The sequence below is a fragment of the Macaca thibetana genome, chromosome 6, assembly GCF_024542745.1.
Source record: "Macaca thibetana thibetana isolate TM-01 chromosome 6, ASM2454274v1, whole genome shotgun sequence".
Taxonomy (NCBI): domain Eukaryota; kingdom Metazoa; phylum Chordata; class Mammalia; order Primates; family Cercopithecidae; genus Macaca; species Macaca thibetana.
This window is the reverse complement of record NC_065583.1, coordinates 26062552-26134640: the sequence shown is the minus strand read 5'-3', so window position 1 is coordinate 26134640 and position 72089 is coordinate 26062552.

Below are 72089 nucleotides of genomic sequence, written 5' to 3'. Positions count from 1 at the left end.
TCAGATTTTGATTAAAATTACTTTGAATCTATAAATAAATTTAGTGAAAAGTGCTATCTTTACAACCTTGAGATTTTCATGAACATAGTTTATCCTTCTTTAAATGCTCTAAGTAATGTTCTCTAACTTTTCTGCAGAGAAGTCTTGCATATTTTTGTTAGATATATTTTTAGATATTTATTTTTGTTTTAAAAAATTTTCTAACTTTTACCTGGTGTATAGAAAAAATTGATATATTAATATCCATTAGTATTGCAAAACTCACTGTTTCTTGTAATAACTTATGTATAGATAATTTTAAATTTCCTACATACATAAATATAGCATTCAAGAATAATGACAGTCTTGTTTCCTCCTTTCTAATCTCTGCATGATTTATATCTCTTTCTTACCTTGTTATACTGGCTAGGATCACTTGCACAAATTAGAAGGATGACAGCTTGCATTCTTGCTGTACTCTCAGTCTCAATGGAAGAGTTTTAATGTTTTACCTTTGTTTTTTTGAAACGGAGTCTTGCTCTGTCGCCCAGGCTGGAGTGCAGTGGCCGGATCTCAGCTCAGTGCAAGCTCTGCCTCTTGGGTTTATGCCATTCTCCTGCCTCAGCCTCCCGAGTAGCTGGGACTACAGGCGCCCGCCACTGCGCCCGGCTAGTTTTTTGTATTTTTTAGTAGAGACGGGGTTTCACCGTGTTAGCCAGGATGGTCTCCATCTCCTGACCTCGTGATCCGCCCGTCTCGGCCTCCCAAAGTGCTGGGATTACAGGCTTGAGCCACCGTGCCCGGCCATTAATGTTTTACTTTTAAGTTGATATAAGACTTCATAAAGATATTCTTTCTTAGATAAAGGAAGTTACAATTTTTTCTTAGTTTGCTAGAATTTTTAAAAACAATGAATAAATTTAGAATTTTATTAAATCCCTTTTCCACAAGTATTAAAATATTTACATATTTTCTCCATCCTGTTAATTGATAAATTATATATATTTTTTGCTTTGTACTTTAGAATAATTTTAGATTTACAGAAGAGTTGAAAAGATGGTTCAGAATGTTCCCATATGCCTTCACCAGCTTCCTGTAATGTTAACATTTTACAAAAATCCTGGTATATTTATCAGAATTAAAATTAGATATTTAAAAAAAATTAAACCCAACTTGTGTTACTGAAATAGACCTCAAAATTTGATCATAACTTTTACCCTTTTTAAATATTTCTTAGCATGTAGTTTAAAAATATATTTATATTTGTATTTATGAGTAAGATAAATATAAATATTGTTTTAATTTACCTTTCATATTGTCCTAGCCAGATTTTTGTATTAAGGTATAATCAAATGCACTTGGGGATTTTCCCTTTTTATCTATTTTTTGGAAGGGTTGGTGAAAGATTAGTGTTATATTTCCTCAAATGTTTGCAGAAATCTTTATGAGTAGGTTTTTAAATTCTGGATTCAATCTATTTAATAGTTACAGAACTATTCAAGTTTTTAATTTTTTAAGAATTAGTGTTTTGTAACTTGTATTTTAAAATAATTTATCAATTTTCGGTGAATGTCTATAATTTTATGTTGACGATCTCCTTCTAACTGACCCTATGAGGTATTCTGCTCCCTTTTCTCATGATGTGTAAATAACAAACTGCTTCTGTTATTTCATGTGTTTTGCTGAGTTGCCTCCTCTGTGTCATCTGACCGATACAACTGACCTAACTTCTTTCTCAGTCAAGGCTCCCCTGGAGAGTAGCTACTTGGTAGGAATAAACTGGACACAAGTTAGACAAGAACCACAGAGGTATCTGCCAGAATAAACAAGTTTCCTCTGAGAGGGACACCTGGTCATGGATTGAACACTTAGGCTTTAGGCCATGTGCAGACTATTTGTCTGCTTGTTCTGTCAATTACTGAAAGAGGTGTATTTAAATTTACTCTGATTGTCAATTGGTCTATTTCTCCTTATAATTATATTGATTTTTTTTTTTTTTTTTGAGACAGAGTTTTGCTCTTGTCCCCCAGGCTGGAGAGCAATAGTGCAATCTCGGCTCACTGCAAACTTTGCCTCCCAGGTTCAAGTGATTCTCATGCCTCAGTCTCCCGAATGGCTGGGATTACAGTAGCCACCATGCCCAGATAATTTTTGTATTTTTAATAGAGACAGGGTTTCACTGTGTCAGCCAGGCTAGTCTCAAACCCCTGACCTCAGGTGATCCACCTGCCTTGGTCTCCTAAAGTGCTGGGATTACAGGTATGAGCCACTGCGCCTGGCCAATTTTTACCTGAAATATTCTGATACCATATTATTAGGTAGGTATTCTTTTTGGGTTACATTTTTTGCCGTTAATGTATGATATTGAACCAATCTAGCCAGAGTGGGGGATCTAGGTTTGGGGTTTGTGGTTGTTATACTTGCCCTCAGTGTACCAAGTCTTAAATTCATCTAGCTAAACCTCATATTTAGGATAAGAGATAGTTTTCTAGATGGTTTTCCTCAAGGTTCTCTCCACCATTGACTTTAGCTTTCTCTTTTGCACTTCGTCCCAGAGAGGATTTCTTTCTACTCTTTTGCGTCATTTGATCCTCCTCTCTTCCAGGAGTTTCTGTTGTTTCTTGTTACTGGATGCTTACTGGTGAGAGTTAAGTGAGGGGCATTGTCTATTCTGATTAAGCTTCTGTCTTTGGCAGGTACTGTGTCTGTGGTTCTCATGGATGTGGTCTTTTCAGAGCTCCTAACCGTTCCACCGCTGTAGTTCAGAGCTCAGCTATATTCTTGCCCCTCCCCCAGGCGTAAAGGAATTTTTTTTCTGTTTTCTTCTCTCAGTTTCATTGGGGTTTCACTTGCATCTTGGTCTTGGTGGGTGGGGGATTGTTTGTCTCCGTCTCCTCCCACCCCAGCTTTGTAGAGGAGAAAAGGAAAAAGGATCTGGGCAGCCTTCATTTCCCTACAGCTATGGCTGCTGTTCTACTTCTCCAAGTCTGTACCAGGAGTGATGCCCTCTCAGGACTCCCACCAATCTTTTCTGGGGAGTCTGTGGGGAGAAAACTACAAGTGGATCATGCAAATTCCCCCTATATTTGCAGCTAGGGCTCTAAACATTCTTGCAAGCCCACACTTGGCCTTTACCAATTTATGAACAATTCCAGCTAAATTAGTTTTATTGGTGTTTGACTGTGTCCGTCCCAGGTAAGATTAGCAGCCTGTCCTCCTATGCACACACCTCTGTCCTTAGATTTTGGACTTATTTCTGCTTCATGATTTCAGCTCTCTGAAAGTTTAAAGAAAGTTATTAATTTACAGTTTTCATGACTGTATATCCCAAACAAACCGGAAGTTCACTGGGGTGCTTAAATTTGTAGATTGATCTCTTTCTTCAGTTTTAGAAAATCCTCAACCATTATCTTTTCAAATATTTCTTCTACTTGATATTCTGTTTCTCTGCTTCTTCTGGGACTTCAATAAATATATGGTCTTCTCATATTATTTATACATCTTACACTTTCTTCTGTATTTCAATACTGTTATCTTTCTGTACATAATTCTAAATAATGTCTTCTGACCTATCTATTAACCAATTCTCTATTTGAGAAAATTCCTAAAATTATTTTACTCATTTGCTGTTAAACAGAACCAGTGATGTTTTAATGTCATTGATTGCCTTTTCATTTGCGGATTTTTGGAGGTCAAATTGGAAATTTTGTTAGTAGTTGATAGTTCTTAGACAAAAATTCAAGTTCACATATTTTTCTTCATAAGTATTATCATCATGGGTGTTCACAGTCTGGGTCTGGTAATACTGTCTGGAGTACCTCTAAATGTTTTCTTGTGGGTTATTTGTGTTGGTCCTCATTCTTACTGATATCTCTTTGACTGCCTGGTCTGCTTTTTTGGTATGCTGGACACTGCATTTGAAAATATACTAGTAAAATGATACGAGGCTGGGATGATGTTATTTTGCTCCTCAAAGGATTTTCATTTGCTTTGCCAGGTGCCTCTGGTCATCAACAATCTGGAGTCTCCAACTTGTGTCTGGGCTAGAAATTTTCTAGGCCACCTGGGCATCTTGAATACAGACTGCGGTCCATGGGGTGCTGCTTTATTTCTGGTTTCCCCTTACTCCTAGGATGTAGCTCCTTGGAGCATATATCCTAAGCATAGGTGACTTACTAGATTCTCCATTCTTGGCAGACTTTGGATCACATTTTTGTCCCCCTAATGCTGAAGGGCTGTCAAAAGTGCTGCTCATCCTATCAGCCATCTCTTCAAGGCAGAAAAATGCCCCCTGGGCAAGTACAAATGCTGGACTTGACTTTCTAGATTTCTATCTTCTCTTGAATCTTGGCTTTTTAGAAATAATTCTTTATGATACTGTTGGTTCTTTAGAAGATGTCCTTCAGAACATGCCTTTTATATATTTTCCAGTGATTTTAGTAATCTGGACATCTGAGATTACTTTAAATGAGCAAGTCTGTCTTCACTGAATACAGACATCTGGAATTTTTTCAAAATCTTGGCAAGGTATGTATTACTATCCCTATTTTATAACTAAAGGAATGAATCTCTTGGCCTTCAAAAGTATTCTTTTTAATGTTATGTGATGCTTCCTTATATTCTCCTCCATCTTTGTGTGTCATGTTGAGAAGAGTTTTGGGTCCACCATATCTGAGAAAATGAATGCTCTTTAGGAATTGTTTGGGAATATTTGCCAGAGTAGATGAGTGGTGTGCCTAAATAATGTTGTTTTGAAATGCAATTGTTTGGGGTAAGCACATTAAGTAATTTAGGTGCTTTTTACTCAAATATATATTATGTCTCCTATATTCTAGACTAAGTTATTGAGCCCTGGCTCCCTCTTACTCAGTTATGAATTTTTCATATTCTCACATAAGGAGTATATTAATTCCTTATATTCATGTTTATATTTACTTATGTAATACTTTTGAAAGTATATGTCACTTTTGATACTCCTCACAATCCTATGAGAGAAATAGGATGGAATTACCATCTTACCTATGAGAAAAAAATTTCAGAGTGAAAAACCTGGGTTCAGTGCTATATACCTTTAGTCTCAGCTACTTAGGAAGCTGGGGCTGGAGGATAACTTGAGCCCAGGTGTTCAAGTCTAAGTCCAGTCTGGGCATCATGGTGAGACTCTGCCTCTAGAGAGAGAAAGAGAAAGAAAACTCAAATAAGTTAATTGCTAAGGGCCACACGGCTAGCAGTGGCAGATTTAAAAACTGGCCCAGTGATATTTTTCTTTTCTGTTAAATGAATGAGTGATGGATGTTCTTTATAACCTGTGTGTTAAGAGTGCCATCTTTCCACTAATACATAAATATAATTTCTTTGTGACATGTGGTATTACAGAGAGGCTAAGATGTAAGACTTTGAAGGTTAATTAACCTATATTTAAATCCCTGCTGTGCCACTAACCAGCCACTGGGATTTGGGCAAATTTTATAGCCACACTATGCCTCAGTACCTTTATCTGGAAAGCTGGGATAAAAATGCTTAACCCAGGTTTTGTTATGAGGACTAAATGAAACAATGCATGCAAGATTTTTGTGCAGTCTGGGATGCAGAAAGTACTTAAATAGTAGTTGTTAGTATTGTTACTTTGTTATTAATAAAGATTATGATCTATAATCTGGCATTATGAACAATATTTTGCTTTCGTAATTTAGAATCAAAAGTGGATTCTTTGGCTTTATTTATAGAATTCCAAAAAGCTAAAAATTTTCTTTGCCCTGTTGTGGAAAATAGTAACCGTGTAAGTACAGATGTCCAGAATGTTGAGCAGTGTTTTTGCTTCCAAGGAATCTCATGCTACATTTGGAACTTGAAGTTAGGACATTTTGGGAACTGTAATTTGGAAGATCTGTAAGAAAGAAAAATAAAGTCTGGAACATTAATAGATTAAGTGGGCTGGTTTATTTCACTTCTCATTAAATATCTTTTCTCTTTTTAATAAATCATCTTAATTTACAGCTATGCTCTAGTAATGGTGTCGTTAATAGGTTTTAACACTTCAACCCATCTTGGTATCAGGAAGAAAAAAGGAGTAATCCTTGTAGAGAGGAATGGGAAAAACCTTTCTGTTATTTAGGAGTCAAGAAGTTGAATTTGGGAAAGAAAAGGAAAGGCCTATTTTCACTCCTCAAACAGAACCAAAGGTACTATAAAACTTAATAAGGCACATTCTGACATTCTAAACATTCCTATGACCTTAGGTAATGTCAAAGAATTTCAGTGTGGCAAACAGACTTGAACAGAGACCTGTGATCTCATCTCCCAGTGTTCATGCCCTTTCATAATCCCTACCCTTGAGTGTGAGCAGGACCTGTAGGATGCTTCTGAGTAATATCCCAAAGAGGCTGGAATATGTCACACCTATGATTACATTACCCATATATATGGCTGAGGTGATGGGTTGGCACTCCTATGATTATCTTATATCATGTGATACTTAATTTTGGCTTCTTTATTACTGGCTGATTTTGGAGAAACAAGTTGCCATGAGTCCTACAGCCAAGAAAACTTACCAAAACCAACAAAATTATTTCCAACAACTTAAATGAGATTTCCAATCCCAGTGTCAAATGACTTTCTCCCGTATTTCTTCAAATAGAACTATTTTTTCTTAACATCAGGTCTCTAAATTATCAGGAATTTTTAGTATAATGTCAAATAATTTTGATTTTATGGTTCTTTTTCAAGTGGAAACACAAATCATTTTGCTTTTCCTTCAGATTCGTGATATCTTGTTTCTTATATTCTAAGTTATCAAATGCTTTATTTAATCTGTTTCTGGATTCTCTGTACTCTTCACTGATGTGTTTGTCTATCCATACATGAATGCCATACACCACATTGTTATTCTCTTATAGGAATTTTGTTTGATTTGATTGTAATGGTCTTGAATTTTGCAGATTAATTCAGAGGAAATTTTTACATCTAATATATTTACTGTTCCCAACTACAAATGTGATTATCTCTCCATCATTTGCTTAGATATTTTCTGTGACTTTCATTAACATTTCAAAATTTTCTCCACAAAGTACTCAACATGTTTTATTAGATCCATTTTTTGACTTGTATAGTTTTATTATTGTTGTGATGGTAGCAATTTTCCTTTTACATTAATTCATTAACAATATATAAATATTTATTGATTTTTGTAGTTGACTCTATATCCAATAACCATGTTGAATCATCTTATATATTCTGGTAGTTTGATTTTTGTGTGGGGGGATTTTCTATATACATAACTTAATAGCAAATGACAAAACTCTCTAATATTTATACATACCAATTATTTTCCGTATCTTATTCCATTGGCTAAGATCTTCAGTAAAATAATGATAGAAGTTAAAATGGGAGTCTTCATCTTGTATCTTTGATGGAAATGCTCCTAAAGTTTCATCATTAAATATTACATTTGCTGTAGGATTTATCAGAAGAAAAAATGTTCTTGCTATTCCTTGTTTGGTTAAAAACTTTTAATAGTGAAATGTGTTATTAAGAATATCGGCCGGGCGCGGTGGCTCAAGCCTGTAATCTCAGCACTTTGGGTGGCCGAGGCAGGCGGATCACGCGATCAGGAGATCGAGACCATCCTGGCCAGCACCGTGAAACCCCGTCTCTACTAAAAGATACAAAAAATTAGCTGGGCGCGTTGGTGGGCGCCTGTAGTCCCAGCTACTCAGGAGGCTGAGGCAGGAGAATGGCGTGAACCCGGGGGGCGGATCTTGCAGTGAGCCAAGATCACACCACTGCACTCCAGCCTGGGCAACAGAGCGAGACTCCATCTCAAAAAAAAAAAAAAAAAAAAAAGAATATCTAATGATTTTTCTGAGTGCATTGAGATCACCATGTTTTTCACAACTGATTATATATAAGGGTAGCAAATTAGCATGGTGATTTTTAAGACATTATGACTTTAAAACATTGTTGGGATAAACCCTACCTAGACATGATTTATTATATTTAAAATATGGCTGGACTCAACTTATGGGTATTTTACTTGGAAATTCTACATCCATGTTTATAAATTAAATCGGTTAGTAATTCTATTTGCTTATACTATCCCTTTTTAGTTTTGACATATAAAAAAAAAAAAAAGTCCTAGTCTCGTAAACTGAGTTGGGTAGTTGCCTTTTTTTCTGTTATTTGAAACAATTTACATAAATTATAGTTTAAATGTTCTTTGAACATTTGTTAAATTTGTTTGTAAAACTATCTTTGCCTGGAATCTTCATAAGAGAGAAATTTAAAAAATATTTCTAATTGTTTGAGGTTGGAAGGAATAATTTGCTGTGTCAGCTTAGTCTGCTATTCTGAAAATAAATCCCTTTTTTAAAAAATGTTTTTTTCCACCAAGGGTAAACAAAGATGCCTCTTTGTGAGCCTTTAAAATTTCAAGTTAAAAAAAAAGACCCAATCAATAGAGCATGTAGGGGATGATCTGTCTATATTCAGAGGCCTGTGTTTGACATCAGGAAACTTTACTCTCCCTTCAAAGTGGGTACTGTCATTTGATCCCCACCCAAATGTGTACCATCATTCTTGGCCTGTGTAATAACCAATAATCAGAGCTGTCCCTTTAGTGTGCCTACTTGCTACCCTTATAATCAATAGGAACTTTATGAGAAAATTTTTTTTGTTTGTATTTTACACAAAAAGAAAAAAGGTGATTAGAGAAATGACATAAATTGGCTAGGGTTACTTGGCTGAGACAGTGGCAGAGAAGGGTTGTGAAACCATGTGTATCTGATTCATTACATCATGGCTGGCATTTCAGAAATATTTGCTGTTTCCCTTTAATCCTTGCTTTAATCCACAGTTTCCAGCTAAAGACTTATTTGCCAATCCAATTTTCCCTCAAGTTTAATTTGCCTTTATTAACTCCTTTCATAATCTCTTTGGCAAAAGCAATGTTTGCAGTGTTTTGTTTGGGCAAAAACAGTGTTAATATTCTCCATGCTGTTCCTGTTTCTTTTACTTTCTCCCCCAAGTTATCTGTGTATAGTCTTTCATTTGTTTGGCTGGGTTTATTAATACAGTCTCAACAGATGCATTTAGTTGAACAAAGAATATGAATAATATTTTTCTTTAATCACCATTAACTGATCATACAACTGAATAAAGCCTTTTAGTCAAAATGTCAGAACCATCAGAAAAACTCGTTTCATTTTTTTCTGTGTTCCAGTAGACCTCTGTTTCACCACATGAGAGAGACAAGATTAGTGGAGGCTTTGAAAAGCACTGTCTTTGTATCAGAATGACTTGAACATGAATCCCAGCTTCACCATTTTTAATGAGAAACAAAGGGAACTTAGCAAATTGCACTATTTGACATACTTCTCCCCCTTTTATATTTTTAGAGTTATAATTCACACACCATGAAATTCACCATTTAAAAAGTACTATTTAATGCTATTCACAAAGTTGTACAACAATCACTACTATCTAATCCCAGAACATTTTTATCACCCCAAAAAGAAATCTGTACCTGTTAGTAGTCACCCCCCATACCTCTCTCCTCTCAACCCCTGGCTACCACCATTCTACTTTCTCTATGAGTTTGACTATCCTAAATACCTCATGTCAGTGGGATCACATAGTATTTGTCCTTTCATGACTGGTTTATTTCACTTGGCATAATGTCCTCAAGGTTCATCCATGTTGTATCATATATTAGTACTTCTTTCCTTTTAATGGTTGAATAACATTTCATTGTATGAAGACCACATATTAGTTATCCATTCTTCAGTTGATGAACATCTATGTTGCTTCCATTTTTGGCTATTACAAATAATGCTACTATGAACATTCATGTACAAGTTTTTGTGTAAACATATGTTTTCTCTTGAGTATATACCTAGGAGTGAAATTGCTGTATCATATGGTAACTCTATGTTTAAGTTTGTGGGGAACAGCCAGACTGTTTTCCACAGTGGCTGCGTCATTTTATATTTCCATTGGAAATGTAGGAAGGTTAAAATTACCTCATATCCTCACCAACACTTGCTAGTTTTCTTCTTTTTTTTTAGAGATGGAGTCTTACTATGTTGCCCAGGGTGGTCTCAAACTCCTGGCTCAAGTGATCCTCCTGCCTTAACCTCCCAAAGTGCTGGGATTACAGGCATGAGCCACCATGCCTGGGTCGTCTTCTTTCTTCTTTCTTCTTTCTTCCTCCTCCTCCTCCTCCTCCTCCTCTTCTTCTTCTTCCTCCTCTTCTTCTTCCTCTTCTTCTTCTTCTTCTTCCTCCTCCTCCTCCTCCTTCTCCTCCTCCTCCTCCTCCTCCTCCTCCTCCTCCTTCTTCTTCTTCTTCTTCTTCTTCTTCTTCTTCTTCTTCTTCTTCTTCTTCTTCTTCTTCTTCTTCTTCTTCTTCATTATGGCTATCTTAGTGGCTTTTAAGTGGCATCTCATAGTTTTGACTTGCATTTCGCTAATGACTAATGATTTTGAGCATCTTTTCTTGAGCTTATTGACCATTTATATATCTTATTTGGAGAAATGTCTATTGAAATCCTTTGCCCATTCTTAAATTGAATTGTTTGTCCATTATTGTTATAAGGGTTATTCTATATTCTGGATATTATTTCTTTAACAAATATATGAGTTGTAAATATTTTTTTCCATTTGTGAGTTGAATTTTTACATTCTTGATAACTGATACACTTAGATGCAATCTTATTTAATCTTGTAGTATCTTTATGAAGTAGACAATGTTAGATCCATTTTTAGGCCAAAGAAACACAGTCAGAGAGGTTATATGGCTTGCTCAAGATCACACACTAGTAGGAGGCAGAATCCAGATTTAAGCCTAATATTTGGTTCAATGCCCATGAGCTTGCTAACCGTGCCTACTGCCTCCTTACAAGATAGCAGCGCAAGTCATGCTCCAAAGCAGTACATGATTCATGACCAACCAAGAGGTATAGATACAGCTCTAGGTTCAGACAAATGTATACACGTGTAGAGGCCAAAGTTATCTGAGGAAACTTCAGGGGATCAGAGTTTCAAAAGGCTAGGTAGAGTGGAACATGGAGCATTCTGAGAATATTGTCAGCAAAGGCCCTAAAGTGGGAACACTAAGTTGATTCAAAGAACAATAAATAAACTCCAGGGCTGAAGTGGAGGATATTATAGGCAACAGTGAGAGATAAGACTAGAAAAGTAATTTATGTCAGATAATGGAGTATGTAGGTGTTTATTATTATTATTATTGGCTGATGTTAGGCAATGAGAAACCATGGATGGCTTTAAAAATGTAGAATGTTAGGGCAATTAGTCTGGCAGATTAGATGAATGGACAGAAGGACTAGAAGATGTCAACACTGTTTGAAATTGAATGCAGATTTTTTATAAAATGATAAAAGCCTAGTAGAAATGGCAGGGGTGAAAAATGAAAAAGTATGAAAAGACACAAGAAATAATCTCTAAGTTGTGATGAGTTGCTGCATGTATAAAGGAATCTACATTTGAATTCTACAAGATAAATATGGAGTAATAATAATAAAAATAATGCCAGACATTGAATGGGTATTTTTTATTTGCCAGGGGAAAGAAAAACACCATGAACAATTTTAGTCTCGATGAACAGGTAGAGATTTAGTTGGAGTGGGGACAGTCAAGGTGGAGAAAAGGTTATGCTAAGTGCTTTGAATGTGTTCTTATTTAATCCCCACAACAACTCTTTTTTACAGATGAGAAACATGGGGCTCAGGGAGGTCCAGCAACTTGGTCCAAGTTGAAGAGTTAATAAGATATGAAGTAAGGACTCAAGCCCAGACCTGTTATAATACAGAGCAAAGAATCAAAGAAAGCTTTGAGGTTTTAATCTTGAAAAACTGGGAGTACACTAAAAACTCTAACTGAAATAGAGTTCAGACATTTAAAAGAAACTTGAGGTAGGAAGAAGGTGTTTTGTCTTGGACTTCAATGTGAAGAAGGCCCATTTACTTGGAAATACTTAAAACAAAGGGAGAAAGGAAAAGGGAGGAAGGCAAGGGCTGAGAGAGAAATGCAAAGGGAAGGGAAAGAGAATCTATAGTATGTGCCTAATAGGAAGTTAAAGCCATGAGGTGAATAGTCATCAAGGTAGAATGGGCAGAGTGAAGAAGAAAATGCTGGATATTAAGGAAAGTGGAAGAGAGAAGCAAGAAGACGAAGATGAATGGTCAGAGAAGTAACAGGAGAACATGAAGGTGGAGTTAAAGAGAGGGTGTGTCAGAAAGTAAAGAACAGCAAAGACTGAGAAAGGCAATGCTGCATGGTGTCTTGTGGTGCTTTTGAAAACCTGCTTCAGAGAGAAGTGATGTAGGTACAGTCCAGGGACTTGAGGTATTAGAAAGTGAACAGAAAAACTGGGCCATATGGGTGGAGGATTTAATTAAATCAGTTGAGCAGTGTTTGGAAGGAAAGAGCACTGAAGTTAGAGGAACACCAGGGTCTAGAGATTAGTCTGGAGCTGATGGAATTCTGTGTATTTTTGAAGACAGAAGGAAGAAATACAGGTGGAGGGATCAAACAAAAGCAGAAAGGAAAGAGATGCATTTCTAATGGTACTAAGCTAGCTACTAGTGGAAAGTTTTTGTTGTTGTTTTTTACAGTCAAAAGCTCATGTTTATTTTCAGGCAGTGTAATAGGGTTTTCTCTCAACAGCCCTACTAGGTAAATCATATTTGTGCTTTTTCAAGAGACAGTGAAAATGATCCTTGTTTTGGAAGCCTTGGGCCATTCTTCTATCCCCGAAATCACACAAAGTGGGTGATTACCCGTGAGCTTACATTTAAGAGCAGTTCTTTCCGTGAATTTTACTCACAGGAATTTGGGTCACAAAAGTGGAGTAGTATTGTTGCTAATAAAAGTAGCTAACACTTCTGTTTGCCATGTGCCTGGCACTTTTCTAAGTGTTCTATGTGTGTTAATTCATTTAATTCTCTCAGCCACTCTAGACAAAGGTACTAGTGCAGGTGAGGAAACCGAGACTCAGAGAAGTTAAATAACCCAAAATGATGGTGGTGGTGGTGTCAGAAATGAAGTATAGACAAGTGGGTTGCACCAATGTTTGTACTCTTAAATTCTACACTAGACGGCCTTAGTATTGTGTTGTCCTTTAGGATTTCCAAAGCACATATTTTATTTCTTTGATTCACAACTAACCATGTGGGATATGTTTACACTTTTTAGCAAAGTAGAAACTGAGTCACAGGAAAGTTAACATTCTGTTGCCAGTGAGTAAGAGATTGAACATGAAATGATATCCAGGTCTTCTTACTCTTAGATTTGTGTGTTTCTCCCTAGAAGATGACATAGGGCAAAGGCAGTCAACTCTGAAAATCAGAGATGTGGTGACCCATCCCAGCTCTGAACTTACTGGCAATGTGATCACAGTCAAGTCCCTCGCCTAATCCAGCTCATGGTTTTCTTCTCTGTCAAATAAAGGGGTGAGATGTCATGATACACAATAGTGAGGCCCAGCATAAACATGATACCAGCCATGTATGTAATTTCCGGTTTTCCAGTAGCTATATTAAACAGGTAAAATGCTACTAGGTGAAATTAATTTTTATTGTATATATAATTTAACCCAGTTTATACAGTATATGATTATTTCAACGTGAAATCAATATAAAAATTATCACATTCTGGTTTTAAGTCTTCCAAATTCAGTGTGTATTTTATACACTCAACACATCTCAGTTTGGACTAGCCACACTTCAAGTGCTCGATAGCCCACATGTGGCTAGTGACCACAGTAGCAGACAGCGCAGATCTATACTTTAAGCAGTAAAGAGCACAGAATCTCTTCCCCAAAGACAGGTAGCTGGAACCATCACAGCCAGCAGCAGGTGCTGCTAAGATATTTGCCTGCCCATCTGCTTAGCTTCAAGTCCTCCTTTTTCTCAGGCTCCAAGGCATCTGCCCGCCTCAACTAAGTAGAGTGGGAAATTATAAATGATGATTCGCTCCATAGCCCGAGCCCCTCAACAGTCAGTTCCTATGAAGCTCACGCAACAAGGGCATCATCTTTCCAGGCTGACAGCCCTGGGACAATGACACTTGTGGTAAATTAAGCAGAATGTTGATGAAAAATGAAGCATGATCACAATCTAGCAGTACTAGCAGTCGGCAGAGTCTGCTGTGGCCCTTGACAAATGCATTCCCTTTTAGAAATTTCCATGGCATCTGAGTGCTGGATCGTCTATTATCCTGCATGTTATGTATGAGGAGAGAAATGAAATGAAATGAAACTCACATAATCCTCGTAAAGGCAGATTTACTAGGTACCATCATAGTTTGGGGAGGAAATCCCCTTGCAAGAGGGCGTGCCTCTTAAAAACATCTTAACAGTAACAGGCCTTTTTTCATAGTTTACAAGTATGGGTCAATCCTAGAAGAACAGAGGGAGAATAGAATTTCCCTTTCATTAGTCAAACAGGCCGACTAAACCAGCACATTTACTGAAAACCTAAAGACCAGGAAGTTTTAATAATTATTCCATTTCAGTTCACAGAGGTCCTAGAGATATGCCAGTCTGCTTCTGAGAACACAGGATAGTGCAAAATTGGTCCATAGTTAGAGGCTCTTAGGATAATCTCATAAAAATAAAAGGCCTTAATAGCCACAAATAGCCATTATTACTATTCATAAACATTAACACTAGTGAATGCAGTAATAAAATGTTTAAGCCTAGCGTAGCATTCCTCTCTGGTCAGGAATTGCTTTTCAAAGTGCACCTATTTGCAATCGTGGTGAAGTGATATGAATTTGATGTTGTGTTATAGAGCTGGGAGGAATCTTAATGATCACTTGTTTCATACCAATTAGGAACATGGTAATGCATGCCTCGTATCCATGGCAGACGCTACCAGTCAGTCTTTCTTCCCGCTAAACCTGAACACGGGCTTAACATTTTTCTCAACAAGGAGTTTCAGGCCACAAATTATAAAGCAATCAGTATTACCAAGGTGAGCCTGTTTCCCACCTCTCATCAAGTGCAAAACTCTTACCTTAAACATGGGGGACACAAAGCTGGAGAGTTAAGCTGCTCTCTAGAATCTCATTCACCAAAAACTCCTGGTTGAGGGGAAGACTGGAACCCAGGCATGCCTCCTGGGCTCTAGGTTTGTCCTCTTGCAACTACTTTCTACCCATGGAACGTTTGGGCTATAGGAAAGTTCCATATGCTGTGCAGAAGTCTGTTTCTTGAGATTATCTATCATTGGTGCCATGTTTGTAGTTCATGAAGACTAAATCCCATAGGGTCCCCCCAACCAATGAAGCAGCTGTTTAGATTCTTCAGAACAACTCTCATGCTCCCATGCAAAGGCCACCATTATGCTCACATTCTTCTTATGCTGTTGTTGTTATACTGTTCTCTGTCGCTCTGGATAGGCTAGCGTGTGTTTAAATTGCTCCTAAGGAGTGATCTCCAGAAATGAGCACAGTGCTTGCTGTGTGGATGTAGCACTGCAGGGTAGGACACAGGTTCAAGACAGAATATGGATTATTGAAGGGTTTAGAGTAAGAGTTCACAGACCTTGGTCATTTACACACCATCATTATAATTATGTTTTTGCCTTGCATGCATTTAACCTTTATTACTTTTTATGTGATAATTTCTTAAAACATTTACATTTTTCTTACATAAATTTACTTTCAAAAGAAACTTTTATTATCACAAATAAAAAAAAAAATATTTGACATAGGGCCAGGCACGGTGGCTTACACCTGTAATCCTATCACTTTGGAAGGCCGAGGCAGGTAAATCACTTGAGGCCAGGAGTTCGAGACCAGCCTGGCCAATATGGTGAAACCCCGTCTCTACTAAAAATATGAAAATTAGCCAGGCATAGTGGCATGCACCTGCAATGCCAGCTACTTGGGAGGCTGAGGCACAAGAATTGCTTGAACCCGGAGGCAGAGGTTGCAGTGATCTAAGATCATGCACTCCAGCCACGTGACAGAGCAAGGCTCTGTCTCAAACAACAACAACAACAACAACCACCACCAAACTTGACATAAATAAAAGGCAGCTATAAAAATGAACACAGCACAGTGAACACAGAATAATGTTGTTCCCTTCTAGTTAAATTCTGTTACCTGCCAGGGCCTCTTTGTTGAAAGGGGAGGTTACAGGTGTCACAGACTTTTTAAAAACATACTAGCATCAAATTAAGACTTTATGATAATCAGAAGAATGAAAAAAAAAAGATTAAAAGAACAATTCTCTCCCTGTGTGATCCAGTGTTCTTTAAAGATGTGCCCACAGAAACCTAAGGAGGCAGGAGAATAGGGTTTGGAGGCAGGAAACAAAAGGCCAACTCATGCTGACTGGATATCACATGCTACCCCCTTTCCAACCACTCCTTTTGCTGTGTGGAAGTTGCTGCGTGGCAGTTGCTGCGTGGCGGTTGCTGTGCGGCAGTTGGAAAATGAAAGTACCTCTGATTGGCTCCCTCTCACAACCAACCAGACTGGTTGCAGGCCTACCCTCCCCTCCCTCAATGAATCCGGCTGGTCGTGGGCCACTAGAGTGAATCAATGGGAAACCTCTAGAGGGTATTTAAACCCCAAAATTCTGTAACCAATACTGTTGAGCTGCTTGCTTGGCCAGCTCCCACCCTGTGGAGTGTACTCTCATTTAAAATAAATCTCTGCTTTGGCTGCCTTGCTTATGTGCTTTGTCCAGTTCTTTGTTCAAGACGCCAAGAACCGGGACTACTACCCTCAACTGGTAACACTAACTCCTATCACTTGTGCTACCTGGTGCAATCCCATCTACCGCCCCATCTCATCCTGCAGGCAGGCAGAGGTGTGTGCCCCAAGCTCTGGAAAATCGGATCCGGTGTACTTCTATCACTAGATTTCCTCTCAGCTGGCTAAAGAAACAAAGTCTTCTTTCCTATCTGTCTCAGATGTGCTTCTCTCTCCAGGAGCCAATAGTCTTTCCTTTCTGGAGTTCCAGAGGCCTCTTTTTTTCCCCAAGCTCTGTTCATTTAATTCTGTGCCATAAGTAAGGGTGTTTCCTGGATTCAGTGCAAGCCCTCAGAGTCTCTGTTATCCCTCTGAGTCATGTATTTTTCTCCTTGATGATTTCTAGACTGAAACAAAATTGGGCAAACCTCATGCCTCAAGGAACACATGGGCATCAACGTCTCCATAACTGCAGAGAACATATGAACACAGTTGTCTTTTTGAAGTCATTTGAGAGGTGTGCAAGGTCCTCCCTGACAAATGTCATCTCCACCATTTGAGATGCGGTTAAGAGCACTGGGGTCTGAAGTTTGAGCCATGGCTTTGCTAATTATCAGCTGTGTAACTCTGAGAAAGTTAATACCTCAGTTCCTCAGTTTACTTCTCTTTAAAATGGAGCTTACCCTCAATAAACTAGGCATCAGAGGAACATACCTCAAAATAATAAAAGCCATCTATGACAAACCCACAGCCCAAAATCATACTGAATAGGCAAAAGCTGGAAGCATTTCCCTTGAAAACCAGCACAAGATAAGAATGCCCTCTCTCGAGGCCAGGCGCGGTGGCTCAAGCCTGTAATCCCAGCACTTTGGGAGGCCGAGACGGGCGGATCACAAGGTCAGGAGATCGAGACCATCCTGGCTAACATGGTAAAACCCCATCTCTACTAAAAATACAAAAAACTAGCCGGGCGAGGTGGCGGGCGCCTGTAGTCCCAGCTACTCGGGAGGCTGAGGCAGGAGAATGGTGTAAACCCAGGAGGCGGAGCTTGCAGTGAGCTGAGATCCGGCCACTGCACTCCAGCCTGGGTGACAGAGCCAGACTCCGTCTCAAAAAAAAAAAAAAAAAAAAAAAATGCCCTCTCTCACCACTCCTATTTAACAGAGTACTGGAAGTCCTGGCTGGAGCAATCATGCAGGAGAAAGAAATAAAAGGCATCCAAATAGGAAGAGAGGAAGTCAAACTATCCCTATTTGCAGAGGCATGATTCTATATCAACCCATAGTCTCAGCACAAAAGTTCCTTGATCTGATGAACAATTTCGGCAAACTTTCAGGATACAAATCAACATACAAATCAGTAGCAACACTATACACTGACAACAGTCAAGCTGAGAGCCAAATCAGGAGCACAATCCTACTTACAATAGCCACAAAAATAACAAAATACCTAGGAACACAACTAACCAGGAAGGCTAAAAGTTTCTACAGTAAAAATTACAAAACAACTGCTCAAATAAAATCAGTGATGACACAAACAAATGGAAAACATTCCATCCTCATGGATAGGAATAATCAATATAACAAAAAATGGCCATACTGCCCAAAGTAATGTACAGATTCAATGTTATTCCTATCAAACTACCAATGACATTCTTGAATTAGAATTAGAAAAATATATTTTAAAATTCATATGAAACCAAAAAAAGAGCCCAAATATCCAAAGCAATCCTAAACAACAACAACAACAAAACAAAGCCAGTGGCATCATGTTACCCAACCTCAAACTATGCTACAAGGCTACAGTAACCCAAACAGCATGGTACTGGTACAAAAACAGAAACATAAACCAATCAAACAGAATAGAGAGCTTAGAAATAAGGCTGCACACCTATAACCATCTGATCTTTGACAAAACTGATGAAAACAAGCAATGGGGAAAAGACTCCCTATTTAATAAATGGTGTTGGGATAACTGGCTAGCCATATGCAGAAGATTGAACCACCTTACACCACATACAAAAATCAACTCAAGATGGATTAAGGATTTACATTGAAAACCCAAAACTATAAAACCCTGGAAGATAACTTAGGAAATACCATTCTAGGCGTAGGACCTGGCAAAGATTTCATGACAAAGAGGCCAAAAACAATAGCAACAAAAAATTGACAAGTGGGACCTAATTAAACTAAAGAGCCTCTGCACAGCAAAAGAAACTATCAACAGTGTAAACAAACTACAAAATGGGAGAAAATATTTGCAAACTATGCATCTGACAAAGGTCTAATATCCAACATGTGTAAGAAACTTAAACAAATTTACCAGCAAAAACCAAACAAGCCCATTAAAAATTGGGCAAAGGGCATGACAGACACATTTTTCTTTTTTTGAGACACGGTCTTACTATGTCACCCAGGCTGCAGTATAGTGGTGCCATCTTGGCTCACTGCAACCTCCACCTCCTTGGCTCAAGGAATCCTTCCACTTCAGCCTCCCAAGTAGCTGGGACTACAGGCATGCACCATCATGCCTGGCTAAGTTTTTGTACTTTTTGTAGACACGAGGTTTTTCCATGTTGCCCAGGCTAGTCTCAAACTCCTGAGCTCAAGCAATCCAACCACCTCGGCCTCCCAAAGTGCTGGGATTACGGGCATGAGCCACCGTGACTGGTCTGAACAGACAATTTTCAAAAGAAGACATACATGCAGCCAATAAGAATAAGAAAAAATTATTAACACCACTAAACATTAGAGAAATGCAAATCAAAACTACAATAAGATACCATCTCACACCAGTCAGAATGACTATTAATAAGACATCAAAAAATAACAGATGCTGGCAAAGTTGCAGAGAAAAGGGAACATTTATGAACTGCTGGTGAGAGCGTAAATTAGTTCAGCTATTGTGGAAAGTAGTGTGGCAATTCTTCAAAGAACTCAGCATTACCATTCAACCAAACACCCTATTTTTGGGTGTATATCCAAAGGAATATAAATCACTCTGCCATAAAGACACATGTATACATATGTTCATCAAAACACTATTCACAATAGCAAACACAGGAAAGCAACCTAAATGCCCATCAATGGTAGCCTGGATAAAGAAAAATATGGCACATATACACCATGGAATACTATGCAGCCATAAAAGAGAGCAAAATCATGTCTGTTGCAGCAATGTGGATGGAGCTGGAGGCCATTATCCTAAGCAAACTAACACAGGAATAGAAAACCAAATACTACATGTTCTCACTGACGAGTGGGAGCTAAACAACCAGAACACGTGAACACTAGGGGAAACAACAGAAACTAGGGCCTAGTTGACAGTAGAGGTTGGGAGGAGGGAGAGGAGCAGAAAAAATACCTATAGGGTTATGCTTATTACCTGGGTTATGAAATAGTCTATACACCAAATCCCTATGACATGCAGTTTACCTATATAACAATCCTGATGTACCCCTGAAGCTAAAATAAAAGTTAAAAGAAAAATAAATAAATAAATAAATAAATAGAAATGGGACTTGCACTAGTACCTACCTCACAGGGTTGTTGTAAGATTCAAATGAGTTAATTCACAAAGGCACATAGAAAATAGTGTACAAGCAATGAGTGTGAACAGAAACAATGACCATCCTGCTATATTCTTCAAAGACACATTTCTTGTTTATATTTTTTTGCTTGGGGTAGAGGAGAAGAGGACAGAAAATATTTTATCCAAGGAAGGAACACAGGAATGAAAAATTTGATTCCTAAATTCCATTCCTATCTATGTGATAAGATGTAGTTTTGGGGCCTTGTGCTTTAGCCTGTCTTGCTCTACAAATGAAAAACATATTACCACTCATAACTTTAAATACCTATCAAGCTAATTCTCCCAGCACCTTGTGAGAGGGTTCTTAATAATTAGCTGTGTTTTACAGACAAGTATACTGAGATTCAAAAAGATTAAATGGCTTATCCAAGAATTAGTCAGTTGTAAATGACGAGTTGATGGGTGCAGCACACCAACATGGCACAAGTATACATATGTAACAAACCTGCACGTTATGCACATGTACCCTACAACTTAAAGTATAATAATAATAAATAAATTAAAAAAAAAAAAAAAAAAAAAAATAAAAGATATGGGCTAGGTCATTCAGGATCTTTCTCTCTTTTGCTTATTTCAAAGACGGCGATGTAACAGAGATCTAGAAAATAAATGTTTTAGAGAAATAAAGATGAAAATCTACACCTAAGAGGATGGTGGGAGACAGGGAATTTTACCCAGCATCAGAGTTTAGTCTACCATTAATATGTTCATGGCGTCTAAAGCTGTCTCTTATGTATATATGTAAGAATGTATGTATGTATAATTTCAACTTCTAGTTTTGATTCAGGTGGTGTGTGTAGGTTTATTACATGGGTATATTGCATGATGCTGAGGTTTGGGTAAAATTGATTCCATCACCCAAGTAATGAGCACAGTACCAATCAGTTTTTCAACACTTGTCCTCTCCCTCCCTCTCCCGTCTAGTAGTCTCCAATGTCTATTCTTGCCATCTTTGTGTCCATGAATACCCAATGTTTGGTTCCCACTTATAAGTGACAATAGGCAGTATTTGGTTTTCTGTTTTTGTGTTAATTCACTTAGGATAATGGCCTCCAGCTCCATCCACGTTGCTGCAAAAGACATGATTTTGTTCTTTTTATGACTGCATAGTATTCCATGTGTATATGTACCACATTCTGTTTATCCAATTTACCGTTGGTGAGCACACAGGTTAATTCCATGTCTTTGCTCTTGTGAATATGCTGTGATGAACATATGAATGCATACGTCTTTTTGGTAGAACAACTTATTTTCTTTTGGATATTGTATTAGTCCATTCTTGCACTGATATAAAGAAATACCTGAGACTGGGTAATTTATGAAGAAAAGCAGTTTAATTGGCTCACAGTTCCACAGACTGTACAGAAAGCATGATGCTGGCATCTGCTCAGCTTCTGGTGAGGCCTCAGGGAGATTATAATCATGGCAGAAGGTAAGGGCGGGGGCAGGCATGTCACATGGTCAGAGCCAGGGCAAGAGGTGGAGAAAGATGCCACACACTTTTAAATGACCAGATCTCATGAGAACTCACTCACTATCATGAGGACAGCACTAAGGGGATGGTACTGAACAATCCATGAGAAATCTGCTCCCATGACCCAATCACCTCCCACCAGGCCCCACCTGCAACATTGGGGATTACAATTTAACATGAGATTTTGGTGGGAACACAAGATCCAAACCATATCAGATACATACCCAGTAATGGCATTGCTGGGTTGAATTGTAGTTCTGTTTTAAGTTCTTTGAGAGGTTTTGAAAATGCTTTCCACAATGGCTGAACTAATTTACATTCCTACCAACAGTATGTAAGTGTTCTCTTTTCTCTGCAGCCTTGCCAGCATCTGTTTTTGTTTTCTTTTACTTTTTAATAATAGCCATTCTAACTGGTGTAATGTTTTATTGTGGTTTTGATTTGCATTTCTCTGATGATTAGGAGGTTGAACATTTTTTCATGTTAGTTGACCATGTGTATGTCTTCTTTTGGGAAGTGTCTGTTCATGTCTTTTGTCTACTTTTGTTTTTTTGTTTGTTTGTTTGTTTTGTTTTTTTTTGAGATGGAGTCTCGCTCTGTCGCCCAGGCTGGAGTGCAGTGGCGCGATCTTGGCTCACTGCAACCTCCACCTCCCGGGTGAACGCTATTCTCCTGCCTCAGCCTCCCGAGTCGCTGGGACTACAGGCCCCCACCAAACGCCTGGCTAATTTCTTGTATTTTTAGTAGAGATGGGGTTTCACCATGTTAGCCAGGATGGTCTCGATCTCCTGACCTCGTGATCCGCCCTCCTCGGCCTCCCAAAGTGCTGGGATTACAGGCGTGAGCCACCGCGCCTGGTCATCCTTTGCCTACTTTTTAATGAGGTTGTTTTGATAAAGCTATATTTCTAAGTCATACCTCACTCCTGAACCTTAGATTTTTATTTCCAGCAACCTTTTGCCTTACCACTTGCCTTTTAGTTTGGCAATAAGATTTGCTCTGGTGAATAGAAGGTTAGAAAACATGACACAAGCAGGGTCTTGAAATATGCTTTCTCTACTGCCATTGCCATGAGAAGAACATGCCCAGCTAGCCTGCTGACCCAGGGAAGGTAAGAGACACCTGGAGCAGACCTAGACCCACAGAACTGCACCTGAAGCAGTGCTGCCTGTGTTGATCCAGATTGGTAACAATCAATGATGAGTATTTTAAGCCACAGAGATTTTATAGTTATTTTATGCAGCACTTTTGTGGTGATAGATGACTGCTACAAGATTACAACATGTATTCTTTACTTGCTAACTCTAATGTTAATTGGTACTTAGACAAAGCGAGCAAGCATCCTGGAACTTTTTGTCAACATTTAAATCCCACTTAAATTATAGACTATTGTTGATGTTTATTTTTATTCTCTATTCAATTCAGTCAGTGTTGATGTAGATTTAAACATGTTTACCATTTTCATTTTCCCTTGAATCTTCAATCTTCTTTTCCTTTTCCCTAAAGAATGCCCTTTAATAGTTTCAGTGGGAGTCTGCTGGTGACACATTCTTTCAAGTTTTTGTTGTTGTCTTCTAAAACTATTTTGCTTTCATTTTTAAAGACATATTGGCAGGGTATAGAATTCTTGTTTTGATTTCTTTTCATTTTTAGCACATTGAGGGTAATATTTCATTGCATTCTGGATTCTTTTGTTCCTGTGTTCTTGGTGAAAATCACCTGTCTTTCTTATTCTTTCCTTTTTTTTTTTTTTTTTTTTTTTTTTTGAGAGAGAGTCTCTACCACCCAGGATGGAGTGCAGTGGTGCAGTCTTGGCTCACTGCAACCTCTGTTTCCTCAACTCAAGTGGTTCTCTCCTGTCCCAGCCTCCCAAGTACCTGGGATTATGGGTGTGCACCATCACACCTGGCTACAATTTTTTTTTTTTTTTTGGTATTTTTAGTAGAGACAGGGTTTCACCATGTTGGCCAGGGTGTTCTGGAACTCCTGACCTCAAATGATCTGCCTGCCTTGGCCTCCCAAAGTGTTATTCTTGGTTTTTGAAGGTATCTTGTGGGTTTTTCCATCTGACTGTAAGAGTTTTCTCTTCCACTTTGGATTTTAGTAGTTTTTCCTACATGGGGGTTTCTATTCCTTTATCCTCATTGTGATTCTTTGGAATTCTTAAATCTGTGATTTGACATGCTTTATCGGTCTTGGGAAATCCTTAATACTTCCCATTTCAAATATTTCTTCTGACCCATGTCTTCTCCTGCCTTCCTGAGATTCTCATTCAACCTAGACCTCACCCTCTATCATCTATGCCTTTCACCTGTTCTTTTTCATGTGACTGCTGGAGAATTTTAGATATGCCTTCCGATTTACTCTTTTTCTCTTTAGATATCTCTAATATGATATTAACTCCTTTGCTGAGTTATTATAGTTGTATTTTGTTGTGGTTCTAGAATTTCTGTTTGTTTCTCAAAGATGCTAGTCAGTTCTTATAGTTCTCAGCAGAAAATTTCAATCCTCTTCTTCTCTCCCTTCAACATATTAACATAGTTTCTCTAATGTCTGGAGACTCCTGGAGACATGCTTCTATTACTTGTTGTTTCTGCTGGCTCTTTTTCATGTTGTCCTGTTTTCTTTTGTCTTATTGTATTTACTGTATGACTAATACTGAATTTGAAATTATTTTGAAGCCTAGCAGGATGTTATATTCCTTTAGAGAGAAATTTAATTTACCTCTATGGGGTACCTGAATGTACTAGTTATCTGGGGTAACCTTAATCCAGTTGTAGAGCTTGCTATTTTTTGGCCCACCCAGATAATTCAAAGTTAACCTGAAGCCCACGAGAAGGTTCAGTTTCTCTCTGCTTTCAGGCATGCAATTTGATTTGGAATCTCAGTCAAAAATGAAGTTGGGGGATTGACCAGAGTGCTTACACTTGGCAGGTACTGTATCCCAACTCTTGCTCCAATCCCCAGGAGGCTGTCAAAAGTGGTGCTTGGCATCACGTCTATTCTAGTTTTGCAAATGCCTTGAAATCAAATGTCGCTCCAAATGTCTGACTCATATCTTTGGATTTTCTTTTCCAGTATATTGGTCCAGTAGTTTCTCATAGCTTTACTATCTCTGCTGCCTTTAAGCAGACATTTTTATATCTTGTCCAAAGTTTCTGAATGTCCTCAGCAGGAGGATTTGTTTGAATTATTTTGCTGCTAATACCAGGATGACCCTCCTTGCCATAAGTGGGAGCCAAAGTCTCCTACATTTTCTCTATAACCTAATCTTTATTTCCTTCTTGGGTACTGTTCTATTTCATTCCCCACACCAATCATAGTGGATAGAACATTTTTCATCTTCTTTAAAACATGTGTTAGAAGACCTCAGTGGGCAGAATATAGAAGGGATGTAACAAAGGTGGTGAAGACTAACTATCCACAGTTTTGGCTGATGTTAGTGCTAGAAATACTGTAACCAAATGCATTTTTCAAATGATTACTTCTACCTCAGTATGTAATGTTTTGTTTACAACATTCATTAGACATGGTTCTTGAGCAAGTCAAATAAAAAGAGCCTCAGATATCACTTCTATAAAACACAGGAGGGAGGAAGATTAATTTGGTAACATCTAGCTCTAAATTGTAAGCACCACAATGTAAGAATAAAAGCCTCCCAGAGGACTTTGTGTGATTGTCTTTACATGGTGATGCCCTAATAAGTATTTTTTTGAGTAAGGAATAAACGTCATAATGTCTAAGTGAATTTTTCTGGTTTATTATTCTCTTTAAGAACAGGTAGTAACTCCTGGGCTGCCTACCTGAGATTGCTAACAGAATTGTTTACAATCGTCCCTTCATAATAACAATGGGAATTGTAATAAGTAAAGGCATGCATTGCAAGGGGATAGTAAAGAAGGAATTTCTTATTATTTTTTAGAATTTAAGGTCATGTTGCATGCCAGTGTTTTTGCAGTCCAATTTTGTTTGCACTAACTGGAAATATGATGTGAGATTCATTGTGTCTAAACATACATACCAATTACATTACTAAGTGCTTAAAGTGCTTAATAGACTGAAATGGACACTTGGTAATAAAAACTCTTTAATGAGAAGGTGAAGATAGTGTTGTAGGAAGCAGAAACAACTCTAATTAGAGTGAATCAAGTCACACATACATATGCTCACACAGATACACTCTGCAAAAGAAATCATTGATTGGCTTCAGGTCTCATCTTCAACATTTAGTGTAAGCTTGTAGCAAATCCCAGGAGGGAAATGCCAATCCAGGAATTCATTTGTTCAAGAGTCGTCTAAGACCACACATCCACAGCATTATTTGGCTAAAATTGGTTTAAGAGGGTGGCTGGAAAAGGAAAATGAATCCAATCTACAAGTGAAGGTTTGGCCCCAGATTTGCTAATATTAATTTTGAGATTTCACTTCTCCAACTATTTGTGTCTACAGTGATTTTAGAGGCTGTGGAACTCAATGAGGTGACCAGAGTAGACAATCACCTTTCATTCTAATGAAGGGACAGGCTCACATCTGCCCCCTTGTGTAAGGATGAAATCCTTCATTGCTCCACAGAGGAGAGGTCTGACTCAGCTCTTAGGGTTGTTATTTGAAAAACTGATTGGTGAAAATGGCCAAATAGGAACAGCTCCAACCTCCAGCTCCCAGTGTGAGCGACACAGAAGATGGGTGATTTCTGCATTTTCAACTGAGGTACCAGGTTCATCTCACTGGGGCGTGTCGGACAGTCAGTGCTGGTCAGTGGGTGCAGCCCAATCAGCGAGAGCTGAAGTAGGGTGAGGCATTGCCTCACCTGGGAAGTGCAAGGGGGAAGGGAATTCCTTTTCCTTGCCAAGGGAAACTGAGACACACAACACCCGGAAAATCGGGTATCTCCCACCCTAATACTGCACTTTACCAAGGGTCTTAGCAAATGGCACATCAGGAGATTATATCCCACGCCTGGCCTGGAGGGTCCCATGCGCATGAAACCTCCCTCATTGCTAGCACAGCAGTCTGAAATCTAACTGCAAGGTGGCAGTGAGGCTGGGGGAGGGGCACCTGCCATTGCTGAGGCTTAAGTAGGTAAACAAAGCCACCAGGAAGCTCGAACTGGGTGGAGCCCACCTCAGCTCAAGGTGGCCTGCCTGCCTCTGTAGACTCCTCCTCTGGGGACAGGGCATAGCTAAACAAAAAGCAGCAGAAACCTCTGCAGATGTAAACGTCCCTGTCTGACAGCTTTGAAGAGAGCAGTGGTTCTCCGAGGTGGAGGTTGAGATCTGAGAATGGACAGAATGCCTGCTCAAGTGAGTCCCTGACCCCTGAGTAGCCTAACTGGGAGACATCCCCCACTAGGTGCAGAATGACACCTCACACCTCACACGGCTGGGTACACCTCTGTGACGAAGCTTCCAGAGCAAGAATCAGACAGCAACACTTGCTGTTCAGCGATATTCTATCTTCTGCAGCCTCTGCTGCTGATACCCAGGCAAACGTGGTCTGGAGTGGACCTCAAGCAAACTCCAACAGACCTGCAGCTGAGGGTCCTGACTGCTAGAAAGAAAACTAACAAACAGAAAGGACACCCACACCAAAACCCCATCAGTACGTCACCATCATCAAAGACCAAAGGCAGATAAAACCACAAAGATGGGGAAAAAGCAGTGCAGAAAAGCTGGAAACTCAAAAATTCAGAGTGCATCTCCCCCTCCCAAGGAACACAGCTCATCACCAGCAACAGAACAAAGCTGGATGGAGAATGACTTTGACGAGCTGAGAGAAGAAGGCTTCAGTTGATCAGACTTCTCAGAGCTAAAGGAGGAGCTACATAACCAGCACAAAGAAACTAAAAACCTTGAAAAAAGAATGGATAACTAGAATAACCAATGCAGAGAAGTCCATAAACGAACTGATAGAGATGAAAACCATGACATGAGAACTACATGACTAATGCAGAAGTTTCAGTAACCAATTTGATTAACTGGAAGAAAGAGTATCAGTGATTGAAGATCAAATGAATGAAATGAAGTGAGAAGAGAAGTTTCGAGAAAAAAGAGTAAAAAGAAAAGAACAAAGCCTGCAAGAAATATGGGATTATGTGAAAAGACCAAATCTACGTCTGATTGGTGTGCCTGAAAGTGACGGGGAGAATGGAACCAAGTTGGAAAACACTCTGCAGGATATCATCCAGGAGAACTTCCCCAACCGAGCAAGGCAGGCCAACATTAAAATTCAGGAAATACAGAGAATGTCACAAAGATACTCCTCGAGAAGAGCAACTCCAAGACACATAATTGTCAGATTCACCAAAGTTGAAATGAAGGAAAAAATGTTAAGGGCACCCAGAGAGAAAGGTCGGGTTACCCACATAAGGAAGCCCATCAGACTAACAGCAGATCTCTTGGCAGAACCTCTACAAGCCAGAAGAGAGTGGGGGTCAATATTCAACATTTTTAAAGAAAAGAATTTTCAACCCAGAATTTCATATCCAGCCAAACTAAGTTTCATAAGTGAAGGAGAAATAAATCCTTTACAGACAAGCAAATGTTTAGAGATTTTGTCACCACCAGGGCTGCCCAAAGAGATCCTGAAGGAAGCACTAAACATGGAAAGGAACAACTGGTACCAGCCATGGCAAAAACATGCCAAAATATAAAGCCATCGATGCTAGGAAGAAACTGCATCAACTAATGAGCAAAATAACCAACTAATATCATAATGATAGGATCAAGTTCACACATAACAATATTAACCTTAAATGTAAATGGATTAAATGGTCCAATTAAAAGACACAGACTGGCAAATTGGATAAAGAGCCAAGACCCATCAGCTTGCTGTATTCAGGAGACCCATTTCACATGCAGAGACACGTGTAGGCTCAAAATAAAGGGATGGAGGAAGATCTACCAAGCAAATGGAAAACAAAAAAAGGCAAGGGTTGCAATCCTAGTCTCTGATAAAACAGGCTTTAAACCAACAAAGATCAAAAGACACAAACGAAGCCATTACATAATGGTAAAGGGATCGATTCAACAAGAAGAGCTAACTATCCTAAATATATATGAACCCAATATAGGAGCACCCAGATTCATAAAGCAAGTCCTTAGAGACTTATAAAGAGACTTAGACTCCCATACAATAATAATGGGAGACTTTAACACCCCACTGTCAACATTAGATCAGTGAGACAGAAAGTTAACAAGGATATCCAGGAATTGAACTCAACTCAGCACCAAGCAGAACTAATAGATATCTACAGAAGTCTCCACCCCCAATCAACAGAATATACGTTCTTCTCAGCACCACATCACACTTATTCCAAAATTGACCACATAATTGGAAGTAAAGCACTCCTCAGCAAATGTACAAGAACAGAAATTATAACAAACTGTCTCTCAGACCACAGTGCAATCAGGAATAAGAAACTCAATCAAAACCACTCAACTATGTGGAAACTGAAAAACCTGCTCCTGAATGACTACTGGGTACATAACGAAATGAAGGCAGAAATAAAGATGTTCTTTGAAACCAATGAGAACAAAGATACAACATACCAGAATCTCTGGGACACATTTAAAGCAGTGTGTAGAGGGAAATTTATAGCACTAAATGCCCACAAGAGAAAGCAGGAAAGATCTAAAATTGACACCCTAACATCACAATTAAAAGAACTAGAGAAGTAAGAGCAAACACATTTAAAAGCTAGCAGAAGGCAAAAAATAACTAAGATCAGAGCAGAACTGAAGGAGACAGAGACACAAGAAACCCTTCAAAAAAATCAAGGAATCCAGGAGCTGGTTTTTTGAAAAGATCAACAAAATTAATAGACCGCTAGCAAGACTAATAAAGAATAAAAGAGAGAAGAATCACATAGACGTAATAAAAAAAGATAAAGGTGATATCACCACCGACCCCACAGTAATATAAACTACCATCAGAGAATACAATAAACACCTCTATGCAAATAAACTAGAAAACCTAGAAGAAATGGATAAATCCCTGGACACATACACTCTCCCAAGACTAAACCAGGAAGAAGTTGAATCCCTGAATAGACCAATAGTAGGCTCTGAAATTAAGGCAATAATTAATATCCTACCAACCAAAAAAAGTCCAGGACCACACAGATTCACAGCTGAATTCTACCAGAGGTACAAGGAGGAGCTGATACCATTCCTTCTGAAACTATTCCAATCAATAGAAAAAGAGGGAATCCTCCCTAACTCATTTTATTAGGCCAACATCATCCTGATACCAAAGCCTGGCAGAGACACAACAAAAAAAGAGAATTTTAGACCAGTATCCCTGATGAACATTGATGCAAAAATCCTCAATAAAATACCAGCAAACCGAATCCAGCAGCACATCAAAAAGCTTATCCACCATGATCAAGTGGGCTTCATCCCTGGGATGCAAGGCTGGTTCAATATACGCAAATCAATAAACGTAATCCAGCATGTAAACAGAACCAAAGACAAAAACCACATGATTGTCTCAATAGATGCAGAAAAGGCCTTTGACAAAATTTAGCAGCCCTTCATGCTAAAAACTCTCAATAAATTCGGTATTGATGGAAAGTATCTCAAAATAATAAGAGCTATTTATGACAAACCCACAGCCAATATCATACTGAATGGGCAAAAACTGGTAGCATTCCCTTTGAAAACTGGCACGAGACAGGGATGCCCTCTCTCACCACTCCTATTCAACATACTGTTGGAAGTTCTGGCTAGGACAATCAAGCAAGAGAAAGAAATAAAGGGTATTCAATTAGGAAAAGAAGAAGTCAAATTGTCCCTTTTTGCAGATGACATGATTGTACATTGAGAAAACCTCATCGTGTCAGCCCCATATCTCCTTAAGCTGATAAGCAACTTCAGCAAATCTCAGGACACAAAATCAATGTGCAAAAATCACAAGCGTTCTTATACACCAGTAACAGAGAGCCAAATAATGAGTGAACTCTCATTCACTATAGCTTCAAAGAGAATAAAATACCTAGTAATCCAACTTACAAGGGATACGAAGGATCTCTTCAAGGAGAACTACAAATCACTGCTTAGTGAAATAAAAGAGGACACAAACAAAGGGAAGAACATACCATCCTTATGGATAGGAAGAATCAATATCGTGAAAATGGCCATACTGCCCTAGGTAATTTATAGATTCAATGCCATCCCCATTAAGTTACCAATGACTTTCTTCACAGATTTGGAAAAAAACCACTTTAAAGTTCATATGGAACCAAAAAAGAGTCCGCATTGCCAAGACAATCCTAAGCCAAAAGAACAAAGCTAGAGGCATCACACTACCTGACTTCAAACTATACTATAAGGCTACTATAATCAAAACAGCATGGTACTGATACCAAAACAGAGATATAGACCAATGGAACGGAACAGAGCCCTCAGAAATAATACCACACATCTACAGCCATCTGATCTTTGACAAACCTGAGAAAAACAAGAAATGGGGAAAGGATTCCCTATTTAATAAATGGTGCTGGGAAAATTGGCTAGCCATAAGTAGAAAGCTGAAACTGGATCCTTTCCTTACTCCTTATACGAAAATTAATTCAAGATGGATTAGAGACTTAAATGTTAGACCTAAAGCCACAAAAACCCTAGAAGAAAACCTAGATAATAACAATTAGGACATAGGCATGGGAAAAGACTTCATGTCTAAAACACCAAAAGCAATGGCAACAAAAGCCAAAATTGACAAATGGGATCTCATTAAACTAAAGAGCTTCTGCACAGCAAAAGAAACTACCATCAGAGTGAACAGGCAACCTACAGAATGGGAGAAAATTTTTGCAATCTACTCATCTGACAAAGGGCTAATATCCAGAACCTACAAAGAACTCAAACAAATTTACAAGAAAAAAAACAACCCCATCAAAAAGTGGGCAAAGGATATGAACAGACACTTCTCAAAATAAGACATTCATACAGCCAACAGACACATGAAAAAATGCTTGTCATCACTGGCCATCAGAGAAATACAAATCAAAACCACAATGAGATACCATCTCACACCAGTTAGAATGGCAATCATTAAAAAGTCAGGAAACAACAGGTGCTGGAGAGGATGTGGAGAAATAGGAACACTTTTACACTGTTGGTGGGACTGTAAACTAGTTCAACCATTGTGGAAAACAGTGTGGCAATTCTTCAAGGATCTAGAACTAGAAATACCATTTGACCCAGCCATCCCATTACTGGGTATATACCCAAAGGATTATAAATCATGCTGCTATAAAGACACATGCACACATATGTTTACTGCAGCACTATTCACAATAGCAAAGACTTGGAATCAACCCAAATGTCCATCAGTGACAGACTGGATTAAGAAAATGTGGCACATTTACACCATGGAATACTATGCAGCCATAAAAAAGGATGAGTTTGTGTCCTTTGTAGGGACATGGATGCAGCTGGAAACCATCATTCTCAGCAAACTATCGCAAGAATAGAAAACCAAGCACCGCATATTCTCACTCATAGGTGGGAATTGAACAATGAGATCACTTGGACACAGGAAGGGGAACATCACACACTGGGGCCTATTGTGGGGAGGGGGGAGGAGGGAAGGATAACATTAGGAGATATACCTAATGTAAATGACGAGTTAATGGGTGCAGCACACCAACATGGCACATGTATACATATGTAACAAACCTGCATGTTGTGCACATGTACCCTAGAACTTAAAGTATAATAAAAAAAAAAAAAAAAGAAGAAGAAAAACTGATTGGTGAGGTTGTCTTTTCAATTCAGTTCAAGAGACATAAGTAAAGTTTAATTCTCGCCTTTGGTTCACAGTCTTTTGGGGTGGGAGACGCAGCCACAGCAACTAAAAGTGCTCAAATGGGGGTATAAAATGGCATAAGCAAAAGGGGACAGGGAAGATGAACTCCAGCTAGGTGGGATTAAGAAAAATATCTTTGCCAGGTGCAGTGCCTTATGTCTGTAATCCTAGCCTTTTGGGAAGCTGAGGCAGGTGGATCACCTGAGGTCAGGAGTTTGAGACCAGCCTGGCCAACATGGCAAAACCCTGTCTCTACTAAAAATCAAACAAACACATTTAAAGCAGTGTGTAGAGGGAAATTTATAGCACTGAATGCCCACAAGAGAAAGCAGGAAAGATGTAAAATTGACACTCTAACATCGCAATTAAAAGAACTAGAGAAGCAAGAGCAAACACATTCGAAAGCTAGCAGAAGGCAAGAAATAACTAAGATCAGAGCAGAACTGAAGGAGATAGAGACACAAAAAACCCTCCAAAAAATCAATGAATCCAGGAGTTGGTTTTTTGAAAAGATCAACAAAATTGACAGGCCACTAGCCAGACTAATAAAGAAGAAAAGAGAGAAGAATCAAATCGACGCAATTAAAAATGATCAAGGGGATATCACCACCGACCCCACAGAAATACAAACTACCATCAGAGAATACTATAAACACCTCTACGCAAATAAACTGGAAAATCTAGAAGAAATGGATAATTTCCTGGACACTTACACTCTTCCAAGACTAAACCAGGAAGAAGTTGAATCCCTGAATAGACCAATAGCAGGCTCTGAAATTGAGGCAACAATTAATAGCCTACCAACCAAAAAAAGTCCAGGACCAGATGGATTCACAGCTGAATTCTACCAGAGGTACAAAGAGGAGTTGGTACCATTCCTTCTGAAACTATTCCAATCAATAGAAAAAGAGGGAATCCTCCCTAACTCATTTTATGAGGCCAACATCATCCTGATACCAAAGCCTGGCAGAGACACAACAAAAAAAGAAAATTTTAGACCAGTATCCCTGATGAACATCGATGCAAAAATCCTCAATAAAATACTGGCAAACCGGATTCAGCAACACATCAAAAAGCTTATCCACCATGATCAAGTGGGCTTCATCCCTGGGATGCAAGGCTGGTTCAACATTCGCAAATCAATAAACATAATCCAGCATATAAACAGAACCAAAGACAAGAACCACATGATTATCTCAATAGATGCAGAAAAGGCTTTTGACAAAATTCAACAGCCCTTCATGCTAAAAACGCTCAATAAATTCGGTATTGATGGAACGTACCTCAAAATCATAAGAGCTATTTATGACAAACCCACAGCCAATATCATACTGAATGGGCAAAAACTGGAAAAATTCCCTTTGAAAACTGGCACAAGACAGGGATGCCCTCTCTCACCACTCCTATTCAACATAGTGTTGGAAGTTCTGGCTAGGGCAATCAGGCAAGAGAAAGAAATCAAGGGTATTCAGTTAGGAAAAGAAGAAGTCAAATTGTCCCTGTTTGCAGATGACATGATTGTATATTTAGAAAACCCCATTGTCTCAGCCCAAAATCTCCTTAAGCTGATAAGCAACTTCAGCAAAGTCTCAGGATACAAAATTAATGTGCAAAAATCACAAGCATTCTTATACACCAGTAACAGACAAACAGAGAGCCAAATCAGGAATGAACTTCCATTCACAATTGCTTCAAAGAGAATAAAATACCTAGGAATCCAACTTACAAGGGATGTAAAGGACCTCTTCAAGGAGAACTACAAACCACTGCTCAGTGAAATCAAAGAGGACACAAACAAATGGAAGAACATACCATGCTCATGGATAGGAAGAATCAATATTGTGAAAATGGCCATACTGCCCAAGGTAATTTATAGATTCAATGCCATCCCCATCAAGCTACCAATGAGTTTCTTCACAGAATTGGAAAAAACTGCTTTAAAGTTCATATGGAACCAAAAAAGAGCCCGCATCTCCAAGACAATCCTAAGTCAAAAGAACAAAGCTGGAGGCATCACGCTACCTGACTTCAAACTATACTACAAGGCTACAGTAACCAAAACAGCATGGTACTGGTACCAAAACAGAGATATAGACCAATGGAACAGAACAGAGTCCTCAGAAATAATACCACACATCTACAGCCATCTGATCTTTGACAAACCTGAGAGAAACAAGAAATGGGGAAATGATTCCCTATTTAATAAATGGTGCTGGGAAAATTGGCTAGCCATAAGTAGAAAGCTGAAACTGGATCCTTTCCTTACTCCTTATACGAAAATTAATTCAAGATGGATTAGAGACTTAAATGTTAGACCTAATACCATAAAAATCCTAGAGGAAAACCTAGGTAGTACCATTCAGGACATAGGCATGTGCAAAGATTTCATGTCTAAAACACCAAAAGCAACGGCAGCAAAAGCCAAAATTGACAAATGGGATCTCATTAAACTAAAGAGCTTCTGCACAGCAAAAGACACTACCATCAGAGTGAACAGGCAACCTACAGAATGGGAGAAAATTTTTGCAATCTACTCATCTGACAAAGGGCTAATATCCAGAACCTACAAAGAACTCAAACAAATTTACAAGAAAAAAACAAACAACCCCATCAAAAAGTGGGCAAAGGACATGAACAGACATTTCTCAAAAGAAGACATTCATACAGCCAACAGACACATGAAAAAATGCTCATCATCACTGGCCATCAGAGAAATGCAAATCAAAACCACAATGAGATACCATCTCACACCAGTTAGAATGGCAATCATTAAAAAGTCAGGAAACAACAGGTGCTGGAGAGGATGTGGAGAAATAGGAACACTTTTACATTGTTGGTGGGATTGTAAACTAGTTCAACCATTATGGAAAACAGTATGGCGATTCCTCAAGGATCTAGAACTAGGTGTACCATATGACCCAGCCATCCCATTACTGGGTATATACCCAAAGGATTATAAATTATGCTGCTATAAAGACACATGCACACGTATGTTTATTGCGGCACTATTCACAATAGCAAAGACTTGGAATCAACCCAAATGTCCATCAGTGACAGATTGGATTAAGAAAATGTGGCACATATACACCATGGAATACTATGCAGCCATAAAAAAGGATGAGTTTGAGTCCTTTGTAGGGACTTGGATGCAGCTGGAATCCATCATTCTTAGCAAACTATCACAAGAACAGAAAACCAAACACCGCATGTTCTCACTCATAGGTGGGAACTGAACAATGAGATCACTCGGTCTCAGGAAGGGGAACATCACACACCGGGGCCTATCATGGGGAGAGGGGAGGGGGGAGGGATTGCACTGGGAGTTATACCTGATGTAAATGACGAGTTGATGGGTGCAGCACAGCAACATGGCACAAGTATACATATGTAACAAACCTGCACGTTATGCACATGTACCCTACAACTTAAAGTATAATAATAATAAATAAATTAAAAAAAAAAACTAAAAAAAAAAAAAAAAAAAATCAAACAAACAAACCAAAAAAAAAAAAAAAAAAAAAAAAAAAAGAGAGAGAGAAAAGAAAAGAAAGAAAAAGAAAAATTAGCTTGGTGTGGTGGCAGGCACCTGTAATCCCAGCTACGTGGGAGGTTGAGGCATGAGAATTGATGGAACCCGGGAGGTGGAGGTTGCAGTGAGCTAAGATTGTGCCATTGCACTCCAGTCTGAGTGACAGAGCAAGACTCTGTCTCAAAAAAAGAAAGAAAAGAAAAGTATCTTCAAGGTGTGTGTTCTAACTTCATTGTTAGTATGACTGAGTATGCTCTTAAAATGGGAGAAATTGATTCAATTTCGTGTACTTCTGGTTCATTGTTGCCATATGTCAATAGGATTACTCTTACTCCTAAGGGAGATCTGAATTCTTGCACCTCACTCCCTCTCTCTCTATACCTAACCAAAGCTTCACGTCTCTACTTGAGTGTTGGACACCCTTTCTTGGGACACAATCTTCTTATTTCATTATTCGAGAAGACTAAGGAAGAAACACCATAAAATTTTCACCACAAGATACATACTCATTGAGTATCACTGAGTCACAAGCATTGACGAGTGACTCATAAAACTAGGAAAGGGGCATGGTTGTCTGTAGAGAGATGTGCTCCAGATCTTTGTATTTGGTGGAGTATATTAATCTTTATAAAACTTTCTATAACTATTCAAGACCACATTGTTCTTTCCTTTCTAGAAAAGGCTATTGTATAAATTTCAGTGTGAAAACTAGTATAGAGTACACATAAATGGAGAGCCATGTAAATACAGAAAAAGAAACAATTTAATTCTTTCTGGAGCATTTGCAAAACAATTCTTAGGGCACTTGGGCCTTAAAGGATGAATTGGATTTTCCCAGGATGGAAGGAAAGAAGGTTACCTTATACAGGAGAAGCAATGAATGTAATCTCCATTGTTTCTCTGCATGTGTCCTAAATCTCATGACCTTTTGAGTTCTTTACCATTCCTTACAATCATGCTTGGGGCCTCAATGCTTGGGGGCTCAAAATAAATAAACCACTAATTTAAAGTGATTGTCCATGCTCACAATTGGTTTTACATAGATGGGCACACCTTGTCTCACCAGTTACTGTCCCTTGGACTGTCTGCTAGAAGAGCAGGGCCATCTGCTCTGACAGACATTACTCAGATAACGTCAGTGATGCCAAAGGGTTTTTCTTTCTCCTCTGACCTACTTAGTCTTCCACAAACCAAGATTTTCTTCCCTTCCTTACTGTCTTGTACTAAGCACTCATTGTTTTCTCTCCTCCTCCCTTTCTGTCCTGCAGTGTTTCCTTTGCTTTTAGGAAGGCACTTAGTCGTGGAGCTGATTTCTGAGTTATTGTGCTCCTAAGTCCTCCTGCAATCCATATGCAATCTGTTTGCAATCCATATGCAAACAGATATGCAATCATCTGTTTATTAAGGTTAAATGAGTTCAACTGATATTATAAAATCTTGATTAATGTGAACATATGAGTAATGCTTCTGGTTAATTGAATCTTCACGTTAACTGAGGGTTAAATGAGAGATTTAGTAAAATTGCCAAAGCACTTATCTGTCTCTGTTTTATGGCACTGATCACATTCTATCTTGCCTGGGCACTTGTGAAGTTCATGTCTCGTCTTTCCTAATAGACTGAGAACTTTCTGAGGGTAGAATCTGGCCATATACTAGTCTGTAATTCACTGTGGCCCAAGGGATCATATTTTTTAAGACAATGATGTAATGTTCATCATTATCATCATGATAGTCATTGCGTTATGGCTAATAGCATGGACTGTAGCCAGACAGTGTGAGTTTGAATGCCTCTGCCATTTGGTGGTTCTATGGGCTTGGGTAAGTTATTTACCCTCTTAGTGCCTCAGTTTCATCATCCATGCAATGGGAATAATAATAGTGATTACTGCACAAAGCTGTTATGAGGATTGAGTCACTATTTACAAAGTGCTTAATAATAAGGGCACCTTACTAATTACTCAATGTGTATATTCCCATCTGACTTCAAAGGAAGATGCTATCAATCACCCCATTTTACACATGAGGAAAGTAGAATGCGGAGAAGTTAACTTACTCAAGGTCACACAGCTAATAAGAAGTACAGCCAGGTTTGGCTCAAGGAGGATTAACTTGACAACCTACACTCTTAACATCATGCTCTTCTAAAATCATATTTTTGCATCTACATAACACTCGTATTCTTAGATCTGCTGAATTTGGGGGAAAATATGTACTTCTAATATTACATACACATCCATCAAGGTTGGTCGAGGGTAATGCCCATCTTAGTAACTGAGCAAGATAGGTGGACAAGGGCTTCATCATGAGCCTGACCTGTGGTTCCAAGACTGTTGCAATAGTGGAATGGGACCACAGTGAATCACCCGTTAGCCCTTCAAAATAAGCACATCACTTCCATTCAAATTTCATTGACTAAAACAAGTCACATGGCCATACCTAACTTCAAAGGGAGTAGGAAAGTGCAGCCTTACTATGACTCAAGAGGCAGAGAGCTAGAAATGCTCCATGAATATCAATAGCTACCATACCCAAGGACTCTCAAAAATTAGTGGGCAAATCCTGTGCACTATGGTGTTATATGGGCAGGTGTACAACGTAGAGAAAGTTAAGTTCTTACTCTAGAAAAGAGTCTCTCAATCTTGGCACTCTTCACACATTGAACCAGATAATTATTTCTTGTGGGATTCTGTCCTCTGCATGGTAGGCTATTTAGCAGCATACCTGACCTTGTTCATTAAATGTCAGTAGCACCTTTCCTCCCCTACTTGTTACAATTGAAAATGTCTCCAGTCTTTGCCAAATGCCTCCTGGAAGGCAAAATCACCCCCAGTTGAGAACCACTAATTTAAAGTGACCTCGTTTGTATCCACAGACTATTCAGTCTTAGGGAGATTCTGACTAAACTATGACCACATTGTGTAACGAGGAACTTGTGGAAGATTTTGCAGATTAGAAAACAGCTTCAGAGGGTCAGTGGCTTGCAGAAAGCCATGGGTTTTGAGTTGGCACAAGAACTTACATCCTTGGAATTTCAGTATTCTTTTTGCTATACTATATTTTCCAAACTCTTTTTTTTGTTTTAGGTTTTCTACAGTGACTTTTTACTCTGCAAAGTTCTTCAGTGAGTCTACCTCAAATTGTCAGCCCCTGTAATTTTCAGCCTATTCATTTTTCTTGGTCCTCTGTGAAAGTAGGGAACAGCTGGTCATCATGTTCCGTGTAATAACTTTTCATACATTTGAAGACTGTTATTAAACCATCCACAAGCTTCTCTTTGCTGAGTAATTGTTATGCTCAAACATGCACCAAAAATTGCACAAAGTCTGGGAGAAAATAGAGTCTTCAAACTAATATTTGTGTATTAAAATGGAAGAAAAACACTTTTTGATGAAAATATCAACTGACAAATGAGGCTAAAATTTGAGACTGTGTGGTTTGGTTTTCAGAATTTTTCTTTCTTTCTCTCTTTTTTTGGGTTTATTATGGTTATTGTAGCTGACCTGAAAATTTTAATTTATTACTGTGAAAATTAATGCCCTAATTAAGATTTTATAGTACTTTTAATCTTAATGGTATTTTAATGGAAATCCAATGATGACAAGATACTGAGTCTCTGCTTGTCACATCTCAGGATAGGACTAGATATAATCCAATTAACTGCAGTGGCACTGATGAGAGGCCCTGGCTTAAAATAAGACCTTCTCATTATAATACAGAACTTGGACAATTACTGATAACAACTACCATTTATTTTATGCTTTCCATTCACCAGGCCAGATGCTAAGGGATTTATAAGAATTATCTGATTAACTCCAAGAGGTAGTTGCTATTATTATTGCTGTTTTACAGAATTAGAAATTTTAGATCAGAGAGGTTAAGTAAGTTGCCCAATGTCACAGAGCTTACAAATAGTAGATTTGGATTGGAATTGGAAACCAGGCAGTCTGCCTCTTCAGCCCACGGTCTTAACTGTAATTACACACAGCTTCTGTGCAAGCAGGAGCTGTATCTTACTATTTTTTGTACATTCAGTGCCTAGCTCCTAGCGTCAGTTCTCAGAAATATTTATTGAATGAATAAGCAAATGATGAATGGTAGAGCAGAAATGTGGAACAGCAATATGAGTTGTGGTTCAGAACATTATCTGAGCATTATTTGTTCAGGCATCACTGTCTTATCTCACCCTACCCACCCTCACCTAGAGTGAGTTAAATGCCTTAATTAGCATTCCATATTAACTAGTGTGTTTCTATCCATGCACTGACCTCGCTGTGTTGTAATGGTCTATTTATGTGCCTGTGTCCTCTGCTAGAACAGTGATTCTCAATCAGGGATGAGTTTGCTCTCCAAGGGACCTTTGGTAATGTCCAGACATTTTTGATTATCACTGGGGGATGCTACTGGTATCTAGTATGTAGAGCCAGGAATGCTGCTAAGCATAGTGTAACACATAGTACAGCCCCCACAACAATTATCCAGTACAAAATGCCATTAATGCCAAAATGGAGTAGTCCTGTCCACAAAAGGATGCTAGTGTTCAGGATCATCCCTGTGTCCTAATGCCAGGCACAGTGTCTGGCATATTAGTAAGACTCAATATATACTAATCAAAGTAGAGAGTGAATGAATGCATGAATGGATGATGGAGCAAGTGAATTACAGCAGACTGGATTCCATTTGTTGTAGAGTACTAGTACCGGAAGCCCAGGTACTAGAAGAGCTACTATCAATTAGTGTGGAACTCCACCAGACTAGCAGGATGTAGAAATGATGAATTCAGATGTAGCCCACGGGCAGTTGGCATAAGGAAAGCATAGTGGGATACTGCTTTGATATATTAATCTGTTTCTCTCTTTCACTTCCTTTTATCTTGTTGCCTTTCTTCTGTTTATAGAACAGTTAAATATATATTCCATAACTTCTACCCTCAAGGAAGAGGATGAGGCAATACTAACACAAAATAAAAGAATATAATTTCTGGCTTTGGAGTTTCAAAAGTCAAGCTTCAAGTATAAAATAACAAGACTTGGAAAAATATAGGTAGTCAAGTCCATTTTCTCTGTCCCTAAGACTAGATAAGACACCATAGCAAGGGAGGAAGGGAAAATCAGAGTGGGGAAAAGAGACTTGGTCCAGAGTGGGTTCCAGAGAAGGAGCCTCATATTCTTTTCCCTTCTTCTGAGTTTGGGGCTGGAGGTAGAGACAGCAACCCCAGAGGGACCTAAAGAAGCTGAGAATAAGAATCTGCTTCTCACACCTCTGGATAAACCCCAGACAGTAGTTAAGATCCCAGCCTTCCCTTACACCTGCAATGCTGCAGGAGTAATAGTCCAGAAATGACTATATGGAGCATCTGGGTAGGACCACCAACCTTCCCAGCCCTCAGAGTGGCAGAGGTGCTTCTCACTCCAAGCTGTGGCCAGTTAGTGGAGCCAGATCTTCAGCATCCCTGGGATTGGGGAGAAGAGGATACAACAGAGATCTTACGGAGACTGGGTTAGAATGAAGTTATCTTAGAAGATGCCAATGTGGACAGATGATAGTGTCTATTACCAGTTCCTCCCCACTTATGTCACAGCCCCATGCAACCCTGGAAAAGAAGAGGGATGGGGACATTCTAAATTGAATGAGTTCAGCTTCTATCACAAAGAAGGAAAGCTCAGAATAGAAATTCAATTCAATTCAAGAAAAAAATGTAGTTACATTTCTTGCATGTCTGATCTCGTGTACTCACTACAGAAGTTTATCAGATGGTAACAGCATCTCAGCAAGAAGTCTGAAGTTAGGGGTATCCCTAAATTGGTTACTGATAAGAGCAAAGGATAACTACAGTATTGGGGGAGTGACATATAATGGAAGTTATTAACTCAGAACCTCAGTCCCTGGGAGGAAAGCAGGATTCCTGCCACTAGCACTGTATCGCAAGGAACAGACAGGGTCTGGGAAGTGAATGGAGTTGTTTAATTATTCAACCAGGGAACGAGGTCAGGCTGAATCAGCAATGACTGAGACCTGATGTTATGCTCTGAGCATTGGATGGAAACTGCTTAAAGATCTTCCTTCAAAAGTCAGCCTTGGCCATCATGAATGAAATGGGCAGAGTTTACATGGCCTCAGTCCTAGAGAAGAAAGAGTATAAGCTTGAGAATAGTTGTCTAAATGATTTAGTTTTTGACAAATGAATCTTTTAAAAATAGACAATGTGAGTTATTAGGTTAAAGTAGTTTCCACAGTACTCAAATTACATTTCAAAAATCTTGATGTTTTTAATCTAAGCATCATGGCCAAATATTAATTTTTTTGTCAAGCATTTTTGCTGCTTGCGAATCTGACACTTTGGGGGTCCTCCATTTGGAAGAAACAATGATTGGAAAAGAAATTCTGGGATCCTTTGAGCTTATCAATTAAAACACCATCTTTTTCATCTACTTTTTAAAAAGTATATGTTAGATTGCCTGACAATATTCTTGGGTCACTGGAGGTGTAAAGGAATCCTCTGTCTCAATGGTGTGTCCTTTAAGAGTCCATAAGAGTTGGTCTCTCTCAACTCTCTAGGCTCACCTCCTGACAGTCTTCATCTCTTGTCCTCTTCTCCATTATATTGTCCTTCATGAGTTATCTGACTACTGCGGTGGGCTGAATCATGGAGCCACAAAGTAGAAGTCCACATGGATCCTCAGAACATGAACCTACTTGGACTAAGAGTGTTTGTAAGTGTCGTTAGTGTAAGGATCCCACAATGAGATGAGATCATCCTGAATTAGAATGGGACCCTAAATCTGGTGACAAGCATCCTTACAGGAGACAGAAAAGGAGAAGACACAGAGACACGCAGAGGGGAAGACCATGTGAAGATGGAGGCAGCGATTACAGCAATCAGTCAAGGCTTGCCAGAAGTCACCAGAAGCTAGGAGGGGGACAGAATGGATTCTCCCTTAGCACCTTCAGAAGGAAACAACCCCACTCACATCCGTATTTCAGGCTTCTAGCCCCTAGAACTATGAGATGATGTCTGTTGTTTTAAATCACCAACTTAGTGATAACTCATTACAATATTTGTGTTTTTGTGCCTGGCTTATTTCACTTAGCATAGTGTTTTCAAGTTTCATCCATGTTGTAGTATGCGTCAGAATTCCATTCCCTTCTAAGTGAACTAATATAGGTACTCCAAGTTATTTGACTATGGCGTGCTCTTCCTTCTCAGGACCACACACATGCTGTCTTCTCTTCAGTTATACTATCTACCATTCATTCCTTCTTCACTGACTTTTGGCCAGCATTTGACAAACTTCTTGCCAAGGACTAGGTAACTATTTTAGGTATTTTGAGCTATATGGTGTCGGTCACAACTACCCAACCCTGGTATTATATCATGAAAGTATTCATAAATAATATATAAGCAAATGGGCATGGTTGTGTTCCAATAAAACGTAATATATGAAAAGAAGCACTTGGCTGGATTTGCCTGTTGGCTGCAGTTTTCTGACCACTGCTTTTGGTTATTTTCCAGAGCTCAGCTTAAACATCATTTTCTAGCAGCCTTTCCCTAACTTCTTAGATAAAATCTTTCATACTGTGTCTTTAGAGTCCTTATGCTACTCTGATTACCTCATGGTGCGTATGTTTGTTTAATGCTTGGTTTCCTATCAAACTGAGAGCTCCACGTGATCAGGGACTGTGTCTGGGTTTGCTCATCACTGGAGTCCCAGTGCCTGACACAGCCCTAGCATGTGGCTGAACTCAGTAATTATTTTACAAACCCGAGAATAATTAACATTGGCATGATTCTTGGGCTTCCACAGGTGAAGTCTCATTGCTGAAACTGGATTAAAAATATGCAGCTAGCCGTTTCTTAAAAAGTTAAACCAAAAATTACTGTATGGTCCAGCAATTCCACTTCTGGGTGTATATGCAAAAGAATTGAAAGCAGGAACTAAAACAGATACATGCACAATCATATTCCTAGCAACATTATTTGCAATAGGCAAAAATGGAAACAACTCAGATGTCCATCGGTGGATGGATAGATAAACAAAATGTGGTGGTGTGCACATACAATGAAACATCGTTCCCTTAGAAAAGAATGAAATTCTAACACATACCACAACATGGATGACATTTGAAAACACTATGCTAAGTTAAATAAGCCAGGCACAAAAGAGACAAATATTGTATAGTTTCATTTATATGAAATACCTAGAAAAATAAAATTTATAAATAGAAAAAAGGATCATGGTTACAAGGTTTTTCCATGGTTCTGGAAGAAAGGAAGAATAGAGCGTTATTGTTTAATGTATGCAAAGTTTTTGTTTGGGATGATATTGGTGATAGTTCCGCAACATTGTGGATGTACTCAATGCCACTGGATTGTATACCTAAAAATAGTTAAATGGTAAAGATAATTTTAAAAATGGCAGGAATTAATCAGATTGAATATGGGAAGAAACTAGGCCAGGATAGAATAGAATAGAACAGATGAGAATGAAATCATAGGATGCTATTGCTGGAAAGGACCTCAGAGATAAGCTGGTTCAATAGCTGCCCTCCTCTCTCATTTTACAGAGGAAAAAACAAAACAAACAAAAAACAAAACAAAACAAAAAAAACAAGAGCCACTGTGGTTCTGTGGAAAGCAAACTAGGTTTCAAAAGACCTGGATTTAAGCCCAACCGGGACCACTGCTTTACTCAGCATCCTCAGGCACATCCTTGGCCCGTGTGTCTGAAATTTGTGATTCTGAAATCTCTGGTCTGTTCTCCTGGTCTTTGGTTTCAATCAGGGTTTCCTTCCTGGTGATCTGGGCAAGCAGTTTATTGGCTTTTGTGACAGAGTTTTTCTGAGTTTTGGCTAACCCTGTTGGTTGCTTCCCTGTGCTTGGTCTGCAAGCTCATTCCAATGCCCATGCAGTTTTGTGTAAAGATATCTTCATTAAAGGCACCTGCTTGGCTTCACTTTGCTTCACAGTGTGTTTCAATTCATTTTCATGGGCAGAGGCAGCCAGCTCCAATGGGTAATCTGGCATCTACTTTAAACACTGTCTCATGCCCACCTTACAACATTGTGACAGTCAATTGACATCTTGGGACAGCAGTTTTCCTAAGATTAATGACAATAACAATTGTTTCTTTTTTTTTTTCTTCTGTTAATTTATTAAACTTTTGTGAGGATCAAATTGTTAGGGGACATTGACTCTACTTAGTTAACTCACAGCAAAATGGTAAAAACCAGTGGTTACATCTGTTTGGTATTTTTCTACTAGAGTATTAGCTCTTAGAGAATAAGGGCCCTGTCTTTGCACAAGAAAACAGGAAAGATGAGTAAAAGCCATCCTAGATTCAGAGTCGGGGGGATTGGTTTCCAGTCCTGGTTTTACCACCATTTTGCCTTGTAATGCTGGGTAAAGGACTCACTGCCTCCCACACTAACTGGTTTCCTGATCTATAAAGTGAGGGGCATTGAATGAGATCATCTTTTGCATTTCCTTTTAACTCTGACAGCTTATGAGTTTTGCACTTCTAGTGCTTAGCTCTGTGCCTTGTATATATTAGGGAATTAATAAATGTCTATTGAGCCAAATTTAGTTAATTACTATTTATTATTAGTTAAGTGTCATCAACTCATCACATCATTTAGGTTTCTGGAAAGATGACTTTCTTCATTATATTTAGGAGATGTGGTGGTGATCATTTATATTTAGTGGTTCTGATAATAGGATGGTTGATAATACCAGTAGTAGTACTAAATCTACAGAGTGCTTATAATGTTCCAGACACATACTAGGTATTTTTAAAATTTAATTCTCAACACAACTTTATGAGATAGGTGCAGGCATTACCCTTATTTTACAGATAAGGAAATGCCATGTTAAATAACTGGACATGTTCATATACGTGTTCAAAATAACTGACCTTAACACAGTCAGTAGATGGTGGAGCTGGAAGTTGAACCCTGTTCAATCTGTCTCCAAATAGGGTTGCCAGATTCAACAAATAAAAATACAGGATCACAAATTAAATATGAATTTCAGATAAACAGTGACTGTTTTACTACAAGTATGTCCTATGTGATCATACTACCCTCATCTGCCACTCAGGGAAATACATTTTTTTTTTTTTTACCACTGGCTTATGGATTCAGCAGGCAAAATGAGTTCACCTAAAGCAAATCAAATGAAAGCAGAACTCTTGTTTCTCACAGGATACTTGGCATTCAATACTATAGGACTGGAAGCCAGGTAGAATTTAGCATTAGGCAATAAAAAGATACAATATGAAAAGTTTCCATATTAGGAAAATGGCCCCATATATTATGAAATTTCCTTTTACTCTGATTCTGTTACATCAGATAATTTTGTGTTTTACTTATCTCATGAATCTTCTCTCTCCTTCTCAGGGTTTCTGTTTACTTTAAAAGACGAAACAACTGAATTTTTTTTTTTTTAATTTCACGTGAAATCTGGAATTATGGCATTGAACAGAGCCAGGATCTCTTGTGAATTGTTTGAGAATGTTGCTTCCCTGTGCTTGAGCTGAAATATCTGATACATCTGTTGCTATGACAATGGGTTCTCGTTAGTGGGTGATGTAGACATTTGATCTGTACATTCACAGTGAGGGCTCATGTTCCAGCCTCTTTGTTACGATTCTGAAACTCATGGAATTGGAAGAGTTTCACCTTAATTGAAGAAATCGAATTTACAGCAAGAGGGAGTCAAGCCTGGGCGCCTGTCCACTTATTTCCACTTTCACTCAGTTTCCTCCACTGTGAAATGGGGCTGATAATAGTGCTTACTGCATAGGTTTGCGTTAAGAGGATTCATGAAGGATGCAATTAGTGTTGTTACTATTATTTTTATCATTATTATTAAATTAAAATAGTCTATTCCAGGGAACCTTGGTCAAGGCTCACAAAGTTATATTTTTGTTGCCCAGTTAGCCTATCAAAGGGAGGAGGAAGAGTTAAAACTGAAAAAGCAAAACCTAGAAGCAGAAGATGAGGACACTAGTACAAATTTCCGATCTGGGTGAGAGAACCAGGGCAACTTGTTTAACTACTTGGAAACTCATTGTCTTTTCTGTCAAATGTTAATAATACTCCTCTCCTCCAAAGATGGTGTGAAGATTAAATGCAATTTTATATCTCTATTTCTCTATCTATCTATCTATCTATCTATCTATCTATCTATCTATCTGTAACTCTTTAAATGAAAAGAGTACTATAGAAATGGGAATTGTGTTGTCTTATAAAAAGCTAACCCTTTGTTACAGGTGGTTCTGCTAAGCTGAGCTCCTCTATTGTGGCATTTATTTCCTCTGGGCAGGAGGTGGCCCTCCTCTGCCCTGAGACAGGGCTGGCTATTTGCCAGGGCCAAGCATAGGCACCATAATTTGATTCCATGAGTGGTACAATTGTTTGGTTAATTTTGTGGTTGGAAAGCTCTGTTCTCCTTTAGGTTTGTGCATTTGGATAAGCCTCTCTATGATTCGGCTTCTTTAATTGTAAAGTGGGCTGGAAAAAACCAAAACAACTTCTTTCATGAAATTATTGTATTAATAAAAGTTGAATAAAATAACATACTTAAAGCATTTAGTATAATGATAGAAAACACTAAAAAGTGTTATATATTAATCTCTATTAAAGTTCTTTCTGTATTTCCATCTGTTTCTTGTAGTACTATTCTAGGAGTCTCTGCAACTTTCTCTTTACTTGTCCATTTTTTGAAGTTTTGGGAATCTGTAGCTCTAATTTGAGCAAGGCCACCAGCAAATGGTCTTCTCAGAGAACTCTGTATCTGCCCTCCAAATCTAGCCTTCAAAAACCAGGAATGACAGTTCCACTTTTTAACATATAACTATATGCTTTATATCAAAGGCTAAATACTACACTAAAATTAAAAGTAGATTTTGAGAAAAAAACCCACGATTCCTTAGCAGGCAATGAGACGAAGACAGGAGTGTGTGCACAATTAGGCAGTGCTCTCATTTCTTAGATTTAACACAAAACAGGCTAGGAGTTGTGACTCACGCCTGTAATCCCAGCACTTTGGCAGGCTGAGGTGGGCAGATCCCTTGAGCCCAGGAGTTTGAGACCAGCCTGGGCAACATGACGAAACTCTGTTCTCCACAAAAGATACAAAAATTATCCAGCCATAATGGCATGCTACTGTAGTCCCAGCTACTTGGGAGGCTGAAGTGGGAGGATTGCCTTAGTCTGGAAGATTGAGGCTGCACTGAGCCAAGATCACGCCAAAGCACTCCAGCTTGGGCAAAAAAGTGAGACCATGTCTCGGAAAAAAAAAAAAAAAAAAAAAGACAAATTATAATTTTTCCATTTTCATTATTTGGTTTGCTCTGTTTTAAGTTAGGTATGCTCCATTTGGGTTCAACCCTGGTGCCACAAGCTTGTTGTGGTTCTTTAGCTGCCAGCATTTGAGGGTGTTTAATTCAATTTGGTTAATTAATGACTCTTGGCTATAAAATCAAGGTGCTTTCTCTTTCACACTGTTAAGAGAAAAGCTCTGGTCTCTATTCAGCTCCTGGCTTCCTCTCTCTGAGTTAATGGGACGATGGAAGTCAATTTAGCCCTGCCACACCCCACTCCCTTGTTCCCCGGCTCCCTTGGTGAGAACAGAGCACCGAGTGGGAGTGGTGCCTTCGGGGCGAGAGTGGGTTTCCTCAGTTGCCACTCTGCTCCTTCCCTCATGTAGTAGTTTTCCTTGACTCACAATCCCCTGGAAGCATTCAAACCCAGTTTAAATGCCCACCTGAGGCACACTGCAGGCATCAGACGAAGGTCTGAAGTAGGTCATGTTTTAAAGTCACTGGTAACCCCAGCATAGTTCCATGACCAATGCCTAAACAGCAGTTAGTCGTTAAAGTCCTGTCTCTAAGCAACAGACTACCTACATCAATTTCACTTTCACAGACTAGATTTTAAGCCATGTTCTTTTAAAATTTATGAGCATTCTTTCTCAGAAATTAACCAATAAAATCAGGTTTTTAACAGTTAAGGTAATGTTGTTTCTCCTTACAGCTTTACAGAAATTGGTTATCTGGAGTCAATTTCTCTACTGGTTCAAGAGTCACTGTTTTACGGAGAAAGATCTAGATTATCATGAAGCTAAAATCCACTAACTACTGATAACCAAGACACTGGAACTTTCACATGTTTCTGGTGAGAGTGTAAAATGGCACAACCACTTTGGAGAACTGTTTGACAGGTTTTAATAAAATTAACTCACATATAATCCAGTCATTCTACTCCTAGGTAGAGAAATAAAAAAAAAATATGTACCCAAAGCTTGTACACTGATGTACAGCTTTATTTATAATAGCACCAGACTGGAAACAACCAAAGTGTCCATCACAAATTAATGGACAAACAAAATTCCATAAAATGGAGTGTTACTTAGCAATAAAAGGGAGTAAATTACTGATCCACAGAACAACGTAGATGAATCTCAAAGGCACTAAATGAAAGAAATCTGAAATAAAGGAGTACATACTGTATGATTCCACTGATGTGAAACCTTGGAACTGTCAAAACTAATCCATGAGGTAGGGATGCATGGGAGCACTGACTGCAGAGGACCATGAGGGAACTTTGTGGAATTACAGAAATGTTCTTTACATTAATGGAGGTGGTATTTACAAAGCTATATACATGTGTCAAGATGCATCCAAATGTACACTTGAAATGGGTGTACTTTTTGTTTGCAAATTATACCTCAGTAAAATTGATTTAAAAAGGAAAAAAGTCTTAGACGCCATAAGCCCAGTAGGATACATTTTGGAAGTGGCACTACTTTTCATACATTTCTTATCATGATGAACGTGTTGAGTAAATGATAGGGCTGCAAAGCATAGATTCCAGCAATAAATTTAAACCAACTCTGAGGAGCAAATATGGAAAGTAATCCATGACGTTTCATTGCACTGTGTCCCGATAACACAGATGTAGCTAGTTGTCAAATCTTAACAAAATAAGACTCCCTAGAAGTGTCCCAAATCTATCGGTCTCATCTTAGATAAAGCAGATGTTATTGGTTTATAGAATTTGTGATACAGTGCCCAAAGCGAGCCTCTGGAAAGAACATTTTGTTTTGTAATAGATCATTTTTGTTCTTATTAGGAACACCAAATCTCTTTATTATACATATGAGCTAAATTATCTTTGGTTAATTTGGAGAAGGGGATCTTAAATGATAAATCAAAGTTAAGCTCAAGCAAAGAACTCTGTGTTGAATTGTAGTACTAATAGCAGTTTGGGGAAGTTAGATGCTCTGGATTAAAATCCCAGGTATGTCTCTTACAAGCTATGTGACACAAGGCAAATTACTTAATTTCTCCAAACCTTAGTTTACATACTTATAAAATGGGAACACAACACAGCCGTAGGGTCAAATAAGGATTAAATGAGATGATACTTATGATGCATGCAGTATTATCATGCAGTATTACGAAACTTCTTTGCATCCAAATGGTTCGGAAACAATGGGGACTTATTAACACGAAAACTATGAAGAGGAAAGGCAGAGAGCGACAGTGATTTTTTTTTTCCTGATTAAAGAAAAGCTCAGTAGTTTTCAAATACACAAACAGCACATTTTCATATAACCTTTCCCCTTTAAAACCAATATCTATGCTATCTGAGGAGAGACAGATCAAGAGTAAGGCACTTGGAAGGTCATCTGCCTGCTAATTTGCTCCCTGACAGACATCTCTTGACAGGGAGATCAAAGGCTGAAAGGAAACTACCTGCTAAAGCTTTTGATCGATAACAGTCCAGAGATTCTGTAGGATTCTCATTTTTCTTTACATATAAGGCTTCCACCTGTCCAAAATGGAAGTTTTCTTCTCAAGTGTGAATATATAATCAAGATTATATTAATTGCCAATAGACAAATCTAACGTCCAATAAAAAGTTACCTGTAAGTACTTATGGTTGTGTTTTTTTAAATCATGCCTCATGTCAACTGTTTACATAGAGTAATATAATATTAATTGATGATTCTGTTCAGCACTTTTAGTAAGAAATTATCCACTAAAAACTTAACCAAATAGGAAAGTCCACAACATTCTGTTTGTTCAATTCATGTTTGAGTGGCAGGTGGAAAGACCGTGAGGTCATACCTGACCTACCACAATTCAACTAGTTTAAGTGCACTCACTGCAGGCCAAATATCCAGGAGAGGAATAAACCACCACCTGGGGATTAGCAGCCTTGTCAAAAGAAACCTGAATGTAAATGGACAGAAATCTGAACAGAAGGGCAATTTAGTTAGCTTCAGTATAGCCAGCTCAGCTGCTTAGAGTAGGGGTCAGCAAACTGTTTCTGATAGTGGCCAGGCAATAAATATTTTCAGCTTTGCAGGCTGCATCGTCTCTTTTACAGCTACTCAACACTGCCATTTTTGAAAGAAAGCAGCCACGGACACTACATAGACAAAGGTACACAGCTATATTCCAATAAAACTTTATTTATGGACACTGAAATTTGAATTTCCTAGCATTTCCATATGTCACAAATTCTTTTGTTTTTGTTTTTTCCAGCTACTTAAAAGTGTAAAAAAACATTCTTTGCTTGCAGGCCCTACATAAATAGGTGGTTGACTGGATTTGGTTATACAAAAACAGGTATTGAGTTGAGAGCATCATTCTCTTAAGAAGGTATTTGTCCAAAGGGCTTAGTTTGTCTTTCCTTTCAGAACACCTTGTGCTATGGTTTATACTTCTCAACCTAGGTACATATCTTTCAAATATGAACCCCTGATAGCAAATACTTATGCTTTTCTCTGGCCTTAATGTATTACTTGGGTTGCCTCATTTAGTTCACATTACTACCCAAGAAGGTAGTACCATTATTAATTTCCATTTTCAGGTGACCAAACTAAGGTTGACAGATGCTAAATAGCTTGACTACTGTTACACAGCTAGGAAGACACAGAGCTGGAATTTGAATTATGCCTCTTGCTGTCCAGAATTCTGTCTCTTTCTGAAGGTACTAGAGTGCAAATGGCTGACTCAGTGTGACCATTAACTGCTTTATGAAGCAAAATTCACAGCCCTTGGCAGACGCATTGGTTTATCTCCATTCACAAAGAAAGGTCACCTGCCTTTCTTGGCTGTTGCTTTTTATTTATTTATTTATTTTTGTTTAAATTTATTTATTATTATTATACTTTAAGTTCTAGGGTACATGTGCATAACGTGCAGGTTTGTTACATATGTATACTTGTGCCATGTTGGTGTGCTGCAACCATCAACTCGTCAGCACCCATCAACTCGTCATTTACATCAGGTATAACTCCCAATGCAATCCCTCCCCCCTCCCCCCTCCCCATGATAGGCCCCGGTGTGTGATGTTCCCCTTCCCGAGTCCAAGTGATCTCATTGTTCAGTTCCCACCTATGAGTGAGAACATGCGGTGTTTGGTTTTCTGTTCTTGTGATAGTTTGCTAAGAATGATGGTTTCCAGCTACATCCATGTCCCTACAAAGGACACAAACTCATCCTTTTTTATGGCTGCATAGTATTCCATGGTGTATATGTGCCACATTTTCTTAATCCAATCTGTCACTGATGGACATTTGGGTTGATTCCAAGTCTTTGCTATTGTGAATAGTGCCGCAATAAACATACGTGTGCATGTGTCTTTATAGCAGCATAATTTATAATGCTTTGGGTATATACCCAGTAATGGGATGGCTGGGTCATATGGTACATCTAGTTCTAGATCCTTGAGGAATCGCCATACTGTTTTCCATAATGGTTGAACTAGTTTACAATCCCACCAACAGTGTAAAAGTGTTCCTATTTCTCCACATCCTCTCCAGCACCTGTTGTTTCCTGACTTTTTAATGATCGCCATTCTAACCGGTGTGAGATGGTATCTCATTGTGGTTTTGATTTGCATTTCTCTGATGGCCAGTGATGATGAGCATTTTTTCATGTGTCTGTTGGCTGTATGCATGTCTTCTTTTGAGAAATGTCTGTTCATATCCTTTGCCCACTTTTTGATGGGGTTGTTTGTTTTTTTCTTGTAAATTTGTTTGAGTTCTTTGTAGGTTCTGGATATTAGCCCTTTGTCAGATGAGTAGATTGCAAAAATTTTCTCCCATTCTGTAGGTTGCCTGTTCACTCTGATGGTAGTTTCTTTTGCTGTGGAGAAGCTCTTTAGTTTAATGAGATCCCATTTGTCAATTTTGGCTTTTGCTGCCGTTGCTTTTGGTGTTTTAGACATGAAGTCTTTGCCCATGCCTATGTCCTGAATGGTACTACCTAGGTTTTCCTCTAGGATTTTTATGGTATTAGGTCTAACATTTAAGTCTGTAATCCATCTTGAATTAATTTTCGTATAAGGAGTAAGGAAAGGATCCAGTTTCAGCTTTCTACTTATGGCTAGCTAATTTTCCCAGCACCATTTATTAAATAGGGAATCCTTTCCCCATTTCTTGTTTTTCTCAGGTTTGTCAAAGATCAGATGGCTGTAGATGTGTGGTATTATTTCTGAGGACTCTGTTCTGTTCCATTGGTCTATATCTCTGTTTTGGTACCAGTACCATGCTGTTTTGGTTACTGTAGCCTTGTAGTATAGTTTGAAGTCAGGTAGCGTGATGCCTCCAGCTTTGTTCTTTTGACTTAGGATTGTCTTGGAGATGCGGGCTCTTTTTTGGTTCCATATGAACTTTAAAGCAGTTTTTTCCAATTCTGTGAAGAAACTCATTGGTAGCTTGATGGGGATGGCATTGAATCTATAAATTACCTTGGGCAGTATGGCCATTTTCACCATATTGATTCTTCCTATCCATGAGCATGGTATGTTCTTCCATTTGTTTGTGTCCTCTTTTATTTCACTGAGCAGTGGTTTGTAGTTCTCCTTGAAGAGGTCCTTTACATCCCTTGTCAGTTGCATTCCTAGGTATTTTATTGTCTTTGAAGCAATTGTGAATGGTAGTTCATTCATGATTTGGCTCTGTGTTTGTCTGTTACTGGTGTATAAGAATGCTTGTGATTTTTGCACATTAATTTTGTATCCTGAGACTTTGCTGAAGTTGCTTATCAGCTTAAGGAGATTTTGGGCTGAGACAATGGGGTTTTCTAAATATAGAATCATGTCATCTGCAAACAGGGACAATTTGACTTCTTCTTTTCCTAACTGAATACCCTTGATTTCTTTCTCTTGCCTAATTGCCCTAGCCAGAACTTCCAACACTATGTTGAATAGGAGTGGTGAGAGAGGGCATCCCTGTCTTGTGCCAGTTTTCAAAGGGAATTTTTCCAGTTTTTGCCCATTCAGTATGATATTGGCTGTGGGTTTGTCATAAATAGCTCTTATGATTTTGAGGTACGTTCCATCAATACCGAATTTATTGAGCGTTTTTAGCATGAAGGGCTGTTGAATTTTGTCAAAAGCCTTTTCTGCATCTATTGAGATAATCATGTGGTTCTTGTCTTTGGTTCTGTTTATATGCTGGATTATGTTTATTGATTTGCGAATGATGAACCAACCTTGCATCCCAGGGATGAATCCCACTTGATCATGGTGGATAAGCTTTTTGATGTGTTGCTGAATCCGGTTTGCCAGTATTTTATTGAGGATTTTTGCATCGATGTTCATCAGGGATATTGGTCTAAAATTCTCTTTTCTTGTTGTGTCTCTGCCAGGCTTTGGTATCAGGATGATGTTGGCCTCATAAAATGAGTTAGGGAGGATTCCCTCTTTTTCTATTGATTGGAATAGTTTCAGAAGGAATGGTACCAACTCCTCCTTGTACCTCTGGTAGAATTCAGCTGTGAATCCATCTGGTCCTGGATTTTTTTTTGGTTGGTAGGCTATTAATTATTGCCTCAATTTCAGAGCCTGCTATTGGTCTATTCAGGGATTCAACTTCTTCCTGGTTTAGTCTTGGAAGAGTGTAAGTGTCCAGGAAGTTATCCACTTCTTCTAGATTTTCCAGTTTATTTGCGTAGAGGTGTTTATAGTATTCTCTGATGGTAGTTTGTATTTCTGTGGGGTCGGTGGTGATATCCCCTTTATCATTTTTAATTGCGTCGATTTGATTCTTCTCTCTTTTCTTCTTTATTAGTCTTGCTAGTGGTCTGTCAGTTTTGTTGATCTTTTCAAAAAACCAACTCCTGGATTCATTGATTTTTTGGAGGGTTTTTTGTGTCTCTATCTCCTTCAGTTCTGCTCTGATCTTAGTTATTTCTTGCCTTCTGCTAGCTTTCGAATGTGTTTGCTCTTGCTTCTCTAGTTCTTTTAATTGTGATGTTACGGTGTCAGTTTTAGATCTTTCCTGCTTTCTCTTGTGGGCATTTAGTGCTATAAATTTCCCTCTACACACTGCTTTAAATGTGTCCCAGAGATTCTGGTATGTTGTATCTTTGTTCTCATTGGTTTCAAAGAACATCTTTATTTCTGCCTTCATTTCGTTATGTACCCAGTAGTCATTCAGGAGCAGGTTGTTCAGTTTCCATGTAGTTGAGCGGTTTTGATTGAGTTTCTTAGTCCTGAGTTCTAGTTTGATTGCACTGTGGTCTGAGAGACAGTTTGTTATAATTTCTGTTCTTGTACATTTGCTGAGGAGTGCTTTACTTCCAATTACGTGGTCAATTTTGGAGTAAGTACGATGTGGTGCTGAGAAGAATGTATATTCTGTTGCTTTGGGGTGGAGAGTTCTATAGATGTCTATTAGGTCTGCTTGCTGCAGAGATGAGTTCAATTCCTGGATATCCTTGTTAACTTTCTGTCTCGTTGATCTGTCTAATGTTGACAGTGGAGTGTTGAAGTCTCCCATTATTATTGTATGGGAGTCTAAGTCTCTTTGTAAGTCTCTAAGGACTTGCTTTATGAATCTGGGTGCTCCTGTATTGGGTGCATATATATTTAGGATAGTTAGCTCTTCCTGTTGAATTGATCCCTTTACCATTATGTAATGGCCTTCTTTGTGTCTTTTGATCTTTGATGGTTTAAAGTCTGTTTTATCAGAGACTAGTATTGCAACCCCTGCTTTTTTTTGTTCTCCGTTTGCTTGGTAAATCTTCCTCCATCCCTTTATTTTGAGCCTATGTATGTCTCTGCGTGTGAGATGGGTCTCCTGAATACAGCAGACTGATGGGTCTTGACTCTTTATCCAGTTTGCCAGTCTATGTCTTTTAATTGGAGCATTTAGTCCATTTACATTTAAGGTTAATATTGTTATGTGTGAACTTGATCCTGCCATTATGATATTAACTGGTTATTTTGCTCGTTAGTTGATGCAGTTTCTTCCTAGCCTCGATGGTCTTTACATTTTGGCATGTTTTTGCAATGGCTGGTACCGGTTGTTCCTTTCCATGTTTAGTGCTTCCTTCAGGGTCTCTTGTAAGGCAGGCCTAGTGGTGACAAAATCTCTAAGCATTTGCTTATCTGTAAAGGATTTTATTTCTCCTTCACTTATGAAACTTAGTTTGGCTGGATATGAAATTCTGGGTTTAAAATTCTTTTCTTTAAGAATGTTGAATATTAGCCCCCACTGTCTTCTGGCTTGGAGAGTTTCTGCCGAGAGATCCACTGTTAGTCTGATGGGCTTCCCTTTGTGGGTAACCCGACCTTTCTCTCTGGCTGCCCTTAAGATTTTTTCCTTCATTTCAACTTTGGTGAATCTGGCAATTGTGTGTCTTGGAGTTGCTCTTCTCGAGGAGTATCTTTGTGGCGTTCTCTGTATTTCCTGGATTTGAATGTTGGCCTGCCCTACTAGGTTGGGGAAGTTCTCCTGGATGATATCCTGAAGAGTGTTTTCCAACTTGGTTCCATCTTCCCCCTCACTTTCAGGCACCCCAATCAGACGTAGATTTGGTCTTTTTACATAATCCCATACTTCTTGCAGGCTTTGTTCATTTCTTTTTCTTCTTTTTTCTTTTGGTTTCTCTTCTCGCTTCATTTCATTCATTTGATCCTCAATCGCTGATACTCTTTCTTCCAGTTGATCGAGTCGGTTACTGAAGCTTGTGCATTTGTCACGTATTTCTCGTGTCATGGTTTTCATCTCTTTCATTTCGTTTATGACCTTCTCTGCATTAATTACTCTAGCCATCAATTCTTCCACTTTTTTTTCAAGATTTTTAGTTTCTTTGCGCTGGGTACGTAATTCCTCCTTTAGCTCTGAGAAGTTTGATGGACTGAAGCCTTCTTCTCTCATCTCGTCAAAGTCATTCTCCGTCCAGCTTTGATCCGTTGCTGGCGATGAGCTGCGCTCCTTTGCCGGGGGAGATGCGCTCTTATTTTTTGAATTTCCAGCTTTTCTGCCCTGCTTTTTCCCCATCTTTGTGGTTTTATCTGCCTCTGGTCTTTGATGATGGTGATGTACTGATGGGGTTTTGGTGTAGGTGTCCTTCCTGTTTGATAGTTTTCCTTCTACCAGTCAGGACCCTCAGCTGTAGGTCTGTTGGAGATTGCTTGAGGTCCACTCCAGACCCTGTTTACCTGGGTGTCAGCAGCAGAGGCTCAGTTGAAAATGCAGAAATCACCGGTCTTCTGTGTCGCTCGCGCTGGGAGTTGGAGACTGGAGCTGTTCCTATTCGGCCATCTTGCTCCGCCCCCGGCTGTTGCTTTTCAGTGAAGCTCAGCAAGCCATTCAGAAACTCTCTGCTTAACCATAACATCAAGGGTAAATTTTCCAAGAGTCTTTGGCAATTTGAATACTGCAAAACCCTTTCAAAAAGCACTTGCCTTGTCAAGATGTGGCTGTTAGAAAAGAATTTCCCCATTCTCCCAGGGAAAAAAAATCTATAGAGTTTAATACAGTTTGTACACAGGCAGCTCTCACTTGGAGCTAATTTTTCTTCCAGAACTTTAAATTTGCAATAAGTACATGCAATTGGACTGGAGTGGCAGAAAGCTTATAAATCACATCACATCATTCTCTGGCTTTAAATCCCTCCAATGGCTTTGTTCCACACTTAAAATGAAATCTCAGTTTCTTACAATAACCTGTCAGGTCCTACACAACCAAGCCATTGCTTGCTTGTCTGATGTTATTTATCCTACTCTCTCCCCCTGCTTTCTACTCTCCAGTCACACTGGCCAGCTTTCCTTTGCACATGCTATGCCCTGTCCCTGGAATGCTTTTCCTCCAATCTTTACATATCAATTCCTTCTCATCTTTCAGTTCTCATCTCCTATATCTACTCCTTAGAGTGATCATTCCTAAATACTCATTTATTATTATGTTCTGCCTCACCATCCCCAGTCTCTGCCTAAACCCAATACCTTTTTTTTCTTCATAGCTCATACCACCATTTGAAATAATATTATCCATTCATACATTTGTTTACTTGCTTGTTCATCACTGTCCACCCACATGCCATATCCCAAAGAATGGAGCCCTTGGCTTGTCTTTTTCACCCCTCTATCCCTAGGGCCACCTGCAGGTACTAGGTAAATGTTCGTGGAATGAAAAATAAATGACTATTCTGGAGAATGAAAGCACCAGGCCTTACCTTCTTGTGACATTATTGACTAATTTTAGGCTTTGCTCAGGCCTTGGTTGCAGCAGACAGATGAGAAAGCCGTGGAGGTCTTCTTGGTCAATGGATGTCAACTCAGATTTATTCTGCTTTCTTGTCCAAGTCCCAAACTCATTATTAATGTGCAACCAGTTGACAGGTTTTAGTTTTCTCAAATATGTCTATGGCAAAAAATCGGACAATATATTGCACAATAAGCTATTGATTTATAAGCCCCCAGCAGACACACATATTATTCTGAATGCATAATTACATTGCAGGCGGTACATTTTTCACCTGAGATATGGCACATTTAGATAAAAACTAAGTATGCTCAACTAGGTGCCTTGTCTAAATCTGGATATGGAGAATGCATACAAAATTAGCATTCCATTAAAAATGAGTAAAATGTGAGACATAGGTAAAAAGAGGTGCCTGCATCATCTGGAGTGTCAGAAAGGCAAAGGCACAGTGTTGAAGCTCTGGCTTTCTTAGAGCGTCAAGGTACTATGTCAAAACTATTGAAGTCCTAACCTTCAAATGACTTTTCAGGAGTTACAAGGCACACACTATTTGTTTATTGAGTGCCCCTAATGATCTAGTAATTAAGAGAAGAGTCTTTTAAGTCAGAGAGTACCAGGCTAATATCCAGTTCTGACATTTAACAGCTGTGTAACTTTGGTCAGATCCGTTAACCTCTCTTCAGACTCACAGTTTGCTCAACTGCAAAAAGGGGACAGCAATAGTGTTTACCTCCTAGAATTAAATAAGATAATGCATAGAAAGCATGCTACCAGCACAGAGTAAGTACTTAAGTCATATTGAATATCAATAACTTTGCACTTGGTATACCCTCAAAGTAGCTAAATTCACCTACTGTATCAATAAAAGAACATTCAAATAAAAGTTAGACCTGGCTTCATGTCCTCTTTTTGTTGGTTCATATGTTTACTTGGGCAGATTACTTACCACCTGTGGCATTGAAGACAAAATTCATTTAGTCTATGAAATCAGTCTACAAACAAATATTTCCTGAGCATCTATGCTTACAAAACCAAACTTTTTGTAAGGTTACCCAGTCTATTGCCCCCTATGTACAGAGAAGAGTAATGCTCCACCTTGCGTCATGCAGTGAGGTATATAAAGAGGTATAACATTTGTTCTTACTGTCAATGAAAGCATAATGCAGCTCAGAACATGGGTTCCAAGGGTCAAACACATGAAATAGTCACCATGATGAGAGAATATAGAAACAACAAATGCCCTGATGCACACTGATATACTGTACATAGTCGGAGAGGAGGGAAACTGATGAAACCTGGACTAGTCTTACTTTTTGTAGGGAGGGCTTATTTATGGCAGCAACACTTATGACTCGAAAGGTGTAGGATTTGGGTAGAAGGAAGAGAAAGTAAATTACATTTGGGAAAGAGGGAATGTTATTAACACCAGTAGCAAAATTTTGAAATGCATTTAGCCTCGAGAGTGACAGATAATACAGGATGATATGGCCAAGTCTTGAACAATGCAAATAATAATAATAAGTATCATTTTTTGTTACAGTTCAGCTCAATGCCTGCACCTGTTGCAAAGAAGATAAAAAACCAAATATTTGCAGATACTAAGCATCTTACTAGCATTATCTCATGTAATGCTTTCGACAACTAGATTCCTCAGGACTCATTAGGTTGTTAGTTACAGACATTCGATACAAACTAGCTTAAGCATAAAAGGAAATGTATTGACTCTCATAACTGAGAAACACAGGAGAGCAGGTGACTTTGTGTCTAGCCGGATGAAGGTACTCAAAGTCTTTATGACTCTGTCTTCATTTCTACCTCAGGCAAACTTTTTCTGCGAAGTAGGAAACATGGCCTCCTGTAGTTCTAAGCTCACCTCCTACCAATGTAGCAGCCTTGGTGGAGAAAAATAGCCTTCATGCATCTCCAGGAGAAAGGTTCCAGGAAGGATTCTGATCGGCCCAAGTTGAGTCCCATCCCCATCCCTGAGTCAATCACTGAGACCAGGTAAATGGGATATGTGAATTGGTCAAATCTGAGTCACATGCCACCCATATGAATGAGGGCAATTTGGGTGGGCCCATTTGGATCACACTAAGTTCTCCACAGGAAATGGGAACATTATTAGGACGACAGGATGAAAAAGAGGTTCTAAGAAGGCAAAAACAACAGATGTCACAGCAGATGCCATGGCATTGATGTTGGCAAATTGTTATTAAGCCTATTTTGCAGGTGGGGAAAATGAGGCTTAAAAAGGTTAAAGAGCCTTGTCCAAGATCACGTAAGTATAGAAGCAATGCAGTCAGGATCGGACCTAGGTCTCTCTGTCTCCAGAACCTGTGCTTGTAACCACTATACCCAGTTATGGCTACAGGACCCAGTGTTTACTTCGCAGGACTGTGGTATCCCATTCTTAATATTTTAGGAACTCGAAACAGGTTTCATCATATACTACACCTCTGTCATTATTTTTCACTTTTCTATCTGAACTTGTTTCTTATGTTCAGAGAATTTGCTAAACATAGAACTCATCTCTCACTGGAGTTGCTGAAGATGCCAGAAAGTTCATTTTCTGGCTATGGCTACAACTAGGGCACAAATGTATGAGCTAATCTCTAACATACACTCGACGATATTTTGAATAGGAGTTAGTGAAGATGAATGAAGAGTCCAGTGAAACTCCTGTCTGGCAGTAGAGGGGATTGTAGCAAGGTTGTGTTCTAAGGGCTCTAGGAAAAATTGCTAGCAGTGGACTCACTAGCCAGTGACTGGGGCTGGATATCTAGTAAGCTGGAGCCCCCAGGGCTCAGCTGTGGCTCCAAGGGGGACGTTCACAGACCCACTGTGTGGATTGAGCGCTGCTCCTAAGTAGCTGCTGAATCTGCTGTCGAGTGTTCCTCAGCTATTCAGCAGCTATCCAACATCCTTCTATTGAATAATTTTCTGCTTTAAACAGCCAGAGTTGGTTTCTCTTGCTAGCATCTCAGAATCCTGTCTCATATACATCCAGAGAGAGTAGCTTGGCATCTTATTCTCTCCTCTGGTGTCAAAAGACTAAATAAATAAAGAATGGAATTATTTACATTGTCTTAGTAGCTTCTTCTACCTCTCCTTTTTCCTCTTCTGTTCTCCTAGCATTTTCTAGAGACCTTTGCTATTCTAGGATAAAGTTTTGTGCCTTCAGAGGCACTGCTGCTTTCCTCCCATCTGTTCTGGCCACTTCCATTTCTTGTGAGATCACCTGCTTTGTTTAATTTCTTCCTTGCTTCCCTGTCTTCTGGGAATACCTATTCTCTTCCATGCTTCCAACCCTTTCACTGTAGGTTAAAATGTCTTTTAAAAATTGTGATTAAAAATAACTTTGAATCTGACCTTCTCAAGTTCAAGTACAAGCCCATAGGTACAGCAAGAACAGAGCTGGCCTTGAACAACTTCATGAACTCAACCCCAAGCTCATTATAAAGAACATTATTGGATCAGCAGCTGTCCTCCCTAGAGAATTGAAATGGATGCTCTTTTAGATAAAGGTTTGCTCCCAATAAATATGGAAGCTTTGGGGCCAAAGCCTCTGAGAGAAGCTTGCGGTGACCTGACCAACTTTGTAATGGACTTGACCTGAAACTGTGATTATTTGCTGTTTCCTGAAATAAGCACTACTCAACTTTGGGGAGTTGCTTCAGGCGATGTAAGCCAGCCTGAGAAGGCAGGGCACAGCTGTTTTTAAGAGGATATTTTGGAGTACATCAGTGTCTCACCCTCACCACTGAGTATATCTCCTTTAGCTTGGATGATCTAAAAACCAAGCTCAATTGGGACACTTTAGCATAATTTAATACCTTTAAAAAATAAGAAGATGAAAAGTTGTCCAGAAGGGAATATTGAGCTCAAGGTATTTAAAGAAATTATACTTTATGGATGCAGATCACTGTCTCAGCCTCTGCAATTCATTTAATGAAATGAGATTAGCATTTCAATATAATACTTCTTGTTTTCTTCTCCTGCTTCACTTCTACACTATTTTCTATGAACAAAAAGGAGCGAGCGAGGTACAGAAAATAGAAAACTTAAACAGTAACCTTATGCTATTGAATGGAGAGAAGCATTCTCTAGTTCTTGCAAATGAGGCCTGCAGACATTATCCAGACAATTAGCTTCCTCTTCCTGCTGTTTGCAATGGAATAAAAGATTCTGCAGGCTCACAACCAACAGAAGGACCTAACATTGCAAGCCAGACATCTGAGATATGCACCTCTTCCAGAAACAGTGAGGACCTAGCATGGATCATGCATAGTGCTTGATACTGGGATTACAAAGGGGAATACATTTATCTCTGACTTAAAGGACCTCCCAGTGAAGAAAACAGGGAGTATATTTGGGCTTAATTTAATAGTAATTTTAATAACTTCCACTTATTGAGGACTCATCATATGCAAGTGACTTTGCTAAATAATTTGTGTCATCTCATTTAATGCTGTCAAAAGACCTATAGTACATAACCTATTATTATCTCCACCTTAAAGCTAAAAAACTGAGGCCTTCAAAAGATACGACTCGTGTCCCCAGGCATGCAGCTGGTATATGAAGGAGTCTGATTTCTAATCTAGGTAGGGCTAAGAACAAAGTCTGGATCCTGTCTGGTAAACTCCTATTGGATATATAAAACTGGATTTGGCTCTGTAGATTAGTGAAAGATGGTTGTTTTCTGTCTGGGTGTTTATATTCTGGTAGAGAAGAAGAAAGTAAGAATGTAAAAAGCTGTAACACAGAGTAAAACTTAGTGTCTTACGATTGTGCACAGTAATGATGTATAAAACTTCAGAGAGAGAAAGAATTACTGAGAAAATGACATCTGAAATGTCTTGAGTGATAGAGATGGTTCTTCAGACAGAGACAGGTGTTTGACAACACCAAAAATTCAGATTCCTACCTAGAAGTGACTTTAAAGCAAGCCAGATTATAAAATGCTCACCACTCTTTCTCCCCACTTCCTGGGGTCATAGTGACATTTTTCACTGTGCTGTTAAAACTAGGAGCCTGAAGGATAGGATCAGGCAGACTTTGAGCAGAAAATGCTTCCTCCAGTACTACGCAAAATGAGGCAATAGCAAGTAGGTTATTCCAAAACAAAAACAAAACAAAACTCTTTTTGTCTTTACTCCTAAGTATGACTCTGGAAATCTAACTTACAGCAGATCGTTGCATTAGGGAGCCATTATGTCATTTAGCAGGCATAGGTGTTCCCCCATCTATCAAGTCCATTCCTGGTCAATAAGCTCTAAGATCGCTGATGCAACATGAGGACTTTTCCAGACTTGCTAGGAAGTTCACCTGCAGATGCCTGCACTCTGCCTCTGAATAAGCCACTGTAATAATTCATCTTTCCTATTCAGAAATTCAGAGTAATTGTAGTCTTTGCATAAGATTTAATTTATAGACACTAAGGAATTGAGAATACAGTCCTGTCACCATTTAGATTTCTCTCTACTACCACCTCCAACAACGTGGATTTGTTGAAAACCAAATGTTAATAGTCACAATTCTACTGCCACTTAAACATGTAATTATTTATTGCTGTTAAATACAATTATAATTATTATAGCAAGAATTCCATCTGCATCAGCAGGAATGAGCAAGGGCTTGGCTATGGGCAGTTAGTTTCTTCTTTCTTCTTACCACTTGCTGCATAGTCCAGAATAGGTCTCATATTTGGATGTGGGATGCAGGTGTCAAAATAGAATTCAGAGGCTGGAGTTCTGATGATTAGCTGACACACTGATGTAAGTTCCCTGTCGTGGGTGACTCCAAAAGGTTCTTCATTTGAATCAGACTTATGATTTCTTCAGAATGGTCTTTTGAAAATTACTTTTTGATTAGTCTAGGCATGATACATGATTACTTCTCCCAAACCAAAATGGGAGGGTGTGGTCTTTGGGCAGCAGGGAAAAACTTGAGCTTGGCTGCTGCCTTTTCTTGTTTTGATCAATGTCACAAGACTTTGAAGGATGAAATTAGTTAGGGTTACCAAAAAATTAGACAGTCTTGCAGGGGAAAATGCATCCCTGTATTCTGCCTTTTGCTGAGATATTTCCCTTGTAATGTTTTGGATGGCAGTCAGAGCCATTTGCCTAGAAACAAAGGCAGAGAGGATGTGCCAGCCCAGCTCATAGCATTTAGCGTGGCAATGCCATGCTCAGGTATGGACATGTGGTCACAGTAAGTGCTAAAGGCAGGCCTTGAGGACCTTGTGTTTAGCAAAGTGAACCAATAGCTGCCTTTAAAGCAAATTTCCCCAGAGTTACACAGGTTACCTTGTACTTGGATGAAGACATATGCTTAGAACCTGCTCAAGGAATTCCCTGTGCATCCAACAAATACAATAAAATAATAAATGTTTGCCTTTCGCAGCCCTATTACCCACTCGCTCCTCCTCCTTGGAAGGCTCTTCGAAATAAAGAACCCTGACTATATCAGATTTTAAATGGAATATTTCAACCAATCAACCAACAAGTGTAATAGCAGCCAGTCAATTAATTAAGGAACAAACCAAGAACAGATTCATCAAAGCCACTGTTTTGCTTCCTAATTAGTACTCATAATCACTGTGCTGGGTGTTTTTTCCTCCAAATTCATCAAGGTCTGATTTAATTGTCAAAAGAAAAATCTGAAGAGAAAATTATCACTGTGAGGCGTTCCAGGCATCCTGGCTATAGGCAGTATGATGAGGCTCACCTTCTTATTCAGGAGAGCATGATCGAAGCTTCTGATCATTTTTGGATTTTTTTTTGGGGGGGATAATTCTTATGATCTAGGCTTCCAAGTCATAAACTTGAGGGAAGGGTTGTGAGAGGCCATTCATTTTCCTTTCTAATGAGTACATGGTTCAGTTATTTCCCAATTACAGCTGCAGCATGTTGGAAAACAAACACTAACTGGCATTGCTAGCTGAAGTTTTTCAAAGACTACCTCTTTTGTGAGGGCTTCTGGTGAAATACAGTCACCTCTAATGAATAGATCTGTTTGAATGTTTAATTACAAGCGTGGAAATTAGTCACTTGACATGATGTATAGAGCATTATGGATGAACACCTTATCTTTGGGTGATATGGTTTGGTTGTGTCCCCACCCAAATCTCATCTTGAATCGTAGTTTCTATAATCCCTAAGTGTCATGGGAGGGACCCAGTGGGAGGTAACTAAATCATGGGGGCTGTTACTTCCATGCTTCTCTTCTCATGATAGTGAGTAAGTTCTCACGAGATCTGATGGTTTTACAAGGGTCTTTTTCCCTTTTTACTCAGCACTTCTCCTTGTGCCACCATGTGAAGAAGGGCATGTTTGCTTCCCCTTCTGCAATGATTGTAAGTTTCCTGAGGCCTCCCCAGCTGTGTCAAACTGTGAGTCAATTAAATTGCTTTCCTTTATAAATTAGCCAGTCTCAGGTATGTCTTTATTAGTCGTGTGAGAACAGACTTAACACACTGGGAAAATGGAAAACTTACAAAGATGCAGTTTTTGTCTCTAAACATTCTTAAATTAGTCCACTCCTCCCTGTAACCACTGCTGCCCCCTGGTCCTAGGTACTAAGGTCTCCCTTGCCAGATGGAGTACAGAAGCTTCTCACTTCTCTCTGCTTTCATTCCCACTGCCTTCCTGCTCCTCAATCTAATCTTCATTCTGCATCCTTTACAACCTAAATACAATTGTGTCTTTCTTCTGCTTAAAGCCTTCTTGGCTTTCTGTTGCATCTGAGATAAAAGACCAAGTCCTCATAGCCTAAAAGCCCCTAAATGATATGTCCTCTGTGACTTCTCTAACCTTATACTAGTTGCCTAACTTCCCTGTACCCCTTAGCAAAAAAAGTTATGTATACATACACATACATGCACACACATTGCACGCCTGCACACACACACACACAGAGTCCAGCTTTAGCCACAAGTGATGAGGGGAGGAAGGACAGGGAGGATCAGAAAGAGCTTTAAATTAAGCTCATTTCTCTGTGTCTAATGCTCTCCTTGACATTTTTTTCTTAAAAGAAAAGTGCATAGAATTAGATTAATCATAATCCTTGGCTTATGAGACACTGGAACTAGTTTGGAAATAAGAATATGAACAACTTACATCTACTCTTGAGATTCTCCAGTATTTTGACCTCGACCTCCTGCTTCCCTCCATTCAAAAGAAACTCCATCAGAATCCTGAGTTATCTTTCTCCTCCCTCCCTCCCTTCCTGCCTCTCTTCCTGTCTTTCTTGCTCCATCTCTCTCTCTCTTTCTCTTTCTCTTTCTCTCTCTCTTTCTTTCTTGCTCTCTCTCACACATACCTCTATGTATTCTGAAAATGTATGTAATTTAATTCAAGTTTCTTTTATTTATAAAAATGGTATCATACTATTTATAATCTTTTAGGGATTTTTCATTCAATATCATATTGCTAAGATTCACGCATTTGGGCTGTTTCCAGGTTTTTGATGTTATGAATGGTGCCACTGTGAACATTCTTATACAGGTTTCCTGCTGTACAAGCTTACTCTTTGGTAGATGTCTTAGGAGGCTAATTGTCCTGAGTTGTAGGATATGTGATAACTTTATAATATCAATATAGTGGATGTTATCCAAAGTTACTCTACCAATTTATACTCCAGAGCAATGTACAAGAAATCTCATGGTCCCACACTTTCTCTAGTGGTACAAAGGAACAAGTTCAACAATGCTAAGTATTTTTTATTAGTGCTGTTGCAATGGTGTAAATTGGTATCTTATTGTGATCTTGGTTTGCCTTTCCCTGATTGCCAATGAGAATGAATTATTCCCACTCTTCACTGTGACAAGTCCTATTTAGATGTCAGGCCCTGGCTTAAATGCCTTTCCTCATATTGGTCATATATAGATTTCTTTTGCTCAATTAAATCAATCCTCTAAACTTTCTCCGCTCTAAACATCTGTGGACAATTTTGTTGCAATGAAAATATCTCAACGTAAACGTCTTTCCAGGAAAAGTCCCCTTTATACTTTAGATAGCCCTAAATATATGATGAATAAGTAGCATAAAATGGTGAAGCCAAATAGTTTTTAAAATGGGAGAACCCTTAGAAATTGTCTAATCAAATCTCCTTTATTAATTTGAAGATGATATAAACTCAGTTCAACTGCCTTTAGGAAAAAGGAAACAAACATTCATCATCCAATGTAACTGGCATTTCCTGAGGCTAACATTCAGGTCTGGGTGAATTAAGCGATTTTATCAAAGTTGCTGGGGCTCTGTCTCTAATCCCATTACTTGACTTTGCATTTCTTTGTCGTTGTTCTCCCCTGTTGCAGATGGCTTTTTCCATGCTGCCAGGGAAGTGGTACTGGAATCCTCAACTTCACACATGTCAATTTCTCAACCCCAGAAGATAGAGGAGAACTCTCATTATCTGCATAACAATACTGAAAATAATAATAGTAAGGAAATAATATAGCTAACATTTAATGAGTGTTTACTTTGTGCTCCTTGCTTCACATAGGCATACTTTGGAGATATTGTGAGTTTGATTCCGGACCACTGCCATAGAGCAAATATCACTAATAAAATAAGTCACATGAAAGTTTTGGTTTCCCAGCACACACAAAACTTACGTTTATAATATCATGTAGTCTATTAAGTAAAAAATAGCATTATGTCTGAAAAAATAATGTATATATCTTAATCTAAAAATACTTCATGCTAAAAATTGCTAACAATTATCGGCCTTTGGAGAGTCGTATGTAATCTTTTTTGCTGGTGGAGGGTTTTGCCTTCATGTTGATGGCTGTTCATTGATCAAGATGCTAATAGCTGAAGGTTGGAGTGGCTGTGGGCAATTTCATAAAATAAGACAGCAGTAGAGACTGCTGTACTGAGGACCCTTCCTTTTGGGAAAGACTTTACTGTAGCGTGTGCTGCTATTTGATAGCATTTTACCCACAGTAGAACTTCTTTCAAAATTGGAGTCAATCCTCTTAAATTGTGCCACTGCTTTATCAACTAAGTTTATGGAAGATTTCAAACCCTTTGTTGTCGTTTCAACCATGTTCATGGCATCTTCCCCAGGAGTAGCTTTCACATCAAGAAACCATTTTCTGTGCTCATCCATAAGAAGCAATTCCTCATCCATTCAAGTTTTATCATGAGATTGAGAAATTCAGTCACATCTTTGGACTTCACTTCTAATTCTGGCTCTCCTGCTATTTCCACCACACCTTTGTTGACTTTCTCCATTAAAATCCTCAAAGTTGCCCATGAGAGTTGGAATCAACTTCTTCCAAACTCTTGTTAATGTGGATATTTTTATTTCCTTCCGTGATCATGAATGTTTTTAACGGCATCTAGAATGGTGAATCCTTTCCAGAAGGTTTCAATTTACTTTGCTTATATCAATCAGAGGAATCACTATCTATGAAAGCTAGAGTCTTATGAAATGTACTTCTTAAATAATAAGATTCAGAAGTTGAAATTCTTTGTTGACCCATGGGCTGCAGAATGAATGTTGTGTTAACAGGCATGAGAACAACACTAATCTCCTTGTACATCTACATCAGAGCTTTTGAGTGACCAGGTGTCAATGTCAATGACAGTAATATTTTGAAAGGAATATTTTCTGAAGTTGTAGTCTTCAAAATATTCAGTAAACCACAGTACATAAATAGATGTACTGTGTAGGGCAAAGGCACAGTAGATTTAGCATCATTCTTAAGGACCCTAGGATTTTTGGACTGGCCAAAGAGCATTGGCTTCAATCTAAAGTCACCAGCTGCGTTAGCCCCTCACAAGAGAGTCAGCCTATCCTTTGAAGCTTCAAAAACAGGCATCAACTTCTCTCTAGCTATGAAAATCCTAGACAGCATCTTCTTCCGACAGAAGTCTGTTTTGTCTACATTGAAAAGCCATTAGGGTAGTCACCCTCATCAATTATCTTAGCTGGATCTTCAGGATGACTTGCTGCAGCTTCTACATCAGCACTTGCAGCTTCACCTTGTACTTTGCTATGGAGACGTTTCTTTCCATAATCCTCATAAACCAACCTGTCTAATCTCAACTTTTCTTCTGATGCTTCCTCACCTCTCTCAGAGTACATAGAATTCAAGAGGGTCAAGTTTTGGCTTAAAAATGCTGTGGCTGATTTGATCCTCTATCTAGGCCACTAACATGTTTTCCACATGAAAAATGAGGCTGTTTTACTTTGTTGTCATTCCTGTGTTCCCTGGAATGGCACTTTTAATTTCCTTCAAGAACTTTTTCATTGCATTCAAAACTTGGCTAACTATTTGGCATGAAGGGGCCTAGCTTTCAGCCTACCTGGGCTTTTGACATGCCTTCCTCACTAAGCTTAATTCTTTCTAGCTTTTGATTTAAAGTGACAGATGTGCAACTCTTCCTTTCACTTGAATCCTTAGAGGCCACTGCAGGGTTATCAGTTGGCCTAATTTCAATATTATTGGGTTTCAGGGTCTAGGGAGGCCCAAGAAGAGGGAGAGAGGTGAGGAATGGCTGGCTAGTGGAGCACACAGAACACATATGACATTGATTCTGTTTGCCACTTTGCAGGGGTACAGTTTGTGGCACCTCACAACAACTACAGTAGTAATATCAAAGATTGCTGACCACAGGTTGCCATAACAGATACAATTATAATGAAAAAGTTTGAAATATCGTGGGAATTACCAAAATGTGACACAGAGACACAAAGTGAGCCCAGCTTGTAGGAGAAATAGTACCGATAAACTTGCTTGATGCAGGGTTGCCACAAACTATCAGTTTATTTGAAAATGTACTATCTGTGAAAAACAATAAAAGAAGGTATGCCTGTACTTAATCTTGAATTCTGTTACACAATTCTGTGAGGAAGGCATTATGATTATCTATTCTTAAAACACTGAGGAGTTATGTAAAGCTGTCCAAGTTCACAAAGCCAGCAAGAGGCAGAGCAAGATTTAGAAACCGGGCAAGTCTCCCTGGTTCTCCTAGGGTCATTTTCCTTTAATTCTTCCCTGGCCAGGGAGTGGGGAATTGTGAATGACATAATCATTGCCTCCTGTGCAGCCCTCAGGCCAAGGCTGTGCATATGGGTGTGGGAAATCTTTAGGGTCCACAGAGAAGGGAAAGAATTTTCCAAAATAAAAGGGAGGATATTACCAAACAAAGAGGATAAGAGTGAATTCTGAAAAGGCAAAAGAACAATGAGCACCATAGCCCACTACATCTCTTATGTGACAGATGAGGAAATGGATTCTGAAGAGGGACATGTGTTTTTCAAAGTTAAGAGTGATGGGATGTTATAGTCCAGACACAAAGCTGGGCATCCTGACTCTCTATGCTTGCTTTCTCCTCTTGGCCCCAGCTGCCTTGAAAAAGAGAAAAGCATTGTATTTCTAGGGCTGTGAATGAGAGAGAGAGAGAGAAAGAGAGAGAGAGAGAGAGAGAGAGAGAGAGAGAGCACGAGAGAATGAGAGAGAGAATTCTTCCAACCTGCAAGCTCTCTGCACAAAACCCTCAGTCCATCAGCTGAGTGTGCTGGTCTGAATTAAGCAGAAGGGCCTCCAATACACCATTTGAAGAGGCTATTTCCTGGCCCCTACCCTGAAGTGTCTGTAAAAGCATTAATGATTTCCCACTGCTTCCATGGTGACAGCGAGAGAGGGCTGACTATCAAGTGCTCATGTGGAAATGGCCCATGGCTCAGGCCCTGTTTGCCTGAACAGATACCTGATGCATTGCTGCTCCTGCCACTTAACATTTTAGATGGGCCCATGCTCCCCAGCATCAAACTAGATTGAATTTCCATAAAAAAGAGTTATTCTTCCGTAGCTTGTCGGAAGCCTGCTGAAGTTAGCAGCAAATGTAATCTGTTCTGTAAATGAGAATTTTCCTTTGATACATGTAGTAGTTGATGAAGACAGTGACTCACTTCGAGTGTCCCCATCTCTCCACATCCCTCCCCTCTTCCCACCTCCGCAGTCATTTTACTTGCTACTAAGGCAACCCTGGTTGATTTGGTTTAGAATGATTTAAGAAGGTTCTAGTACCCCTTTTTATGCTGGGTCTGAGAATTCCAAGACACCACCATTTCCCCCATAATTGAGTTCCACAGTTGATTTTTGCAAATTCTCTATCAGCAAAGAGCCCTTTTCTGACATTCCCCTGGGCTCAGAGGATCCTATCTTGGAAGGAGCATGGGCATATTTGTCTGCAGTGAAGTGAAAAGGGGAGGCCTGGCTGGAAAGTCAGGCAATCTAATTTCTAATACTGGTGCTGCCTCTGCTGTTTTTATTATTTTTACTCTCTGAGCTCTGATCTTCATCTGTACAGAAGAGGCCTCAACCCCTGTTCAGCACAAAGGACAAAAGAGGTAGGTATCAAGGCACAGAGAAAGGATGGGTTTGTCAATTGTATGTGTCAGACTGGCCTTAGGAATTTATGCAACGCTATACTCCTCTCCTTTTCTTGACTCCTCTGAGTCAAGAA